Source organism: Diadema setosum, chromosome 13 (genome assembly GCF_964275005.1).
Source record: "Diadema setosum chromosome 13, eeDiaSeto1, whole genome shotgun sequence".
NCBI lineage: Eukaryota > Metazoa > Echinodermata > Echinoidea > Diadematoida > Diadematidae > Diadema > Diadema setosum.
In genome coordinates, this window is record NC_092697.1 from 27,117,414 (window position 1) to 27,170,533 (window position 53,120).

The following is a 53,120-nucleotide window of genomic DNA, read 5'->3' on the forward strand; positions in this document are numbered from 1 at the left end:
TAATAGCAGTGTAATGAAACCTAGCTGGCATATGTACAATTTTTGTCGAGCCCATCGGAGGTGAGGGGAGACTAAGGGATCGCCTGCGGCATCTGTCCGTCTGTCGTCCGTCTTCCGTCCGTAATGCTATACCGGTAAAAACTTGGATACGGTCCACAGCAGTATCCACTGATCTTTTGGGCTAATGTGAAACAAGTGCAGCTTGTAAGCTCTATGACATTTCATGGAGTGGTTTCTAAGTATCTGGCAAAAAGTTAAAGGCTGAATCCTCACCTCAACCAATACCATCACCTCAACAGGTCAAGATCAATAAATTTTAGCTTTCCCAAGGTGAAGGCTATACTTGGTAAGAAAAAAAAAAAATGTAAATAGTATGTGATTTGAATGCTTTGTACAAGATTTGTACGCCAAATACAGTTTGCTCAGATACAAATTTTATTTCACCAAGGCCAAGGGCTGCTTAGCTAAGGTAGAATAGAATTGCATATTTGGAGTGTATGTTGTGTTGAATAGTTCATGAATGATCATTTTTTATAATGAATAGAGTGTATTTTTAACATTGATTTGTGTGGACCAGATAAGACCTAGGCTAGGTCCATATTGTATTCTATACTATGCAAACAGAATCCGGATGTGTAGAGCACAGGGTGCAGAAAGTACACCATTTATGTGCTGGTTTATGCAACTCTATGCTCCTGCGCACGTAGTATGTGTGCCATGATTATGTAAGACTAGAAATTTTCATGTGCATGAAACTTTTGCAAGTTTCTTAAGGAGCCAAGATTAGCGAAAGTAAGGTAAAATCCAGTGAAAAAGTTTTTGTCTACACTGTGCATTCAATGCCATTGGCAATTTGCAAAAGTTTCATGCTGCAAAAAGGACCGTCTGCTCCTATTCAGCAAAGTTTCATACCATGAATGTTTCTTGTTTTACACCAGTATTCAAATGTAAACAAGATGACTTATTCCTATTTGTTAAATGCAAGATTCACCATGCAAGAATCAAAAGGTATTTTTTACGACCATGATATACAATCAGTGAATGTCACATGGTACCAATTTGATCAATCACAAAATCTTGTTATAAATTCACCAATTCTTATGTATCTTCAAATTATTGTGTGTGAAGTTAGAGGCACCCAAGTTATTGTTCTAGTGTACCTAATACGTACATTGTCATTATTGAATCAAAGTTGGTGCTTTTCAAGATATCTAAACCAGTATTCTATAAGGATTACTAAGATTGGAGTCATGAAGGTTTTTTTAAGATCTTGTTGTTACTTGTCTATAAGATAACGTTTAAAAAATGGACAAATGTCACACTATGTACATGTAGAATAAACAAGGACCAGATTGTCTCAGAGCACTTACAGGAATTATTGTCTCAATCAAGTACAGTAAGATGTTAAATGACAGAATGTATGGCATGAAGCAGACTTTGCAGTCACAAGCCTGTGATGAAGCTTAGACTTAATGTCAAATTAGTTAAAGTGACAGTGTGCATCTGGTTGACACAGTGACTTACAATATTTCAGATTTAATCTTGAGTAATGAAATGTAAATCATGCATGGCCATGCAAATACAGATATGTATGAGGTGTACATTTTTCTTTATTTGTCAAGTGTTTGAAGTTACTGGTAACTGTCTAGTCTTTGAAGAAAATCTCTGTATAGATGATAAATGATTGGTGACTTAAAGTTTTCCTTGCAATGTGTAATGAGACCAACTTGCATCTGTCATTTATGTTAATATGCATTTGTTGATCCTTTACTGAGTGCTACTTTGGATCTCTGTAAATGTTTAAGCAGAATATCTTTCACTTGTGTTTAAGACTCTGCCCATTATGTAATTTATATATAATCAATGTAGTTGATTTTTTTTCATAAAGAGAAGTCTTGAGTGATACTTTGCACCGATATACTTCACTTCATGGTCAACAATGGAACAGGGCAAAGAAATAGTGCAGTTCATATTTTTATTTAATGTTTTTGTGTCATTGTATACAGCATTCATGAATAGTTGTTACTGGGAACACAAGAAAATTCTTAGTTCTCTGCTGTATTTCATTTGTCCTGATTGTTATTACTGCAATTGCATTATGAAACAGCAAAATGTTATGTGGAAAAGAAGTTGCTTTTCAGTGAAAAATAGTGTTGAATATATACATATTGTTATGAAGAACTTTTTTGTGTTTTTTTTTTCATGGTATGCAAGTGTGATGAACTTGTTAGCAGAGTAAAAGGATTCATCTAGAAGAGTAAAATATTAGTCCTTTTACTCTGCTAATAATTTCATCAGACTTGCATAAGAACAAAATTCATCTTGTACTCTCATTAGAGAAGGGAACAAATAGAGTTTAATAACAGATAGTTACATATATACATTCAGAGTCCAAGTAGGTTTCTGTGCATTTTAAATTAGAAGATTTAGAAGAAAGAAGCTCTTCTCTCACATGCAGAGGAAAAACATGACATAAATATATGGAAGGATTGGGATTGTTTTCAATAAAATTATCAAACAGCAATCCTTTTCACTTTTAATCATTCATTATTTATTGAGCTTAATCTGGCAACTGAAATGAAAAGTATACAAGTGTATACATGTATAACCTATATTTTTGTCTTTGCATGTTGTGGTACTCATGGTCTTGATTTTTCCCCTTGTGACATTCAGTGTGACTGACTAAGCCTCAAAATGAAAGACAATGAGAATATATGTGTATCAATCAAATGTTCATAACAAAAGTTCATATTCAGTTTTCATTAATTGGCATGTTTTTTTTTTTGTGTGTGTGTGTGAAATAGAGCCTTCATGGACTACAATTATAGTGTATTGTGTTTTATTATAAAGACAGTTCATGCGTATCATTCAGTAATGATCATTATTGTTGTTGAATTATCATTGATATTGTTTGATAATTATTATTATTGGCAACATTTTCATTATTATTATTATCATTATTATTATTATAATTATTGTTATTATTGTTATTATTATTATTACTATTATCATCATTGCTACTACTACAACTTCTCATCAATATATTACCATTATAAAGTTATCAAAATAGAAATTACTTATATCTACATTATGATCATTGGGCATTGTTATGTTTATTATTCACTAGAATAATGACATTTTAAACACAAATCTAGTAATGTAAGCAATGAGCTTTCAGGCTGACTTTAGAAGAGAAACCAATAGTGAGAACATCTCCTGGAAGACTCCCAACATTGAGAAGGAGGTGAAAGTGTGGTGATCGATGAGAAATTTGCTGTCTGCCATTTTAAAGTTGGCATCCTGATAAGAGACAGACTATGTTGGAAAGCAATTGTATGGACAATTGTTCCTGGGATGTGGTTGTGCATGGAACTGACTCTGTAACCATAGTGACAGGGGCTACATCACTGAGCCTCTGGCATCCAGGGAGAAGCGGACCTGAGTCTCGATCTTCAAGAATGGTATTAACGACTATGGGACATGATAAGAGTTGTGCATGATGGATGATGGACGAGTTGGAGACACACATATAATGTACATCACCCAGAGGCAGGCACAGGTGGTTTGCCAGTATTAAAGCTGGCAGATACATGAGGGAGGAGGAAATGTCTACTACATGGAACAGCCAGATAGCAGATGCAATGATGCTGGGGTGAAGTGCCTAGTGTGAGGAGAGTCATGGGAGATGCAGCTCCAAAAGGGTCCAAGTCCGCTCAACTTGAAGACAGGGGGAGCACAATTGTGAGGGAGACTGTAGCTTCGATAGGAGACACCATCACTTTAGTACAAGTAAGCATTTCATAGCCTTAATTGTGCCACTTTATATATTGCATTTTCATGTCCTGTTAAAGTAAAACTCTTCATTTATGGTGACAATCACTGGTCAATTATCATTTATGGTGACAATCACTGGTCAATTATCGAAATGTCTATTGTCAGACATTCTTTTCAGAATTCAGAACCACCAGTGACAAGACTCTACATCTACTGTTTACAAAGATCACAACAGATCTTTATGATTCTTTCTCAATAAGAAGTTTCAAAGGAAAAAAAAAACAGACATGACCCGAAAATTCAAATGTGTGCCTTCATAAACATCTTAATGCTTTTTGTCAACAGTGCTGGTGATGCTCGACCAAAGAGATTATCATGAAGGCAGGGAAATTGTGCATCAGGTCTTCTGATGGCTGCTGTCTGCAGTCTGTAACAATCTGCATCCTCTTGGGACCAACTGTGTGGTGAGAATGGAAAGGGCTGTCGGCAACCAAACCAGGGTATTCTAACCTTTGCCAAAGTTCAAGCCAGCAGTCTCACCAAGGATCTCCAATACAGGTAATTCTGATTCCTTGTGGCACTTTTCTTTTTGACAGGTAATCAAAATGCAGAGTTGATACAAACCAACTGGTTATTGAGAGTTTAATGAAGAACAATGAAATTGACTTATAATAGTTACACAAAAAAGGAGGCACAAACAAGCCTAGGACATTGTGTATTATGAAGGAAGCAAGAAGTAATACACCTTCTTTTTAGAGGGATGGTTTAGTTTTGGTTGAGATGTTGATTCAGGTTTTAACTGTATGTTTATAAGGTTATTAGAAATCACTTACACTGTAAATATGACATATAAAAAAGCATACGATCTGAGAGAAATTCAAAGGTTTTTAATTAAAATTGGTTTCAAAATTACTGAGATATAAAATTAAAAACAAGGTAAAACAAAATTGTCCTAATAAATGGTGGGAGCCACCTTCTATTAGGACCTGTGTGTGTTTTGGATATCTCAGCCATTTCAAAAGCAATTTTTGTCAAATGACTTCCTGTTAGAATTGTTTGCTTTTTTATATTTCACATAAATTTCTAATTATCTGATAAAAGTTAAAACCTCGATTCCCATGTCAACCAAGACTATGTCATCCCTTTACTCCATTTCTGAATAGGGAACAGTGCCTGGAAAGAACCATTTCTTATAATAGGTTAAACCTAGGTGAGGATGAAGAGGAAAACGGCTAAAGATAAGAGCAAATGTTAATGAAACCAAACCACTTTACACAAGATTTGACCCATTGGATGTCACAATGCCATCTAATATGGCATCTGATGGGTACTTCTGTGTGGTTTTCTGATCATCAGACTGTCATGTCATGCCCATTGTTACTTATATGGCTCTTCTGAAGGTGAGTTTTCTGCACTTTGCTCTATCTCCACCTGTGAGACATCAGTCCATTTACTAAAAGTTATGGAGAGTTCAGGTAAACAGAGTTTGGGTATTTAGCACATGAAAGAAAAAAAAACATGAATAGTGCTCCAAAGACAATGAAATATACACCTCACAAAAACAAGTTCTGAAGTGTTTGCCCATTTGGAGTATGTTGGCTATACAACCTTTTTCCAAGATAAATTTCTACAACTAATTCTTGTAGGTTTCTTTTCTCCACAGTGTACCATTGTGTTTTATCCAGGTTTTACCAATTTGGATGTGCCATCAATTGTTTTGGGGTTTTTTTTTCTGAAGGTTATATGCAAACATTTCTATTGTTCCATACATTATTATTTCTTAAATAATGTGTGTATTTATGTTTTCTTTACTTTTCCTCAGGAGTCTACTTTTCAGAGGATCATCTTCTCAATGAATTGTTGGTCCATAACAGCTGTGCTGACAGATGAAGTTTCCTGTGCCCAGAGTTCTCACCACATCTAGGAATAACAGGCCCAGCATGTGAGGTCAGCATTTTCCTCTGTGATTTTGTAAATATGTGTTAATGAGAATTTTTTACCATTCCCCAAAAAACAGAAAATTCCTTTGTTAAAAAGTAACTGATGCCTACTATACTCATTGTACTGAAAGTGATCATTTCAAAATTTGAATGATTTTTTGGGGGTGTGAATTTTCAATTATGATTATAGGTTGGTGAAGTCAGATCTGCCAACTAATATGTTTCTGACCATTTGGGCATGGTGTTCCTTCTTTCAAAAATAGACAGATATGGTTTTAAAGCAGCACTTTTTTATTTCCTGTTCAAGTGAAATTCTTCATTTATTGCGACAATCACAGGTCAGTTGAATGTCTATTGTCAGACATTCTTTTCAGAACTCAAAACCTCCAGTGACAAGACTCAAGATTCAGTGACGAGACTCTGCATCTGCTGTTTACAAAGATCACAACAGATCTTTATGATTCTTTTTCCAAAAGGAGTTTAAAAAGAAAATTGATATCAGTTGGTAGTTATGATGACTTTCACTCATTATAAAGTGGAATATTATTATACAGTAAATATATTGTGTAGGTTTAGGTTATGCTGCAGTATGCATACGCCCAAGATTGGTCTATAATCTCACCATTATGGCTGGCATGAAATCAGTTGATGCCTTTGATGGTAGTGATCTGAGCTCAACAGACATGACCCAAAAATTCAAATGTGTGCCTTCATAAACATCTTAATCCTTTTGTCCACAGTGCTGGTGATGCTCGACCAAAGAGATTATCATGAAGGCAGAGAAATTGTGCATCAGGTCTTCTGGTGGCTGCTGTCTCTAGTCTGTTAACCATCTGCATCCTCTTGAGACCAACTGTGTGGTGAGAAGGAAAAGGGCTGTGGACAACCAAACCAGGGTATTCTAACCTTCTTTGTCAAGGTTCCAGCCAGCAGTCTCACCAGGGATCTCCAATACAGGTAATTCTGATTCCTTGTGGACTTTTCTTTTTGACAGGTAATCAAAATGCAGAGTTGATACAAACCAACTGGTCATTGAGAGTTTAATGAAGAACACTGAAACTGACTTATAATAGTTACACAAAAATAGAGGCACTAAGAAGGACATTGTGTATTATGAAGGAATCAAGAGGTGATACACCTTTTTAAAGTGATGGTATAGTTTTGGTTGAGATGTTGACTCAGGTTTTAACTGTTTACAAGGTTATTAGGAATCACTTACACTGTAAATATGACATATAAAAAAGCATACTATCTAAGAGGAATTCAAAGGTTTTTAATTAAAATTGGTTTCAAGATTACTGAGACATAAAATTAAAAACAAGGTAAAACAAAACGGTCCTAATAAATGGTGGGAGCCACCTTCTATTAGGACCTGTGTGTGTCTGGATATCTCAGCCATTTCAAAACCAATTTTTGTCAAATAAACTTTTAATTCCTGTTAGAATTGTTTGCTTTTTTATATTTCACATAAATTTCTAATTATCTGATAAAAGTTAAAACTTCAATTCCCATCTCAACCAAAACTATGTCATCCCTTTACTCCATTTCTAAATGGGGAACAGTGCCAGGAAAGAACCATTTCTTATAACCTAGCTGAGGCCGAAAGTCAAAATGGCTAAAGATCAGTGCAAATGTTAATGAAACCAGACCAGGTTACACAAGATATGACCCATTGGATGTCACAATGCCATCTAATATGGCATCTGATAGGTACTTCTGTGTGGTTTTCTGATCATCAGTCTGTCATGTCATGCCCATTGTTATATGGCTCTTCTGAAGGTGAGTTTTCTGCATTTTGCTCTATCTCGGCCTGTGAGACATCGGTCCATTTGCTTAAAGTTTATGGAGAGTTCTAGTAAACAGAGTTTGGGTATTTAGCACATGGAAAAAAAAAAAAAAAAAACACGAGAAGTGCTACAAAGACAATGAAATATACACCTCACAAAAACAAGTTCTGAAGTGTTTGCCCATTTCAAATCCGTTGGCTGTACAACCTTTTTCCAAGATAAATTTCTACAACTTGTTCTTGTATGTTTCTTTTCTCCACTGTGTACCATTGTATTTTATCCAGGTTTTAACGACTTGGCTGTGGCATGAAAAAAAATTCTGAAGGTTATTTGTATACGATTGTATTGTTCTATACGTTATTATTTCTTAAACAGTGTGTATATTTATGTTTTCTTTACTTATTCCTCAGGAGTCTACATTTTAGAGGATCATCTTTCTAACGCATTGTTGGTCCCAAATGGCGCTTAACATCCTTATGGTCCACTGTATGAAGAGAAACAGCTGTGCTGACAGATGAAGTTTCCTGTGCCCAGAGTTCTCACCACATCTAGGAATAACAGACCCAGCACATGAGGTCAGCATTTTCCTCTGTGATTTTGTAAATATGTGTTGATGAGAATTTTTGACCGTTACGCAAAGAAACAGAAAATTCCTTCATTTAAAAGTAACTGATGGCTACTATGCTCATTATACTGAAAGTGATCATTGCAAAATGGGAATGATTTTTTTGGGTATGAATTTTCAGTTATGATTATAGGTTGGTGAAGTCAAATCTGCCAACTAATATGTTTCTGACCATTTACATATATTCCTTCTTTCAAAAATAGACAGATATGGTTTTAAGGGGGAATTCCAGACATTAGAGTAGAAGCTCATCTGTATTGGACATTCAACTGAAATTGATGTTAAACTTTTGATCCCAAATCAAGATATTTACCTATTTACCTGTTAATGCTACAGCCTTTGTCAGCCTGATGAAGGCTGAAGCAGCTAAAAATTCCAGAGGTAAATACTTGTGTTGAGATCAAAAGTTTAACACCAATTTAAGAATTCTAGGCAATTTCCATAATTTCACATCACTTAGTACTAGGATCACAAGTGCCATGTATAGATTTGTGGAATTTAATGTGGTACTTGCGCAGATTAAAAACAAGCAAACAAATTACACTGAGCAAGGATGATGACATATTCAGCTCACACATTCCAGTAATGTAGCAATTTACATGTAATACACATACCATTAACATACTCCCCTGTATAGAATTTATGCGTGCCTTCTTCTTGTGTTCTGCTTCATTGAGCAGTAAATGTGACAGAGCACTTACTCAAACTGTTATAATGTATGAATTTATATCATTTTATCATTACAGATTTAACCCCGATGACATCATCCTCGAAATGCACCTGTGCAGAGTTACTAGATGGGAGGAAAAGCAGTATGTTCAGCTTCAGTCATACCACAACCCAAACCCCTGCTCTCTCTCTCCCAGAGAGCTTGCCTCAAGGATACCAAGTCTCCTTCCAGCTGCCTCACCCTCGTTTCCATCTCAGCGCCGAACCAGCTTCATGAGTTGGCATAGCTTCACACGAGACCCTGGTGGGACGTCTGAATGGTAACATCCATCGACACTCCCACCCCAGTATCCATAAAGTGCAGCTTGTCTTTTCAGATGGACTCATGATCTTCTTTCTCATCCATGAGCTCATGCACAACAGTGATGACTCTCATAGTGATTGTCAACATCCTTCAGGGAGCAAACCATTTCTTCAACATTGTCTGCAAAACCATCTGGATCATCCCTGCATCTCTCTGTCCCTTCATGCACATCCCCGGAAGTCAGTCATCAAGGCATCATCCAACGTCTCAGTCTGGTCCTCTGTTTCCTCATGAGCGCAATTCCTCCCACCTCCCAAGATCTACTTTGACAGCACTATAATTGAGTGTAGAGCATAGCCTCCTTCAAACAACAACTTCTGCATGTGCCATGGACATTGTCATGTGCAAACAGTCGAGCCTCAAAATCTGCAATTACTTTGAGTTTTAGTGATTGATATTACATTACCAACAACCAAATAGTCATATGGGTGGGAGGGTCGGTGCCCTGTACGTGCTTTCAACAATTATTTTGTGTAGGTTTGCACTTGTTGAAAGTACTCTGTGAAGTATGACCATGATGTGTTTTCTTGTCCATTTTACACAAATTTGAACTCTCCTCTTCCTGTGAGATAGAGGGAATTATTCATGGACATTATGGAATTCATTCAAAGTCAATCTTCTGGTAACTGTTATGTATTAATTTAGTCATTATCATTTTGAATGTGTTTGAATTAGCAATATGGTAATAATCGTAACTGGCAGCGGTGTCAGAAGTGGTAGTAGCAGTTAGCTTTGTATATAGAGGTACTGTAAAAGTGGACATTTTCATGCAAGTTTTTCAGACTCCGTCTGGTAGCAAGCAAAAAAAAAAAAAAAAAAAAAAAAAACGTTTAAATTTATGGACTAGTTTCTTATCCTGAGAAATTTCAATCATGAAAATGTCCACTTTTACAGGAGTAGATTTTTTTCTATAAGTTTTCGATTTTTATTCTTATTATCATTTATTTCTTGGTATTCTTTTTATACATTTCTACCGGTACTATATCTGCTACTTTTGTCATTGTTCATGCTGACTGAAAAATTGCAGTATGAAATGAAATGTGACTGAAATGTGAAATTTGCCAGGCAATAGCACCAAAATACTGACTGAAACATCAGTAAGAGAAGGGCAGATTGGAGTGGGATATTTCTGACTTGGCATGAAGTTTATGTGACAATATTCTTAAAGGGGAAATCCAGTCCAAATATAAGTTAGTCTGATAAGAAAAAGTAAAATATTACAAGTTCAACGGTATAGAAAATCAGATGAAAAATACGGAAGTTATGACATTTTGAAGTTTCGCTATTTTGGAGGAAACAGTTCTTGAACAGTCAATATAGACATGCAAATGAAAAAGTGAGCATGTCATCCCCTCACAACTTACCCTGTAGTTTGTACATAGAATTGTGAAATTTCCAGTTTTTCAGTCAAATGCAATTATGCCCGAGGCTCAAATCCTTGTATGTCTAACTGATCTCTATTCTGAAGTTATTCAACCAGGAATAATATCATGTTTCAGACTTCAGTGACAGAAACATTGAATTTTCGTCATTTTTGGTACATGATCAGTGGAAAATTGTGAGGTCATGACATGGGTTTTCTCACTCATTTACATATTCGTATCCACTGTACAAGACCTGTTTTGCAGAAATAAGCAAAACTTAAAAATGTCATAACTTTCTTATAAACTCATAAAATTTTACTTTTTTTTATCAGACTAACTTGTATTAGGACTGGGTTTCCCCTTTAATGAGATGTATGTCACAAAGCCCTCCTTTCCTACATCTTATAGGCATGCACAAGATATGCTGCTAGCCAGTCAGGCTGTTCTGTTGTAATCATAGTTGAATGCATCAGACTTTAGATTATAGCACTTCAACTTGGGGCAAAACCTCCGATATCTAGTTTTAACTTTGTGCTGTTGGGTTGGGGTTTTTTTCAGTGTGGTGTGAGTGAACAACTCAAGCAATGCATTTTGTAATGTGATATTTTTGTACTCAGAAAGTGCCTTTCATGTGCAAGTTAGTCTACTTATTTGAGGTTTAAACATGAGGTAAATCAAGGTTCAGCTACAGTTGAACTGAAGTCTGTCATGTTTGTGTAGAGTGCCCCAAGATGCAGTCACCAATGAGTTAGATGTACAGTATCAGTTATTTTGCATTCCTTCATGCTTGTGCTATACAGGTGTGCACTGACATACTTGTCAAACCAGTGGGTGTTTCATCAACGTTAGTCAGCGCTGACAATCACCATAGTAACAGTCAGTGACCAGAGCATCTCATCCAATCAAAACCAAGGATTTTGCTGAAATTGTCAGCGCTGATTAACGTTGATGAAACACCCCCAGGGCACCGTTCATGAAAGTTGTCCGTTTTCGACAATAACTATAGTAACAGTCAGTGACCAGGGGCCTGTTTTATAAAGAGTTGCGATTGATCTTACACTTGATTTATTGAGCGTAACTCCCGTTTCATAAAAACACTTATGCTTGATTACCAGAAAAATCAATCATAACTTTTAGTAGATTGAGCATTACTTGCAATCAGTCGCAAAGTTGTGTATGAAACGCAATTTGCAATTGATTGCAACTTATGCTCAATCCTTATGAAACAGGACCGAGAGCTTCTCAGCCAATCAAAACCAAAAAAAATTTCTGAAGATGTTCGAGACTGACAACTTGTCAGGGCTGGCAGCTTTCATGAAAGGGTGCCAAGGGTGCTATTGCATACAAGTGAAGGTCTAACGGAATTCAGAAAACCAAACATAAGTCTTTAAATTCTCAATTCTCATTGGGCGATACCTGACCTATGTTTGATTTTATGACTTCATGTTTGGTCTCAACTTTTATGCATAATCACATACTTTTTTATGCAACAGGATCCTGGTTTGTAACTTGAAAGTACCAGAGCATTGTAAAAAGTGTTGATAGATATGTGTACACTGCAACTGATTTAGTGCATATATGTCAATCTCATATGGCCTTTTGTAGCACGTTTCTATGGTGTAAGTGCTTCGGGGGCTTGGAAAAGTTTTTAAAGGCACATAGACCCGGTGGTTTAGTTGAATGCGTGCACGAGCGAATGACGTAAGTTTCCTACAGACACCTATGCTATCGACTCTTCTTTAGAACTTACGCTTAGACCCATTTCCACGAGTCCACATTCAACTAAGCCATCAGGTCTATGCGCCTTTAACAAAGTTCATTTTCTGATATGTTGTTTACAGCATGTACTGGTTTTTGTACAGCATATGGATGTGATAATTGCTGTCTGTATATATTATGGAATCAGTAAAGTGATGATGATTGATTAAGTCATTCATTTCTGCTCATCTTTGCCTATTTGTTTACCCTTGTGTGTATGTGTGTGTGTATATATATATATATATATATAAAGATTTTGAATGCAAAAACAGATAAATGCCATTTTCAATGTTATTGGAGCAAAGTCATCAAAGAGAGAAACTTCAGGTTTTCAACGATACTGCACTTGTTACATAGCAAGAAGTATTTTTGAAAATATAACATTTTAATCATTTTCTATTTTTTCATCACCTTCAATCTCAAAAAAATCTAAAGGTAACAAAAATGCATATACAGGGTATTGGTTTTTGCATGTAAAATCTTCATAAATGTATATGTTAAGACATAAATATGCATGCATACAATCATGTGTAATACATTCGTTCATTCATTCATACATGCATCCAAATTCAAAGAGTTTGAATGCAAAACAATGTTTTCACAGTTTTTAAGTAAGGTCATCAAATAGAAATAATCAATGACACTGCACTTGCTATAGCAAGAATATTTTTGAATATCTGAAAATTATCACCCTTTGATCAGTTTGTGTTTCAGTAGCATCATCTCAAGTTATATTGGTTTTTGCATTCAAACTCTTCATATATATATATATATATATATATATATATATATATTACATATATACATTTATATTTATATTTATTTATAGATAGATAATACGAGAATATAGCTCCATATATTTGTCCTGCTGCAAACATCAACAGTTTCTTTACAAAACACAAATTTTGGGGCACCCTGCCCTTCATCAAGTCAAAGATCTTGACAAAGGGTAGGGTGCCCCAAAATTTATGCTTTGTAAATAAATTGTTGCGTTGACAGCGTGATAGATTTATGGAGTTCTGTTATACTATTGATTATATATTTGTGTATAGAGATAGTAAAGTTACAGTAGAATGCATTTAATGCCAATTAGTTTTTATTCAAAATCCAAATTATAGGGGGCCTCCCCTTCATCAAGGATGATCTCCTTGACAAAGGGGGAGGCCCCCAAAAATTTAGATTTTGATTAAAAACCAATTGGCATTAAATGCATTCTACTGTGACTTTACTATTTCTGTAATAATAATAGTGTTAATATTACTACCAATATGCGGATGTAATTATATATATATATATATATATATATATGAAGAGTTTGTTTGCAAAAACCGATAAGTCCATTTGTGAAGATTTTGAAGTACGGTCTCTGTCATAAAGTACAAAATAATACCTTTTAAATGATATATTGGTCACCACATATAAAGGTATATTTTTGAAGTTATGATCAAAAGAAACAAAAATTTTCTTATTATTCTCTTTATTTTTCTTGACCTTTAATCGCAAATATCTCCATTTGACAAATATGGACTTATCGGTTTTTGCAAACAAACTCTTCATATATATATATATATATGTATAATGTGAAGCGGGCTTGGCCTCGTACGTGGTGGGTACTGCATCATTGGTATATGTGAGACGGAAGGAAAACTTGCAGTATAGACGTTGCAGTGGTGTTCAGTCTTGCCTTTATTCCCCGAGCTTTCGGCTATTTCACTAGCCTTTTTCAAGGGCTTGATGAGACATAACTTTACGTCCACATGGAATTAATGCCGATCCTTAATTTTTCATAGATTCTGTTTTAATCTCTATCCAGAACGTACGAGAAGTTTTGAAGTTTATTGAGCACCTACTCACAGTGTCAAGAATGTAGGTGCACCTTATTTACTATAAAGACCTTGTACCTATATCTTATAAAAGAGTTTCACGGCGCGAATGACCTTCAAAGGCATGTAATTATTACTGTGTTACCGTCCCAAATACCCCCACGCCACATATCACCCCTCACACTTCACTGCCCCCGCATTACATGTACGAACCCCTCACACTCACCCTCCGGACACCACACACACCACACACAAGCAAATCCCCACGCCCTAAAGGTAACTATTGTGCTTTAATTTATGTTGGTTTATGTATTACCGTTGGTATTACCTATACTAAACTACTACTACAACTGTATTTTTTCACCGCAAGTGTATGTGATAATACTACCTTTCCGTTGGAGCGAATGTAATATTGCTGCCCATGTTTCTTTTGCTTTGTTTTCTGTTTTTTGTGTTTGTTTTGTTTTTGTTCTGTTGTCTGCCTTATTCTGTTGAAATGTATGCGAATTGGTACCACTGCCTATATTCCGTTTGATTGGCTTCTTGTTATTACTATTTCTATTTCTATTTCTGTTCAAATGCATGCAAATTGGTTGCTATTTTGCTTTTATGTTATGTCTCATCAAGCCCTTGAAAAAGGCTAGTGAAATAGCCGAAAGCTCGGGGAATAAAGGCAAGACTGAACACCACTGCAACGTCTATACTGCAAGTTTTCCTTCCGTCTCACATATATATATATATGTATATATATATATATGTATATATATATATATATATATATATATATATATATATATGTAAATGAAGGCTTTCATCATATGGGTAGGAAAATAAAACATTTGCTGTATAGTGCCTCACTTTTACTATAACAAGAAATATTCTTGGAGTTGTAATACAAAAAAAAAAAATCCTTCATTTTCATACAGTTTCCTCTGTTCTTTAGCAGCTTTAATTGCAGATATTTCAACTGAAGAATAGAGTTTGCTCCTTTTGCAAAATACTGCAAATATATATATATATATATATATATATATATATATACGTGCTGTACACACACACATATATATATATGTACATATATATATATGTATTATATATATATATATATATATATATATATATATATATATATATATATATATATATATGAGGGGTTTGTTCGCAAAAACCGATAAGTCCATATTTGCCAAATGGAGATATTTGCGATTAAAGGTCAAGAAAAATAGAGAGAATAATAAGAAAAATTTTGCTTCTTTTGACCATAATTTCAAAAAAAAAAGTACCTTTATATGCAATGACCAATATATCATATAAAAAAGTATTATTTTGTACTTTATGACAGAGACCGTACTTCAAAATCTTCAAAAATGGACTTATCGGTTTTTGCGAACAAACTCTTCATATATATATATATACAAGTACTCATGTACATACATACTGTATATACATTAATATATTTGAAAGTTAGAGTTTTATCGCAAAACGAGCTAACCGAATTCTTGTTAAGTTGAGATATTTGTGACTAAAGCTTCTAAAAAACAAAGAATAAGAAAATACATGATCGTAAATTCAATCATAACTTCTAGAATATCCTTGTTATGTCATAAGTGAGGTATTACTGGAAAGGTTCAATTTTGCTCTATCTGATGAAGAACTTACTTTGAATTTTTAAAAAATGGCACTTACCTCACTTTGCAATAAAAGTCTTCATTTATATATGTATATATATATATATATATATATATATATTTTATATGTATGTTGGTTGTACAAAATGTGATCATGTGACAATTGCGTTGCTGTTATTTTCTCTAAGGACTTAGGATTGGGGTAACGTGATTAGGTTTACGGTTATGTTTGTGGGTATAACTTATACATTGTATTTGGCTTAACATGCAGATATTTCATGGGAACATGTATTGTCATAGGATCATTAATGTCATGGAACCATTATGTTAAAGACTCGACACTAACTTTTTCTTTTCATGGCCTGACAATGAAATTTGGTGGCCCAATCGGCTCACCTAAACATTATCTTTTCTTGATAAGTGGTGTCCCGACATCTAATTCTGGTGGCTCCAGCCCACTGGCCAGGGCAACTGCTAATGTTGATCCTCGATAATATATGAAATATATTACGCATATAATGAAAGTGTTGAGCATCACTTTCAATTTAGATGATGGCAATAACCTGTATGGAAACATAAAGCCATAATGATGTTGTCGTGACAGCAACATTACAAGCCTCTGTCTTTTGTTACGGGGTTTTCCCCTATTTGATGAAAGGATAGGGCACAATATAGTGTGATCATATTTAGAAGTATTGAAATAATAGCAGATGAATAAGTGAAATTATGAGGATATAAATTCATGATATAGAATTAAACGGCCTGTTCTCATGTCTATAGGACGTATATTGTATTTATAGGCAATGATAAAAGAGTACTGAATGAAAATGGTCCTTTATGTCCTGCAGAGGACTTAAAATAAATAGATTCAAAACTAGAAAGTTGTTCTTTTTTATTCTTCTACCGCATGTATGTCAGGTATTCTTCAAACACATAACGTCCTCTTTTAAAGATGTTATATCTCTCGTGTTTGTTTGTGTTTTTGTTCTCTTATGGCAGTAAACCAAAGCTTGGCAGTTTTACAATTTTCAAGTGGGGTGGGGTCCAATATAAAATCCGCTCAGAGATTTGTTTCGGTTAAGGAAGACTGTGGTTTCTATCACATAAGAAGTCCACCCACTATGAGAATCTGGATGGATACAAAGAAAAGTGCATTGAACCTCCACTTGAGGTACAGCTTGTAAAGAAATTCACCCCATCACCTATAGATAAGTAGTTCTTGCCATGCCAGTATTTTCTGTGAATAGAATTTTAAACCGATTTATATTTGGAGATATTAATCGCTAACGATGGATTTGCCTTCATTCTCATTGATTTAAAACGCTTGCAATTTAAGCTGCTAAAACTCATGCGCACTCATCCACACAAAGACAAATGAGAAAATATGAAGTATTTTCAATAATTTCAAAGTATGTGGCATTTTAAGACGATATTCCTTGTTATGCAACAAGTCAAGCATCGCTGGAAAGTTTTTTTTTTTTGTTTTGTTCTTTTTGCTGTATTTGATGATGAAATTACTTTCAAATGTTCAAAATGGTGTTCAAATGGTTTTCGATCACTCTCTTCAACTGCATCTTCGATATGAAAAAGTGAAGGACTCGCGATCGCGGTAAGACCGACTATGTGGTCAGGGTTGGATAAATGTCATTGCAGAGGGCGCTATTTGAAAAGCCGACGAGCCATCTCATCAGAAGCCAGCCCTGAGTGTTGTCACTCTGAATTCTCGAGTCCTGGCTGTCATGCTTGGAACTCCTATAGGGTTCGTTCTTCCTTAATCCGAAAATAGAATCAGATTGGTTACTCTGAAGGTTCGTTAATCCAAAAATGAACAAATAAGTTCGGTTTTCTGCAGGTTCCTTAATCCAAAAACGAAATAAGGTTCGTAATTCTGAAGGTTATAACCAAAAGTGCTATACTGCTGCAGTCAGCCGGCAGACAGCCTGGGTACGCACCTTCTTTCGTTTTCGGATTATTGAACCTTCGGAATAGCAAGCCTTCGGAAAGACGCCACAAGTGTCCGGATTATTGCGAACCCAATATTTCATTTTTTGGATTAAAGAACTTTAAGCATAAGATATTTGTGTGTTTCGGAATCGGAATAACAAACCTTCGGAAAGCAAGCCCTATTTCATTTTCGGAATTAAGAACCTTCGGAATAGTGAACCCAACAATCAGTTGCAGTGAAAACATGAACCTGTATATCAGTGCAGATCTCTGAATTTCATTCACAATCACAAAATGAATTCGTCCACAACACACGTAACAGTCAACCATTTAACAGAACATCAGTGATGAAATAAACGATGATTGTATCACTTGACCCATAACAACCAATATGTATAAAATAATGTTTGTAAAATTAAGATAAATGCAGTTTTGAATATCATAATAATATAAAGCCAGGGCATGATTTCTTGATGTGGTTTTGTCTTTAGTGTAGATAACCTAAGATCAAGTTCTATGCATAAAATCACATAAAAGTGTGATTTTAATTTGTATCGGCAGAGATGGTATAAAGCGCCACTTTTGTTCATAACCATGAAAATTGCTTTAGTTTTCATGGATTTATTTATTTATTTTTTTTTGCAAAGCAGTAATTCACAATATTAAAACATTGCTTATTCTTATGTCATACACTGTATACAATCATATTTTGATAAGGACAGTTACAGATGTCTGTAGCAGCAGCAGCAGTAGTAGTAATTAGTATCCAATTAGAAGTGAAAAGTTTTATCGCATAACGAGCTAACTCCATTCTTGTTGATATATTTGTGATTAAAGCTGCTAAAAAACAAAGAAATGATAAGAAAATACAGGATATTCTAATCATAACTTCTAGGATATTCCTTGTTATGTCACAAGTGAGGTATTACAGGAAAGGTTTAATTTTTGCTTTATCTGATAATGGACTTACTTTGAAATGTTTAAGAATTGCGCTTAGCTCATTTTGTGATAAAACTTTTCAAGTAGTAGTAAGGTTTTATTGAAAATTCATTTGCAGCCAGATGGTTTAATTTGCATAATTTTGTACATTATCATAATTTCCATTAATAAATAACGTCAATAGTCATACAAGCATACTTCAAACGAAATGTAAAAGTATACAGTCATAATATCGGATTGAATGACACATAATGAACAACATTTCAAATACTTAATGTACATTTGCATTAATACGTGCAACTACTGTACAGAAAAGTTAAGCCTATTTCACAATCACATGTACATAATAAACACTCAGACATGTAAAACTATATCAATTAACAGACTCGTTGCGCATGTGTGTGTAGTATTCACAACTTAAGTGACGCTAATCTGACTTCTTCTTAAGAGCCGAGATAAAAAAAGAAAAGAAAAAAAAAGACTGATGAATTACGTAAATTCAAGATGATTGTGTACGTCCGCGGGCCGGTAGTCAGGATTTTCAAGGGGGAGGGGTGAGTAAGAATAAAAAGATCACGAACTTCTTGTAAAAAAAAACAAAAACAAACAAACAAACAAACACACTCACACAAAAAAAAAAAACTGCATGGGAGACTAATACTCCACGTCATTTTCATACCCCATACCGGGTGATGTTCGTTATTCCAAAGGTTCGTTATTCCTGAACACAATTCACTATCCCTATTAAAGATGTTTTCATACGGTCTTTGCCTTCTTTCTTATCTTTTGATTATATCATTCTAGCAATTTCCCTTTCTATTTTTCTTTTTATCATTTGTCTTTTCTTTATCGTCTGATCGTATATTATTCCTTGTTTTCTTTTATCATCTTCTCACAATTCTATTCTTTGTTTATAAGCTGCTGCTCTCTTTCTGGTGTTATTTTATCACTCTTTCAATTTCCATTTCCATCCGTCTTTGTTTTTTCTAGATTCACTATCATGATCTTTGTTTTCTGTCTTATATTTCCTTTTTATTCTTTGTTCTTCAATTTAAAGTCTCTTTCTCTCGCACACACAAATATCCCGCCGATCATTCAAGGTGAGATCTCATCAGTGTAAACTCATGAAAGCGCGTTTCATCTACTAGTATTGTATTTCACTTCATTAGGTTTTTTTTTTTTCCTTTGGTATATACGCATTTGTGCATCTGTAATTTCAATATTATTTTGATTGTTAATGAGAGGCTCGTTATCAAAACACATTAATTTGAAATAATGGGCCTTTCAGAATTGTTTGTTGTTGTTGTTGTTGTTGTTTTCGATTTTTATTTATTTCTTTCTTTATTTCTTTATTTCTTTATTTTTTTTTTGGGGGGGGGGGAGGGGGTGAATACGCATTCGACGTAATTACCCGTCCCCTGCATGGCTGCCTGCCTCCTGAACTACTGCCGCTCGTGTCCATTAACTTAGAAACTTGGTAGGACCTACCACTGCTTTTGTATTTCTTTGTTCGCCTTTCTTAAAAGTTGAATATTGATATCAAACGATATACGAGAGACTATATCATAATTCAACGCCACAAGGGGAGAGTGGGGTGCGGTACAGTAACTTTTTGTCAAACCGCCACATGACGTTAATACTGCATGTGATCTATTTAAATGACATCCTACATGGGCACCACCGCGCCGCATCCACACTCTTTTGATGTGGCCGGCGTTGTCCTCCGCTGCTAGCCGTGCGACAACCTTTGCAGTCGTTTGGTTTCGCTTCGGCTATTTGAATTGCGCTTCGTTCAATGCATTCACTTTCGTCCTTCAGTTGTAATCGGCCAAGTACTAAGCCTATGTAACTCTCTTGTTACTGAAAGGTAGTGTATCGCGGTGTATGAGGTGGACGTGTATACTGTGTGTACGCTATCCCTTTCGCTCGTTGAACAGGTGCTGTACATGGTGATGAGAGATTCAACCCGTTCTGGATGGATGCCATGCGTACATAGAAAACAAGGCCTCTTCAATGGATTCACTGCAGCAGTGATGCAGTAATTCCGAACTAGTACTGCCCGAATTATCCATGAAATTATAGGAAAGAAGCACATAGTTGTAAGAGTAAGTGACTAGCATTTGCTTGTTCCTTTCTGTTTGCAGTATCCCAGCGGTGTAACTATTTCTAGAGGTACTGTTCTGTCTGTGTGTAAAGTGTGTGTGACGGCGAGCATGCACGAACGAAGGGGTTAGAAATTTATATATTTTATTAGATACCGCGGGTACCGATCCGTGCACAACAAACAAACTGTGCTTTTTATCCCCCATGCTATAATTTAGATCTAGAAAACTAGCTGTAGTAACGATATTTGTTGAATATAGTCCTACAAACTGGGCCATGAGGCTGGTGATATTACCCACCACAAATTTCTGAATTTCTGTAATGGACTGATATATTTATTATTTTGTTTAACAACAACAGTGCGAGTTACTAAAATCTACTAGGTCTATAGGGTCTAACGTTATTAGGTAGAACATCTAACAGTATAAAGTGCCGTTATGGCCATGGGATGGAATAGAATTCATAGAAAGTCACTTTCACTTGCAATCAGCAGAAAGGTCTGTAAATTTCCTTATTCTGTTGAAGTGTTGAACAGACGCAGTAAGATTTTGACATTTTGGTATTACCAGACAGCGATTAATTACTCCGGACGCATACATCTCTGCGTATATGACACTCAAATAATGCGCGCCTGCGTGGGACTTTGTAGACTATAGACCGAATCGGGTTCGTTGAGGGCAGCAGACAATTTGTGGCAGTGGGCGCAGCCATTAGCTCATTTTGCGGTGTCCAGCCTACCCCCCTCCTCTCCCCCACCCCACGGGCAACATGTTTATCGCGCACTTGTAACAAAGGTTCGCGCACTAAGCAAGCATTCGCGCACTCGGTACGAGACGCCCATTGGCTAAAGCAACCATGTATCAGTTTTTCATTCCGTGCGCGTGCTAATGTAGGGAGAGGGGTGGGAGAGTGGGAGGGGGGGGGTCGGCTGAGACACCGCAGTACTGGTGCTGCCCATGCCAAAAATACACATAGTACGTCACAGAATCGGTCAATAGCCTATAGCCTTCTTTAAAGAATGTTGTGTAGGCGGAATTCGCCAAAGAAGTGACACAAAATTTAGACTAGAAATTATGAAAAATTCACATATTGAACCTCAGATTTAATATAAGAAGATGGCAGTTTATTACAAGATTTTATCACGTAAATTTTTCAAAATGTTCATGTTCAACCTTTTATCTTACAATATGAAGTTTGAGCCTTATTTGCTGTTTTTCCCTTAGTCGTCTGCTCGGTATGAATGTGTAGGCCCTACAGTGAATTGTGGGTATGTAGGCCAAACTGCCCCTGCCGCAAATAGGCATCCTGTCGCAAACAGGGATGATTAATTGCTCTACATTTGAAATTGTACTAGTGAGAACTATTTGTCCTCTATTTTATGTGCTAATGTGTGGAAATTTGCCCTCTGTCGCGAAGCTCAGGTATGCTGTGCATGCAACAACAGCCAGCGCGCACAGACACATGCCTACATACGGTGCAGCGATCATCCTTTAATTTTACGTGTTAACGTATGGGAATTTGCCCTTCGTCGCGGAACCTCTCTGCGACAAACTCTCATCAACAGCACATTTTCATCACCGGGAGCTCAAGTGCCCGGATGCTAGCGGTTTGTGTGTATTTTCTCTTGGTGATTGACCGGAGTGTGTACATGTAAAGTCAATGGCGAAACCCGGAAGAAGAAAAATACCCACTAATATTGCCCGCTGGAAACTGGTGGTTTCCTGACCAATCAAATTACCAACTACAATTGCCCAGTACAATTGCCCAGGTAATAATACATTTTTAGCTCACCTGAGCCGAAGGCTCAAGTGAGCTATTATTGCGATCGCTCTTCGTCCGGCGTCCGGCGTGCGTCGTCCGGCGTGCGTCATGCGCAACTTTTACATTTTCATCTTCTTCTTGAGAACCCCTTGACCGATTTTCACCAAACTTGGCAGGTAGCATCCCTAGGGGGATAGGATCTCAATTTCTTCAAGTGGGCACCATACCCCACCTGGGGGGGGGGGGCCCAGAGGGGCCCAAACCCCCCAAAATTAAGGAATCTTAAAAAATCTTCTTCTCTAGAACCAGGAGTGATAGAGCTAAGTTAATACTATGAATTAGTACATTGATGACTATAGTTTCAAGTTTGTTCATGGCGGAATCAGGGGTGCCCCCCTTGGGACCCAGGGGAGGGGGGTGGGGAGGGGTTCTAATGGGGCCCTAATTGTACATTTTCATCTTTTTCTTGAAAATGCCACAATGAATTTTCAGCAAAGTTGGCAGGTAGCATCCCTAGGTGGAAAGAATCTCACTCCCATCAAATGGACACCATGCCCCACCTGGGGGGCCCCAGGGGGCCTAAATGTGGACCAAAATTGTAAATTTTCATCTTTTTCTTGAAAACCCTATCACTAATTTTCACCACACTTGGCAGGTAGCATCCCTAGGGGAATAGAATCTCAATTCCATCAAATGGGCACCATGAGAACACATCACATGCATGCACACATATTTCAAATCCATGAATGGATAAGATGTTTGTGTGCGCATGCGCTGGCCGTAGTATTCAGTCTATGTCGCTCTCCCAAGGTCCTCTCGACCGAGTCACATTCAGTCATCAATTCGAACAGAAAGGGACTATTGGCAGAACCAAACGTTGTCCGAAGCCTGTTTTCAATACAACTTAGTTGGTAAGTCTTCAAATTGAAGAAATTTTTGGATTTGGACTGACTGTTACCCGCGATACTAATTCTTTCGTGATCCTGAATGCTTCAATGCGAAGCCCCATTACGCTGTGCGTATGGGGCTGCTGGTCGCTGTTAGCTATGCATATGGGGCTGCACGGTGCTGGTCGCAGTCGGTTGTTTCGTATAATACACATACATTGTACTATAATTTTCGCCGCGGTACCACGACGGCTCTGGTACGAAACCATTATTGCATGATTACTAAGACATGAGAGCACTTTGGGGCGAGTAATTCTCACAGACAACGTACTTTAACCTGAAACACAAACCAAGACAAGGAAATTCAGGGAAACTTTTGAGGTACCAAAACTTTTTATTGTCTTTAATAGGTTTAGTGATATTGGAATGCCCTATAAACATTAGAAATTTCTGCAAGGTGAACATTTTCATCTATCCTGTCAGAGTTCTGTGGAATTGCTTCTCATATATTGCAGTTTTCTTCATCTCCCTCCCCCTCCCCCTCCCCATACAAGTTGTTAAATCAGTTGAACAAGGCAGGACTAGCAGATCAGTGGATAATGGCATCCAGGAAGAGCAGTGCCAGTGCGGGGCAAGCCGCGGAGGATGGGTGCAGCAGTGATGAAGAGCAGGTGAGGGAATTTTCTTCAAGTTAATGCCAGTGTTAATTATGTAAAAATGGAGGCAAAAAGTGGCTTGAATTTGTTCTTTCATCCCCGTACCATGAAGGCAAAGAAAGCAGACTTGCCCAGATGTGCAAGAAGTGCTTAGAATTATATTTTGATACCTCATGAATGAGTGTCACAGTTATTCTTGTAAAAAAACAACAACAATGGTATTGAAGCAATTTCTCCTTCAAAGGCAAAAGTGAAGTAATAAAGTTATGCATGATTGATGGCCCAGTTATAACTGGATGATTCTTTCAGATGCTTGCTGATAGCATGTTGTCTTGATGACTTAATTTATACAAAAACTATGCAAAAAGTTGGGAATTTTGGATCATTCACCTACAATGTCACTGATTGTATATTTTACTGCTGAATATATATATGCCATGTATTTTGAGACTTGGGAATTGTAAGACCATTAGCAAGCCATTGAATTGCAATTGGGAAGCGCAGTGACAGAATGAGGGAAGAGTAATGTCCTTTTTCTGAAGAAATAGTTGTGATTTCCCTCTTTGTAGACAATAGTCTATACAGAGCACCTGACAGTGCTTTTTCGCATGTTGTTTTAAATTAAATGCAAATATCAGATAACTCACAAAATATGCAAAAACAAGAACACGGCCAAATATTCTATGTATGAATAGTAGATAGAGTCTAAATAGGAGAGTTTGCTGTACGGTAAATTCCGTTAAAAATACTGATAAATGTACAGGGATGATGACTGACAGATCTGTACAGTGGTATATTATTCAAATAAAGAATAGTGCTTCCACAATGAAATGATACAGACAAAATGCATTTAAGCCCTACATGTGTATTATTTTAGACCTACTTGTACATGTACAACTTGCAAATGTGGACAGTTTTTTTTTTTTTTTTTAAATTCTGGTTAGTGATAAGGTTAGAGAAAAATTAGGGTTAGGGTTAGGTTTAGGGTTAGAATTTGGGTTAGGGTTAGGATTACATATTGTAGGTTCAGGATTAAGACTACCGTAGGGTTAGGGTCAGAGGAAGGGTTCGGGGTAATTGCCCTAGACCTATATTGTAGGTTCAGGATTAAGATAAGGGTTAGGGTCAGAGGAAGGGCTTGGGGTAATTGCCCTAGACCCATTTTAATATGTAGTTATGTTCTGCCCTAGACATCCGTACCAATGCAGAAGAATCAAATTAATCCACACATTCCACAGTGTCTGACGTTTGCCATGTCAAGTATGAACGTGACAACACCCAAGTGTTCAAATGTTTATTTTTCATGGATTTCCTTGTGCAGTTCCAAGATGCTATGGAGACATTCCAAACGTGAGTACCCTTCAATTGCTCTCTTCCAGGATATTTGATATGTACTGGTACAAGGTATTATGCACAGGTTGAATTCATAAGCTGTTTTTGTATGAAGTTTGTTGAACTTGGTGACTCTTATGAAGAGGCTAATGTGTTCATTATGTGTTGAAAATTCAGATTTATGGATATATTTATTTGGAAGAACTGGGCCCTGTTTTATCAAAAGATGAAATCAATTTTAGATTTCCTTACCACACAGGCTGCCATAGACTTACTGTTGAAATCAACTATAATCAATTTTAACTCTTCATAAAACAGGGCCAAGGTAACAACCTCTTTCATCCGCCATAAGTGCACAATGCATTTTTTTTCTTTTTTTTTGGAAGAGTCCAGTTGGCATGCATAACATATTGCTATGATAGGTAATCTTCAAGCAAGCTCTGTGGTTGTCAGAAAGCTGTGTATGATTGTAATAGATTATGTCAGTAATGATGTCTGTTGGCCACAGCAAAAAGGGACCAAAACAAAACAAGTACTACAAGCTGAATTTGGTGATGTGCATCAACTGTAGCTTGTTAAACAGCTCCCCATCCCCATCTGATGTGTTAATACACATACAGTATAAAATGAGTGTTGATGTTGAGAGTATGTGATTAATGTATTCCTTGAATCAATTTCTTGCGTGATACAGAGTATTCAATTCAAAGATACTATGTTGTGTAGCCTAATGTGCATTCGGATCACATGGATTTCTGAGATACACGTATGTAGGCAAACTCCAGCGTGACTAGTGTGGCCAAAGAAAATATTGTTTTCCTTCCTCTGATTTATGAATTACAGAATGTCATTGGCTATATCAAGCAAGAGAACAAGTATGATAAGTCGCCTATAAAGAACCAGAAGGGCGCTATCGCATTCTAAGATTTGAGCATAAATGAAAAAGATGCAATCAATTTTCATGAAAGAAGTTTATTTAATCAAAAGTGGATAGATTGGTTCAAATGTATTGGGTAAAATAGCACCATTGCAGTTTTGTTAACATTTTACTGAAAATGAAAATCTAAAGTTGACACCAGAGTGTAGAGAAGGTCGAGCTCCACAATGTGATACCAATAACTCAATACCCCCCCCTAAAAAACAAACAAACAAACAAACAAAATGCGTAACGCCCTTCTGGTTCTCAGCTGAGGACATATGGGAAGACATTAATATTTAAGTTCCTTGTTCCGTTTTCAATGCGCATTACTACAATATCCTTAGCTACATGAAACCAGCAATGAAGGAAAAGTGTTGTACAGCTGTAGATGTTGTAAAATAGTGTACTGCATATTCTCTAATATCACTTGTCTTTGTTTATTACAGAAATGACCCCCATCCCCCCCCCTAACTAAGACTAAGCTTAAGTACCCTAAATTGAAATGGCAAGTCTCTCTATGTGGTCATTCTTGTCTGTCGTGTGCATGCAACATTTGATAAAGTTGGCATGGGTGTGTCATTGTGTGTGCTAGAATTTTCATTCTCATTTTCAACACATGAAAATGAAGAGTAACAACCTGCTAGTCATTTGCATCTGTGGATATTGTGTCTGTAGAACACTCCTCTGTGAAATTGAATTCTACTTTAATGATTCAGAAATTCATCTTCATTAACCCATTGTGTACCACGTTTATTTCATTCCATAGGTATTTGTGTGAATTATGTGCATATTTGACTTGCTGGCACAGAAAGGGTTAAAGAGCTCTCTGTTTGGTATCTTTGCAAGAGACTACAAAATTGGATATTAACAGCATTCTCTGAGGGCATTCGTCTTCTTGTTCTTAGCAACATGTTTGCTCTTGTAATTCAGCACATTATATAGTAAATTCACAAAGGGTTCGGTTAGTAGAAACATGAATCATCATGAACATAACCTGAGCCTAAGATTTCATTCATGGTTTTGTGAAACATTTGAGTATGATGTAGAAAGCCTAGATGTTCTATTTTGTGGACTACACCCAGTTCCTTCAACCTAAAACCCATTTACATATAAGTGTAGCCATTGATAACTCATTTCCACACACACTTTTGACCCATCAGTTTGCCATGTAGCAGTCAGTCACTTTCAGCCGACTATAGATTTCTGGCAAATGTTGTGGGTGCCCTGAAATACTACAGCGGTACACATAATCCTTTAAAAATGTAATCAATACACCAAAGGTTTGTTACGCAATGTGGAGGGATTGACCTCTCTTGAGAGGCAGCCACTGAAAGCCTTTATCTGGTACGCACATTTTGATACGCCGTTCTGGCGTCTGTCTGACTGGCGAGCGACAGTGTCCTTTTTACTGTCTTGTTTTGCAATGCGCATATTATGTAGAAGGTCATTCGTAAGTCCAGATCACTGTCTGTTGTTTGGAAACATTTTGTCAGGTATTGTTTATCAAACCAACCAGTGACCTTTTTCTCCTTCTTTTGTTTTTTGTTTTGTTTTTGTTTTTATTTTTGTTTTTCTTGCTCATGGATGACAAAGTTTGTGACTGTTTCACATAGGCAATTGATGGTTATTTGTATCTATCCAGAATTAGTTTTGTGAACCTTCGCTTCAGGTAGCAAGCTATTAAAGCACAATGCGTTTTGAAACCGCATGTGACCATTTGACTCAAGGATGTCAACTTTGCAGCTGATTGTCTTTTTTTTTTGGGGGGGGGGTCTGTCATGAAACATTATTCTTTGAATGAGTAAAGTGCATTTAAGTGTATGTGATTTTCTGTATAATGATTCCATGATTTTATCTGAGGCCTTTACTGCTTGGCATGAAAGGTTCAATGTCAAAATGTAGCTTAGTTTAAAGCTGGTGTTTATAAGTTTTACTTGAATGAGACAGTTTCACACTCATCAAACCTTCTGTATCGATTAAACCTTCAAGGATAACAGATCTGTTTATCTCTTTTCAAAATAAAGAACCACTTATACACACATCCTGTGATTTTTTTTTTATTAGTTTTGTTCACAAATAGACTTTGTTTTTCTTTAATTTTTAACAAAGGGGATTGCTATCACATGTCAAGATTTTATAATCTTTATAGAAAAAATGGAAGAGAATAGAATTTTGAGTTGTGAAGCATGTGATCAGTTTTAATTCGGTTCTGAAGAGTCACTTTGGTTGCTTTGACACAATGTGTGGCTGATGAATTTCTGAGGAAATAGAAGGGAATTCCACTGACCTGTCAAATCATTTACAGTACTGCTCAGCAAATTGGCAAAGCCACACCACTTGGCAAATATGATGATCCATTGTGTCAGCATTCAGAACTTTATCAGTGCTCAGTGTGTCATGCTGATCAAACAACTACCCTTATTGTAGACCAACTGAAAACTATGCTGGCATGATTCACACTTGGAAAGGTTCAACATTGTACTAACTGAGTATTACGTACAACATGACAGCTCGACTTATCAAGGAAACAGGAAACGAGTCAGTGTTATCACCTGGCCACTTTTGGATTTCAGGTGTGCATGCTTGCTTTAAAGCCTCGTGAATACGTTAGACCCGGCTTTGCTGAGGCCACTCCGGTCAGTTGTACCCACGCCTTCTCTGGCATGACTCAGGACCTTGGAGTTGATCAATTAAATTAGAAAGCTGGAGTCAGATTATATCAGTACCATTCCACCTACAGCTGTATTCATGAGCAGTGAGACACCCCTGCGTGTACCAATTTAGAGTAGAAAAATCTAATTCCGTAAAATCACCTATGCCATCTTTGAGAAGGATTCTGCCATTGAATGTCTGTACCTGCAGGGGAAGTGGTCGCAAAGGAGTAAGTTTGGTCAATTGTACACCTACAATTGTATGTCTAGATCTGTGATAAATGTATGTAGTGGTAAAGTGCCAATGTTAAAAATAGCTCCACGGCTGTAAATGTGAGTGACTGACTAATTGATTCTTTCCCCTAATTCATTGATGCTTGATCATTTATTAGAGGAGGAGGTCGAAAAAGAAGGTATGCTGTACATACTGTAATTGTAATTGTATGTGTGTGTGTGTGTGTGTGTGTTCATTAATACATATTTTAATTTTACAACATGCTTTTATTTTATTTAATCCCTACCATTGTGTGTTTTGCTGTATGTCTGACATTGTTGTTGCACATCACACATCTCTTTGTGCATTATAATGGTGAACTTTCAACTTTGATTTTGCGTTTATCTCTCATGAATCATATTTCTTTGTCAGTGAAATATAATAGTCTGAAGTAATTTTCTTTTTCAAACATAAGAATGCTAGGACACCTGAGTTTGACTACTTTCTAGATATTGATTTTGAATAATGGTAATCTATGACATGTAAGAGGCATATTTTCCATATCTGAGCCAACTGCTTTTTATTAACAAATACAGCTGCTATTATATAGAATGAGAGAGCTAGTAAACTTCTGTGTGGAAAGACATTTAACTTTCAGTGTGTATAATATCTGTTTTGCAATAGTGCTCATAAAGACACTTGGCTAGGAATATTCATATACCAGGTACTCATTTATGCACATCCTATTGCTACAGTTTCTCTTCTACACCTTGGTACATTGTGAAAACTTTTTTCAACGTAAAAAAGACATAATAACGAGAAGCTTTATCAGACATTTAAAAAAAAAAAAGAAAATTGTCTTGCAAAAAGTAGGGCTCAACACTAACTTCTTTCTCTGTTGGGCCCCCCCCCCCCCAAAAAAAAAAAAAAAAAGAAAAAAAAAAGAAGAAAATATGTAGTGGGCCAAAATAAATGGAAATTAAGTAAAAATTCGTTTTGAATTTTTTCTTCCCAATTGAACCACCAAAATATAGCCTTTAAATTGTAAATTTGGTGGCCTGACATCCATTACTTCATACTGTGAAGTCCTGCCTAAAGTTAAAAAAATATATATATACTTGTAGTTGCAAGCTCATTTGAAACATACAAAGTTTGTAAAGATTAAAAATTGCTGCTAGCTAGGTTAAGTTATTTAATCGTATGTCATTGCCAAGTACTTTGTGTTAAACTTTTTTTTTTTTTCATTTGTCTTTGTGCCCTGCAGTATAGCATTGTTCATTGATGGTATCACAGTGTTTCATTCCCTTGATTGATAACCTTCCGTAGCACACAGTTATTCTGTTTGTAGAGCTGTTGTGTCTCAAATCACATCATCCAGAATTACTTTATTTTTTTTCCCACCAACATTTCTAAGCTTAAATAAAGCCTTTGTTTTTCTTTTTTCCCCATGTGCAGCAGTATTTTCCCCTTTTCTAAACTTTATGTGGAATATCTATTGAGTGCAGTGTTTCTTCCCTTTATATTTATTTATTTATTTATTTCTGGTTATCAAAAGTGCCTATTTAATGTGAACATAATAAGAGTAAAATTTACAATGGCAGAGTTATCCTACACTTTTATCTGAATTATTATCTCATAAACCTCATATTCCAAGTTTTTGAATATAATCCTATGATATGTTATTGATAATATATTCTTGCACTGTACTTTATTTTATGTGGCTTAGATTATACCATTACTTCATCATTTAAAAAGGTGTTACATAGACAATATGTGTCATTAAGATCTATATTTTATTTTATGAGGTATGATATATCATGGTTTTCATTTTTGTGAATGTAGATTTCATGGGTATGGAATGAAATTTGTATGGGCAATCTTGACTTGGTTTGTTTGTTTTTTTTTTATGCCTCCGCCACGAAGTGGTTGCCGGAGGCATTATGTTTTCGGGTTGTCCGTCCGTCCGTCCGTCCGTCCGTCCGTCCGTCCGTCCGTCCTTCCGTCCGTCCGTCCGTCCGTCCTTCCGTCCGTCCGTCCGTCCTTCCGTCCGTCCTTCCGTCCGTCCGTAATGAATTTTGTGGACAAGGTAACTATTGAAACCTGTTGAGGTATCCTAATGAAACTTGGCATGTATGTGTATTAGGGGGTGAAGTTGTGCCTATCAACTTTTGGGTGCACATGCTCAAGGTCAAAGGTCAAAAGGTCAAGGTCAAATACATAAAATTTCACTATTTCCACCATATCTATTGAATGCCTGAAGATATTTTCTTGAAACTTAGTGTATACATGTATTACCCAATTGAGATTCTCTGATGAAAGTTTGGGTCATGAGGTCAAAGGTCAAAGGTCAAAAGGTCAGGGTCAAATACATAAAATTTCACTATTTCCACCATATCTATTGAATGCCTGAAGATATTTTCTTGGAACTTAGTGTATACATGTATTACCCAATTAAGATTCTCTGGTGAAAGTTTGGGTCATGAGGTCAAAGGTCAAAAGGTCAAGTAGAAATAATAAAACTTCTTTTTTTCTCTGTACCTTGGAAAATTGTTCAAGGTATCTTCATGGAACATAGTATATACATGTACTGACTGGAAGTGATTATCTAGAGAATGTAGGGTTCATGGGGTCAAAGGTCAGGGGTCAAAGGTCAAGTGCAAGACTTCAAAATTTTACTATTACCTTCATATTTATGCAATGCCAGCAGGGTTATTTTTTTTACACTTGGTGTATGCGTGTGTAACCTAATAGAAATTCTCTGGAAAGTTTTTTTTTTTCTCTTTTTGCCTCAAAGGTCAAAAGGTCAAAGATCAATTGAAAGTGCTGAACTAACTTTTTCCTCCATATCTCGGAAGTGGCTCAAGTTACCTTGAAACTTAGTACATATTATGCATGTTCTACCTGAAAGTAATTATCTCATGAATTTTAGGGTCAAGGGCCAGATGAAAATGGTAACAATTTACTATTCAATTCAGAAATTGCACTTTTTCTCCACGCCTGTACCTTGAAAATTACTCAATGCCTAAATGTATGAATGGTTCAAAGTCAAGTTAAAGTCCTTAAATCCCTAGATACATGCTCTCCTATTCATCCAATTAAACCTACGTCGAGGAAGGTGAACATTCAACACATTTGTGACAAACTTGTCATTCCAATATTTTGCCAATTTTGTGAAAATGTAATCACACAGTGTCCACATGTACTATCTAGACCTATTGGGAAAATCATGCATTATGGCGGAGGCATACCAGTCGCCAAAGCGACATTTCTAGTTTTACTTATTTTCTCTGGGGCTTTTCTTTTCATTGGTCACAAAGGATTGCATTATCTTTTTTTTAATTCTGTTTGCATGATATATTCATAATCTGTTGGAGAAAATTCAGCAATCTTGATCTGAAAGAGCAGTGCTTGATGAAAAGTATTCTACATGTATACTTTGGTGAATGCCAAGTGGCTGTTTATCCCATTGAGGATGGTTTGATTTTGCTACAACACGCATTTCCCATAGACATTTGCCTGAGTATACTTGGGACTCATCTTCAACGGGTTAAGGAAGGTTGTTTTCTATAAGTAATTTGATACAAAAGAGGCAATGCAATACATTGTATTTACATGGAACATGTTTGCTCTAAGAAAAGTTATAAATCTGATTCATGGAGCGTTCACACCTCATGCATCAAAGAGGAATAAGTTGCAGAGAGAGTGCAAATTTTGGAGCATTAAAGTGGGGGAGTCAAAAGCATCGCACCAGGACAAGTCTGAAGTATTGATTTAGCTATTAAGTGATAACGATATTTAGATAAATTTCCTAGAAGATAGATTGAATGGCAGAAAAATTTGTTTACCATGCTAATGGAAGCTCTTAAAAGAGAAACTGAACTGTACTTTAAATACATTTGAAAAACCATACTCCCTTCAGTCTGTCAGAATAATCTGCTTTACATTTATTGCTTTCATTTAGTTTTTGCTGCCTAATTTGTGATGTTTTTGACATGACCAGAATCTGATTACATGTACCAGTACATTGTACAGGTCTTCCCCTTCATTTTTTACCATGCCAGTGCCATCCTTTCTTAAAGGGTGTGTACAGTTCTGGTCGAGGTGAAGATTTAGCTTTTAACATTTTGTGAGATATTCAGAAACCACTCTATGAGATGTCAAGGAGCATGCAGTTCTAAAGGGTATCAAAAGTTTATTCGATGAAAATCGGTTTTGAAATGGCTGAGATATCCAAAAACAAAGTGAAACAAAGAGATACTAATAAAGTTGGGGCATGTCGCCTTTTATTATTAGCACTTTTTAGGATATCTCAGCCATTTGAAAACCAATTTTCATCGAATAAATGTTGAATCCTTCTTAAAATTACATGCTCTTTCATATTTCATAAGAGGCTTTTCATTATCTCACTAAGGAATGTTCAAAACATGAAACCCTACCTCAACCAGTACTGTACAGTCCCTTCAATAATATTTAGTTGTAGAACTACTGGGGTCTTTTCCATGATGTTGTCATAACTTCCATTGTCAATGGTTAGATTAAATAGATTATTGTAGCGGAGTTGTTTTTTACCTTTTTTTTGGGGGGGGGGAGGGGGTGCAAAAGCTATTACTCGGGTCTAGAAACAAAATTTCAACAAATCTCACTGTTGTTGAAATGAGTCCCATTATAGTGGTAAAATATGAATATTTGTGGATCACACATCTCATAATTAACTGTTTACAATGAGGCCATTCTTCATATGGGGGAAATGAGATGAGATGAAAAAGAATTTTTGGCAGTTTTTATTTTGTGAAAGTTCACTCCCCCCCCCCCCCCTTCACTACAGATTTCTTTGTTGAAGATAGATACAATGTATGTGGTGCAACTCGAAAAATATACATTTCTTTTGTGTGACTTGTAAAAAAATGAACAGATTGAACCGAATTTTTGGTGTCAATTCAGCAGTTTTGAATTTTGCATGTTTTTGTAATAATTCACAGAATGAACGGGTAGCTGTTGTGTGGATGGAAGGAAAACTTTGAAAAAAGCTGAAGACTCGATCTGCAGTGCAAAATTCTCAGATAATCTTGACATTGCATTCTTCTTCATCTTTTTTTCTTTTTTCAATTCGTGCCTCTGCACAGTCTGTGGGTTGTGTCTCGTGATACACTGTACTTGTCACAAAAATAGTCCTGAGAAGAAAAATTGTTCATATGATGTTGTAAACCAAGTGAAATGCTTTTGATGTTGATCACACATGTTTGTCTCATCCCAGTGAATTGACCAGCCCATTGCTTTAGACAGTTTTGCATTTAAGTAATTTCCTAAATCCTGTATACATGGTGTCTTCTTTTACATAGACAATTAAAGTGCTTTCTTAAATAGTATGTAAAATGTGAGTGTGTGTCCTTAAGCAAGGCTCCACACTAACTTTTATTTTTGGTGGCCCAAAGACAAATATCCGACCTTTTTGGTGGCCCGACCAGGTCACCAAATTCTTCATTTTTGAAATTTTGGTGGCCCGACGTGCGTTTTTGGTGGCCCCGGGCCACCGGGTCTCCGTTAATGTCGAGCCCTGCCTTAAGTACACTCTTCCAAACTTTTTGAACTTATATTTACTTTAGTATATTAATACATTGCTCTTGTGCTATTCTTTCCTTTCTATTGTGTACATTTTGTATATCAAGTCATGAAAAACAAATGGCAAAATCATTTTGCATACCAGTCATCATTTCACTCTTTTTTTAAAAAGTGCAAGTTTAGCTTTACGCAGGATAGAGGTACAGCAAAAAAGTTGTAAATTAGACTAGGTGAACCACCTTTTATAGTTGGAGTCATACAGTTTAGCTTTAATACCACTATACACATTTTGCCAACTGAGAAGATATGGTCTTGCAAAGCAGTTGGTTGTAGAATCAAAGATATTCAGTGAAACAAATATGCAGGAGTGTGCTTTCCTTCAGTGGTGTTATGGCAGGGCAATCTTGATAAGGTGTTAATGTTGCAGTTACTCTGCGGACGGTGCACATAATGGCAGTAGTGTTAACCGATTAATCTTCAATTATTTAGGGTAAGAGATGTACAATTATTCCCTTTACAAGACTATGGACATCAGGATGGTCAGATTTTAGTTAGCCGAAGTCAAAATGAGATGCTATGATTTGTGATTTTCATCCAGTCTCTTCTGTTTTCTTGTTATTTGAAACCTTGGCAGGGTAAAGGAGATGGATCTGGCTACTGCCATTGAAGAGACTACGGTGGCCCTCAACCTCTTTCTGAACAACAAGTTCAGTGAGGCCCGCGCAATATTTGAGCCATGGTGAGTTGAAGTCGTGCTTCCTCAATTCATCTGTTGACACCTCCATTTCCTAGATTGCTCTTTACGTTTCTGTGTGTGTTATGTATTATTTTTTATCTTCAGCTTCATTTGCATACTATCATGCAGTACTTAATGATAATTCTGTATGTTTCGAGTGGTATTTTTGTGTAACATTTTTTCAACATAATACTGCATGTAACAGGACTTTTTTAATACAAAGAGATTCAGGATGCAAGATTCAAGACCAGCGATAAAGTATTATTTTCAAGATTTTTGACTTTATGCTCGACTGAGATCAACTACAAGTTTGTCTATTCATTTGTTTTCCCTTTGTTCTATTCAGCATAGTCCATGTTAGTTGTATATGATATTTCAAAATGTGTATTGACATTTTTCCGAGAAGTATGATGCTACCCTTCATCTCTTTGAAATTATGTGCCCCCGTGTAGGTCTCATGCCAGCATCTACCATGCCCTGGGCCACAGCACTATCAGTTACCTGCAGGCAGTGATGACCTTTGACCCCTCGGACATCCAGGAGTCCATCCGGCTGACCAAGAACTCCATCGAGGTGGCGGGGCGGTTCAGGAAGAAGCAGGGCGTGGTCACCTCCATGTCCAAGATGGTGTGGAAGCCCAACTACAACTCCTACACAGATGGTGAGGCAGTCTTTTATACCCCGTTCACACTGAATTTAACACCTCCTTCAGACTGACATCTTTAGCTTACTTCACACTGAACTCCCAGGATTAAAGAGAAAATTATTTTAAAGTTACCATCTTTTGGCTTGAAAACATTTTTTTTTTCTTTAAGGGAGTAACATATGAGGATTATCATTTTGAGCATGGCAACTTTAAATATGTTTGCAATAGGTCTTTATTTTTCAATTTTTCTGATTTTATCCTGCTGACGGTTATCAACAGGTGTGTTTCATTCTTGACTCCATCAATACAGTGACAGCAGACTCAAATGAGAGCAGACAGTGTTAACATCTGCTCTGGTGTAAACCTCTTTTGTTTTTTATCAGTTCTGGCCAAGCGGGATGATAGACAATGCAAACATTGCAAAATGTCTTTATCATGTGAAGTGATGCACTGTAGATAGCTCGTCATGTTTGTTCTTTTTGTTTGCCCTTCCATGTTGTTCTGTACTTTGATTGTAGCACAGGTGACAACTGATGTACTATCTGTCTCTTCAAATAGTCGTGTTTCCTGTATCCTTGAATGTTCATTGTGAATTCTTGTCTAAAGCTAATGTTACTCTTTTCCAATCACAGCAGTATTTGATATCTTTGCAATGTGATTTTTTTCACCTTTTCTGTAGAATATGTTTGTCAAGCAAGTGTATTTTCAGTCTTCTGCGACATGTAAACTCTCGAGATAGTCTTTTTTTCCTCTGATCAGTTGTTTGTAATTAATTCTCTGACTGAATTTCAACGAGCAATGAGATTAAAAGAGCCAATCAAAAAGTAAATATTTAACCATCTTTTTTAGTTGTTTGAGGTGTTAACTCATTGTTTTGTGCTGAGTTTCCCTACCACATACATGCAGTAGACCTTTGTAAACTTTTAAATGAAAAAAAAAAATCATCATAGAGCAGTGAAAAGCTCTTGTCATCGAAACTAAAAAATGCCACTAGGCAACTTATGATGGAAAACAGATTCTTATTATGTCCTCTGCAGTTTTCAAATAATTCCTGATGCTTAAAATGAACTTAATAGTTATCTGGACTTGAATTCTTTTATATGTATCTGTATAAATGACCAAAGTTTATCTGCTACCCAAGCTAAGCTTGTTGAAAACATGCACAGTATCAAACATGGTGTAATTTTGTGTAACAACAGAGGAGGTTCACGCAGAGCTGTGCTATGCAGAGTCTCTGCTGGAGCGTGCCATCCTTTCTTTCATCCAAGATGACAACCTGATCAACTTCATCAAGGGGGGCCTCAAGATAAGAACGGGTTACCAGTCTTACAAGTGAGTTCACACATCATTCATAAATACACATCACCATTTGTAAAAGAGTGTAAGCATGTTTATAGTACACTTCACTCTAAAAGGCACTGAAATGTCTGATTTGTCACTTTCAGAACATGAATTTCTGAGCAAATGTCTTTTTATGTTTTGCCCGAGATAAAACATAATTAAGATTATTCTTTTCAAGACATGTTTAATAGTGCTACATTGCTCCATAGTTGGATTGCATTTATAATATATTTTGTCCAATGTAATGAGCCAAGGAACCATGAAATAAACACTGACCAGCCTTGAAATTATGTTTGTCCCTTCAGATCTTGTGTTCAGATGCTGGAAAACAGGAATTGGTCATCGGCAAGGTCGAAACAGCAGTTTGAGAGCGGGGTCAAGTTTGGTGTGGGCACATTTAACTTGGTATGTCATCAATCATCAATACATGTATTATTTCACTACATAGAATAACATTTGCAAATCTTTACATTCAAATGATGGATTAATCTAGAAATAAATTAATATTTTCCAACATCTTGAAATATTTAGCCTTGAAATTTTTAGCCTCATTCTAATGGTCACAGGATGACATAAATTAGTTTTGCTAGCTGTTTAGTGATATGTGCAACCTACAAGCAAGTCAAACCTTGTGCAGAAAATAAACAAAGATTGGAGTGGCCATGATCTTAAATGTCATTTGACAGAATTGGTAGTAGATGATGGTGGTGACAGCAAGCAGAAAAATGTTCATTGTTCTGAATTCTAATGAAAAGAGGACCTGGTATTTGTTACTTTACACTTGTTGCACATTACAAGAGTATGAAAGAAAGTTTTTTTGGACCTGTTTCATTGTGAAGGAGGGAATTAATGTTATGTTCTACAGCTATTGCGTAAACTTCATTTCTTTGTATTTCTATTTGAATAGACCTTCCCCTTTGTAAATTTTGGCACCTCTGTCAAGTTAAACTTGTAGTATGGAACATAGGACACATAAGAGAAAGGGTGTATGAATATGCTTATGTTTTGCAATCGTTATTTTCATTGCAGTGTATATCTATGCTACCAAAGAGGATACTGAAATTACTGGAATTTGTGGGCTTCTCAGGAAACAGGGTAAGACACCAGCTATTCAGCTCCTCTATTTCAGTATATTCCTTGTATAGATTCAAATGAAAAATATGTCTTTCATAGAGTATCCAAATAGACTCCCCTCCAAGCAAGATGAATTTAATGATTGTTTCCATGTATTATTGTTGGAGTTGACACCTTTTGCAGTTGCTTGTTGTGGCATGGCACTGTCATACAGAATAGAGGGTTTTGTAATATTTCATCTCAAGCTACAAAGATCAGTATTTCTTGCGAGGAATTAGGAAATGTTGTTTAAGATCTACCTAGTTTAAAAAGACACAAGTCATTATTTGCCTTTGCAGCATTTGAAGAAGACTAGTTTTGGATAGAGAAAGTGCTCATCTTTTTACTTCATTCTCTCAGTCAAATTTTGGCCCTTGGTATTTATAGAGAAGGTCATTGGGGTTGTGATAGTTTGATGTAATGTATTCTGGGTTTGTTTTACATGCAGGTGTTTTAATACTTTTTTCCTGAAAATAGCACTATCTAATGTAAATGCAGCCGAGAACATTGCAACATGATATGCAACTTATCTTTGCTCCTTTACATCGATCATGTTATGTCTGACACTATTCAAGCAATGGACTGACCCGCAAATAGAAAAGAAGAGAGAGAAAAGAAAGAAGAAATTTTTGCTGTGGAAAATTTGTTTGTGCATGTCACTTGGCACATAACTAGTGCAAAAATAAGAGTGTGAAACTTTTTGGGCTTATTGTTTTGCTGTTTTTGGATATGTGTTTCTCTTCGTGTTTGCTAGTCCAGTAGCTTGAGTGAACTTGCTGTTGTTATGCGGACCAGTTGCCTTTCACTATAGTATGTGCTGCCAAAACCCTTAGCCCCTGTGGTGACAATGACCTGTTTTAAGTGCTTGCATAAATGTTGTGAATAAGATTAAAAACGTGAAATTCATCTTACCTGACAGAATGCTGAAAGTGTTTTGCATGGAAAATTTTCACTTTTGCAGTACTTTGTAGGTTCACAACGCATCAAAATTTGAAATGATGCAGTTAACACATCAGCAGAGGTCCTTCTTTGCTTCTAGTAGACATTTGATTTATACAACTGTACTTTCTAAGCTACAACATCTGTGACATGTTTTACATGTAGTACGAAATAGCACCATGGCGCACATCTCTTTTCTCAAACAGGTTAAGGGGTTGACTGACCTGGAGACCGCCTCCAAACTGCCCTGCCTCAGGTCCCCTATATGCTCCATGGTCATTATCAGCTACCATTCCATCGGCACATACGTCTTTGGTGAGTCTTGACATGCTGTCTGTAGGAGTGGCATAGAGGTTGTGTAACAATGATGCCTTTTGTGTATTTTTTTCTCTTCAGTATTTTATCTGTTTCTATTTCACTCATTGATTTATTCAAAGATTCATCAAAAATAATTTAAGAGGTGAATGAAGTGTTCCTTTTGAAACAATCGTAAGCAGTGAACAAAATTCAGCAATGTAAGGATCAATATCACAAAGCAAACAAGAATCTCTCTTATCCCTACATCCTTAACCCGTTGAGGACGAGTCCCGAGTATACTTGGGCAGGTGTCTATGGGAAATGCGTGTTGTAGCAAAATCAGTCCGTCCTCAAAGGGTTAATTCCTCTCTCTACCCTATATGTGAGCATTCTGCAATATGTACACACACACACACACAAAGCTAGGGTGAAAATCACTTGACCTCGTCTACCAATTCATCAGAATACAAAAGTATGCAATCAGAGAAACGCAAAATTTTCCCAAAGTCACAATCTCTTTACTACAGTCAAGGCCATGCAGAGTCCCTGACGATGACAATATCCACAATGATTGACGGATTCTATTAACAAGCATGTCATATGTCTCTGTGATCATTGTTATCTAGGCACTGCTGATGGTGACATCAACCTAGCGAGGAGGGTGCTGGAACCCTGTCTGGAGAAATACCCCAAAGGTGTCATCTTCCTCTTCTTTGCTGCCAGGATAGAAGAGATTTCCGGCAATTTGAATGCGGTCAGTGTCAAAGAGAAGAATACAGACAATGTTATTGTCACAAAAATTGAGGGGGTGGGGGTGATGGATGGAAATGGTCATTTCTTGTCATTTCCTTTGAAACTAAAATTTGTTTGTGCATTTTTTTGTGACCATTTTATTTTATTTTTTATTTTTTATTTATTTTTTTTAAGGCTTATGCTATGGTGCTTTGCTGCTCACTATGTGTTCCCAAAACATCAGTGAGTTTGTAGTCTATCTCAAGACCAAGACCAATCTTTTTGTTAAAGAGTACACTGTATCTGCTGAAAGATATCCTATGTTTTCCTGCAAGCAAAGATAGTGGTCTTAGCTATCAGTGCAGCTGTGTTCTCGCTTAAATTCTTGTTAGGATCAAATTACCATTGACACATAAATCACCTTAAATATAGCGATTACTGTTATCTGAAAGGATTCTGTATTCAAGTCTTCCAGTTATTAAAATGTTTAATGAATTCCTTCTATGGAACATCTTTCACTCTTTATTTCTTTCTTACTTTCAATTATCATTCTTTTCTGTCCTCTTTTCTCCACTTGTATTAAAAGCTTTCCTTCATTCTTCCTATCTTTCATCATTTTCCTTTCCGTGTCTCCTCTCTCCCTCTCTTTCTCTTCCTGTGGCTGTCTATCTGTCGAGCTCTCTCTCTTTTTGTCTGGCTCTTTGACAAAATTCTGTTTTACTATTACAATGATATTCTTTCTCCTAGGCTATCGAGAAGTTCCAGGAGTGCATAGCATCCCAACACGAGTGGCGGCAGTTCCACCACCTGTGTTACTGGGAGCTGATGTGGTGCCACGCCTTCAAACTGGACTGGCAAATGGCAGCGCAGTATGCAAATAAGCTTTGCGAGGAGAGCAGGTGGTCAAAGGTCAGTTGTCATGATATATTGCAGCATGACTGCTTTTTATTTGTTTGTATCCTTACATTTTTCAGAAATATCATATAGTAAAAACAAAAACGAAAACACAAATCAAGGGTTTTGTATAACATTTAGGCACCTTTAAAAGGTCCTTAGTGAGTAGGTCACTGCTTGAATGCAAGTGACACTTGATGATATTAATGAGTTTGTGTGTGGTCATGGTAAAATCTAAAAGGGCACTAGGGTACATATAATTCTTCAGAAAGTGGATGGAGTTCATACCTTTTGCAAGTGAGCTGATGACATTCATACTTTTGCCACGTAAATAACATGTAAATCAGAGCAGCATTGCAAGGAGAGGGAGAAAGGTTCAAAATCACAACTGATTGACAAATTGCCCTTCATGGACGTTAGTAAGCACCAATTATTCAGTGTTTAAGTAGTAGCCATGACAAGTAGTTATGAACATACATCATACTTGGGTTGAATTTGAACCAATGATCTCCTGATAACTGGACAGGTGTTGCATCTATTAGACTACTGAGCTTCTGCCCGACAGCCAGTGCTGGTTCTTATCCTTATAACTAGTTCAGTATCATTCTTTAACATGACACTCGTATTCCAATGTGCAAATCTGTAATTTGAGTGAAATTTCTGTCTCCATCCAATTTCCACTAGGCCATCTACTTCCAGCTGCAAGCCAGCTTCCTCGCCATGTGTGAGGAGGAGGATGTGGAGAAGGTCAACGACCTTTTTGCAAAGGTCCCCACCCTCAAGCAGCGCATCGCGGGTAAATCCATCCCGATGGAGAAGTTTGCCGTCTCCAAGGCCAAGAAGCACATGGTGCATGGCACCAAGTATGCCCTAGCTGGACTAGTAAGCATGCTTTCATTTTTTCTTGCCATCTTTTTTTTTCCTATTTGGTATGTTCGTGAGGTTAGAGGTTACATCCTCTGCTTCTCTTTGTTTTAAACAATATAAACTTTTTTTTAATGACTCTTATTTTTGTCATCCTTGCATTAGTGCATTTTATCATTTCAGTGATGTCTTTCTTTTTGTGAGTGTGTGTGTGATTATGATCCTGTTTCCTTCACAACTTGAGTTTCTGAATGATTTATACAATACCAGCAAGTACTATTCTGGTTCGTTAAGGATTTATATACAAGTGTCTCATGGCATTCTACATACAATGAATTTGGCACTGTGTGGGTCGTAGCCAACCATGTTTGAGCCCATCTTTTCTCAAGAGGGGAAGAAGCATTTGTATGTGATGAAATTAAAATTAGTCACCACATGGATAGTGAGATAATCCCTGATTTCTGTGTTCTGTTTTTACTCAAAGGAGCTTGTATACATCTGGAATGGCTTTTCAATATTGGCCAAGAAGAAGGAACTGTTGGAACCATTTCTGCTGGTTACAGAATCGACTCTCCAACAGCTAAAGAAAACAAAGGGTAAGTGTCCTTCCATTTTTTTTTTTTTTTTTTTTTTGGGGGGGGGGGGGTTTGGGGGTTTGTTTTGTTTTGTTTTTGTTTGTTTTTTTGTTTTTTTGTTTTTTTTTGGGGGGGGGGTAATCTCACTTTAAAAAAAAACTCAGTGGGAGTTATGTTCATTGGAGATTATACCATGAGATTGATAAAGTGATGTGTCACTCACAAGAAAGTGGAAAAGTAGCACAAAGTCTTGTTAAAGGGTAAACTGGAAACATGATAAATGTCAGCTGTATAGACAGATGCATTATGTTTTGTAAACATTCTGTCACAATTTTTCCTTCTGCCAAGACAATGTCTCTGTCTCATAAACTTTTTTGATTAATGAGAAAGACAATGTATGTTGTTGTGACCTGAAGCTAGAACTGCAAGGCTTAATTTTCAAATTTTCATTCACACTTGTAAGTTGTAACGCATCATTTGCAGAATGAAATGGAATCACATTCAGAAAGATGTGATAACTCAATGAATGACCTCGGGCCATCAGATGGCAAATACATGTATTATGTCAGTTCTCATTGACAGAAATTAACCCTGCTCAATTTTCCTGCCCAGTTCTCGTTGCTCAGTCAGAAAATAAGCCCTGCATGTTCTGTGCTGGTTAGATGACTTCTTTGCAGATGCTTTCTGCACTTTTTATGCACTGCAAATGCGTATGAAATCTTTTTTTTTCTATCGTCCCATCCATGTTGCTGTGTCAGGCAACGGAGGCAGCACCTGCTACTGGGACGACTACAGCCTGGCCATGCTGTTGAAAGGGATGACGCTGCGCCACCTGGCAAGACCCTCGCAGGCTGAGCTCTGCTTCCAAGAAGTCATCAGCAAGTGAGAAACCTTGGAATTACTCCAAATATCCTCCAGAATTCCAGCTCTGCATTGCTTCGTTAATCTGTCATGTCCTTCGGGAATTTAGTGGTAGAAGTTGTCATCTTTCAATTGCTAAATTGCCATCTCTGAATTTCACTGCAATGTAAATGTGTGGACATGTCATATAGTCACATTCAGATGTAAACAATTGCTGCTACATACTGTTTAGATAATATGGAGTCTGAAACTAGTATGTTTTGATGGTATTCAGTCTCTGATTTTCTTCATTAAGTGTAAGGAAAATGTGTTTGAGAAAAAAAAAAACACTTTGAAACATTTTATGTAGCATTTATAGTATGAACAATATTTTGCATATGCAAACCAAAATATTGCCTTCAAAATATGCTTAAGGTTTATACGTTTATGTGTTTATTGTTTTGTTTCGTTTTTTACTCTGGATGATTATGGTTTTAGATCTGCCGAGGATGACATCCCATTTCTGTTTAAATCTCCTCAGTTTGTTTCCCTTGCGATCCTTTAGAAAAGCAAATGAGATCTCATGCCCACATGACAACAGGAATACACTGAAGTGAAAAAATGAAACCCATGCCCCCCCCCCCCACAAAGCAAAGCAAAACAAAACAAACAAACAAACAAACAAACAAACAAACCAGGGTCACTGTGTGATAGCATCAGACACATGTTCCATGTCAGATATGGCAATATGCTGATGCTGTTTGTTGAGGTCTTGCCAAAGAATGAGACACGTTCTCTCTGAGTTTATCTACATACCTCCTTTGCTCATTCTCTCCACCAGTGAAAAGGAGCTGGAGTATGACCACTATCTCGTCCCCTACGCCACCCTAGAGCTTGGCCTTCTCTACCTGCAGTATGACAGGCTGCCAGAAGCAAAGACATTCCTCACTCAGTGCAGGTGGGTTCAGGAAGAGTGGATTTGTCCAATTTTTTTCTAATTAAGATTGTGTGTAGAGAGTGATCAAGATTAAGGGGAAGTATTAACCAGCACAGCTGCCAACTAGTACTGTAAAAGTGCAAATTTTCATCTAAATAATTCTTTACGCTCGGCTGAGTAAGACAAATTCTGTATGTTTTTAATTCCAAGGAATCAAAACATTGAATAGTGCTACATATAACTACTAAAATGCAAGATGCACATAATTCCTCACACTGCATAAATTTCCATTTTACAGTATCTATACATGTACATTTGGCATGTTTTCCTGTTACCTAAAGAACAAAAATTTATTTTCAGTTTTCATTACGGAGTACTCCATAATGAATGTCTTTCTTGATGGATATTTTCCCTACCATGTGATTGTTTTGGCATGTTTGCATTCAACCCCTGGTTCTCGTTTCCTTTCCCTGGCAGGCATCACCACAGGAAGTATGTGCTAGAGAATAGGCTCCACTTTAAGATGCATGCCGCCCTGGAGAACCTGAAGACCAAGATGAGCAAATCCCAGAACGGGGTCCAGGAGCCCCTGGACCTCGAGGAAGAGCTGTCGGAAGAGGCCCCGTCCGACGGACCGGCCGACGAACTGGCCCAGGAGGCTGCCGCGGTGGAGGAGGACCAGGACTCCTCATCGGGACCAAGCACCTCTCCCTCCCAGGATACCTTGAACTGAGGATGGTGTTTCCATGGTAACGGAGGGAATGAGTGCATCATGTAGGCCTCTAGAGTGGATACTGAACATCTCCCCCAATGGAACAGGAGGAGGAGGACCTAAGTGAGGAGACTAGTGAATGTACTCAGAGCAAGAGAGGAATACTACAGGGTATACAGATATTAGCAGTGCTGTGTAGTTGATCTTGCAAGTGATTGATTTTGAAAGAGAAAAGATGAATATGGAAAAGATGAATGACATGGTAGTACATGTATGAGCCATGTTCCACAGTCGCTTCAAGAAAAAAAAAAAAAAGAAGCTAAATGAGACCAAATACAGCCACTGGAGAAAAAACAAAGGGGAGGATATGAACAAGGTATGTGTGTTATTTTTCTCATGAAAGGCTCGAATGATGCATGAGGTTTTTTTCTTTTTTTTTTTCTTCAGAGAAGCCTATGTGTAAGTAACACATGGGCAGATGAAATGCAGGGAGTAAACACTCAATGGTGAACCAAGGCATTGCCGACAAAGAAGCTGGGAATCATACATGTATGTGCATAGTATGTGTATAATAGCAAAGGCCAGTTAATGGCACCATGTGTGTTCCAGAGGCTGCATTTTGTGCCAGGACGGGAGAAGAAGGCTGTTCCACGTCCCGCACGGTTTACTTTATTGAGTCTGCTCTTTTTCGTCGCTCCACTTTTGGTGCTCTGATGTATTCGGATGATACATGTGACTCCACAAGCTTAACTATGTTAAATTATTTGCCAGCTTCCGCAGCGTACACCTGTGACCAAAGCCGTAGGAATGACATTGCGCCGTCGATATATTCTCTTGACTATTATTTGTATTGTGCGCTGGATGTGATCAGCTGTTGTTATGGATACAGTATGTCTTTGTTGGACGAATGGAAACTGTATTCTCATCATTAGCTTAACCCTTTGTCTCAACAGGAATTGTAATTCCAATGGGGATGGCAACTGGCCCGCCCACTTCCTGGAGAGCATTGAGTTAAGCACATCGTCTGTGTGTCCGTGACAAGTGCAATCTGTGATGATATCAACCATGTGTGTGGGACATTTGGAATGGTGTATGCAGAGTGTGTGTTGTGTATATGATTGATTTCATTGTCTTTTGAGTCTTGAGGTTTTCTTTTTGTTAAGCAGTAAAAGCAGAGTCTTTAAGGAACTTGTGCAATTTCCTGTAAGTTGTACATTCTTATGAGATACCTCCTTATTTGTTGCACATCTGATACCCTGTTAAAGTGATGAATGGACATGCAGTCGATTCTTCATACCGATACATGACAAAGTTGCAGATGTTGAACCTCTGTGTAAATCAAGGTGAATACTGAGATTTTTTGGGTTTTTTAAAGTCAAAATGTTGAGTGCTGATTGCACTCATCATGTAAGTTGAATGATAACCAGGTCATCAAAGTTTATTCTCCGTTCTGAAAGTATATTTGACTTGTGAAGAGTTGGCTATATTGCATGTTGTTGTCATCACACAAACAGGTAAAATAAGGATATTGAAATATGCTAGTAGAATATCACTTGGTGGATGTTGCCTATTGGCACATGCATACATTGAAGCAGGCGGGTGTTGGTGTTTGTTGTAAACAGGCTTTGCAGAAGAAGTGTATTCATGTACAATATGTAGGCAACTTTCCAGCAACAAGTTTGCACTATAAGAGCAATAAGGCAGATTGTTGTTAGTGATCCATCTTACGTTTTCCCCCTTAATTTCTTTCTTTTGTATATTACATGATGTCATTGCTATCAGTACTTATTGTAGACAATGTGACATTTGCTACAATGTATTCAGGTAGTCATTATTTTTGTAGTCCTAGATAGGAATTTTAGCTGACACTGCTCTGAAATAATGTGACTGCAATGGTGCAGAAATATTTTTATTTTATAGGAGATGCAGTCAACTCCATTTTTGATGTGAAAGAGGTCCATTTTAGTATTCATTTACGAAGCATACTTTCTAGAGTCTAGTAGTTCACACTTGTGTATTGGTAATCTAGTGTGAGTAAGCAATGCAAAATGAATGTATGTACAGGGAGGGCTCATTATAACAAGGTTGCCGGGACTACAGTTGGGCATTTCGTGAAGCATTTTGTCCAACAAAGTTGTCGGACAAATTTGCTCTCAGCAAATCAGATGCAAGGATTTTAGTAGTGTGTAACAGTTTGTCAGAAAAATATCCGACCAAAACGCTTCATGAAATGCCCCCCCCCCCCCCCCCCCCGATTTTACCTCATTACAACCCGAAACTCCTTGTAGATGTACTAAAAAGGACACCCGTTATTCATACAATGATGAGCAATTGGGACCACCAAATTCACGTCATCAAAAGAGCTAAACATGTACCTCATTGTAAACAAGGTTTTTATGGTGGGGTTTCTCTGTACACTCTTTTTCACCAACCAAATTAAGCACACTGTATTAAAGAAGGGAAAAATCGTTTTTTTGGTGTATGTTTGTTTGGTTTCTTTTTTTCAGAAACCCAACATTTCTGTGCTGCTTACCATTAACTCTAATTTCTCTCTACTATGCTTATCCATAGGTTTTCACAGCTTTAGCAGGGAACACGATCTGTAATGTGTTTTTTTTTTCTCTCTTTCTCTTTGTTTTTTTTTTTTTATGTTGTTGTTTTGTTTTTTGATTTTTCCAAAAAGCAATCAATCTAAATTGTACCACAAACTGTTCAGGGGCTTGTAAGAGAAAGATCCGCATAAGGTGTATATAACATTACACTGTTTGTATTCTTTGAAATTGACCATCTATGAGTTTTAGATTTAAAAAAAAAAATAAAATTCTATGGACATGATGTGATGTGTGATTACATTAACCAAATACATATGTGTGCATAATAATAGAGGAGCATTATAACCAGGCAGTTGGTAGGGAATTTTGTGCGAAAACTTCAAGTTTGTTCAATTATTTTCTCTCAGATGTTTATACATGCATTGTATTCATTTTTACTGTTAGCACTTCATGTGTGGAAATGGCTAAGGCTAGGCAGTGGTTCAGATTAAGGAGGAACCACTTTTATGTAGTGTGTGAATGGGTAAGAAATCACTCTCCTGCAAAATGAGTATTGGAATTCTATGACTCGTGTGATGTTTTTGGGTCTCCCACAAATACCTCTGGACTCTAAAGGTGAATGCTGCACTTTCCATAGCAAGTTATCTACTGTCATGTGGGGAGCTGTGAGCAAGTATTATTTTGGCCTGACTTCCAGTGGCAGCTTGTGTAGTTTAGAGATATCCCAGCACTCAAAATATGATGGGGTGCATGAGAAAGTAGGTAGACCCTGTTTGTCTCTGTCGGGTACTTTGTCAAGAGACGTAGTTGATATTCTCAGGAAAACGGGATAAAATTTCGTGCATGAATGAATATCATTGCACTGCTGTGGAATTTCGCAGCAGAGCTGTCCCAAGATTGGCACATGTTATCATGTGTACGTATTAAAGCTTTGACTATTTCTGTATCTCTCTCTCTTTCGATCTGAAAATATTTGTTTTACAATGTGGAAACACTCATTATCTCAGAAAGCTGCAAGCTCAAACTGAAACTCAGAAGAAATTCAAATCCAAGAATAGCTTTTGTGATGTACTGGTAATTGTCAGAACTCTGTGCCATGTATTCTAGTTGTGTTGTGTGAAAATGTGCCTGACATCACCCACACAACAGAGTTACTCTGTCATGATAATGTCTGTAATTAATAGCCATTCTGTTTGTCTGTCCTAGAAATGTATGTCACACAGCTACAACCTTTGGCAGTGTTCTACTGCTGGCTTTTTTTTTTCTTTGCTTATAGTTTGAAATTGGAAACTTGTAGGTGATAGATGTTTCGTGCTTTGTCTTGCAGGGAAGACAAAATCTGCATGCTTCTCATATCGCTGGCGGTTGACAATAAACTGGATATACTCTAAATTCATGTTGACCAAAGATAGAGAACAAAATATTTACATGTCTTAATATATGCAGTGTAATCACACACACATGCACAAAGCGCAAACACACACACATACAAAGTATTTCCATACTGTAAAATATGATGATAATAGTAGTAGGAATAATGATGATAATAGTAATAATCAAAATGATGATTATTATTATAATAAAAATATTTCCTTTTACGTCGATGTAGGGCAATTTGTCAGTCAGTTGCAACAAAAATATTTCCGTTGTGCACTTTCTGACAATTTGTCACTGACGCCACTATATTTATTGCATCACAATATTCTGTGTATGGGACTGTTGCATTACTCAACCATGATGGTCAGTTGGGCATAGGAATAGGTTACTGTATGCCAGTATGTGATATAACGTGGCCAGATGCTAAGAAGTTTATGAACAAATAAAAGGCCAGGTGATCCTAAGGTCACGCTGTTGCCATGGGAACAAGAAGGCCTAAGCAATGAAGGTCAGTGTTATGCCAAAATATGATTTTCTGATGCATAAGAGTGTAGGCCTACAGAGCAGCTGTACACTACTGTATGTGCATCCCTTTAGTGTTCAGGTTTAAAATACCGTCCAGCTCTGTACAGGTTTCTCTATCTCTGTTTGTTTTGTTGTGGTTTTGTGGTATGTGCTCATGGCAAACACTGTGTCCTGTGACTAAATTGTTCTCATAGTGTATAGAAACACTAGGGAATGATAAAAAAAAAAGAAGAAGAAAAAAAAAGAGAACCCAACTAAAACCCTGTTGAACAGTTTCATGCATGAGTCACCAGCCCCTTCACACTTGTATCCCCCTTTCTTTTTGCTGTATGTATGTTCATTACTGTATTCATTTTCATATAGTTTCACACTGTATACACCATATTATATTATTTATTGAGTCTATTTTTTTCCGCAAATCAGGACTTCTCAACAATTTTGTGAGTGGTTAAATTCATGATCATGGAATACAGTAAAGAATTGAAAAATGTATGTGTTCATGTTGCATTCATGTCGAGATCATATTTAATAATTTTTGTGTGTTAAATTCGCTAAAAGCGCCCAACTCGCAAAATTTGGGAAAAGAAAATGAAAAACCTGGCAAAATATATGGTGTACACAGTTATGTCTAGGCATTGTCATCTAGGCTTGCTAGTGACGTTTATGGTGATAGATTTGCTAGTTTTAAATCTGTTGACAGTGACATCCAACTAATGTCAAAAAATGAGCGATGTCTAATAATGTATGTTGAGGCTAGTTTTCTGCATCATTCTTTTGTTTTACGATTTTTACATCCCTTTTGCAGTAGTGGTCCCCTATCTTAACAATGCCCCTCTTACTTTTACTATATTTGGCCATCTGTGTGATCTCTGCCAAATTTCTAGGTCTTGACCATGAAATCTGACCAATATCCCAAGAAACTTCACACTTGCAGATTGGTCGAAATAACTGACATTCCAGCAAAATGAGACAGTGGACATATGAATACTGTATATGATTATATCAGAATATTATCAAATTATTCTATCAGTTAAGCAGTTCATAGTTTGTTTTTTTAATATTTGAGTATTTGGATGTTTGTTTACAGAATGAAACTTTAAGATAGATTTGTATTTTATAGCTGTATCATGGTGAGATGGTGTTGTACATAAGAGTGTCTACAAAATGTAAAATTGATGAAATAAAGAGTAAACTGCTATGAAAGGAAATACAAAAACTCAAACAAAACAGACTTGTTTGTTCTGAGTTGTTTTTAATGCTTCAACACCAAGGTATTATTTTCAGCATACTGTTTTTTCGGCAACAGCCATATGGTACCTTGTACATGTGTAACATGCTACTTCAATACACAACAAATAAAGAACTTGAACCCACAGGGGGTTTGCAAAGAGTGTTTGGCATTAAAGCCATTTTTGCCATGATCCACATAAGGGCAACTGCCCTGTGGTCTTGGGCAAGTCAGAAAGAAGGGGAAAATATATTGAGGCAAGTCACTGAAATGTCTTGCAATATTAAAACTTCTGGCTCAAAGTAAGCTAACAAATATATCGTATAAGATGTAATGGCTAAAAAGTAAGCCAACATATAGTATATCAGAAAATATAACACTTTATATGATTCTCTGATCCACAATCTGTACTTTAATCTATATAATATGACACTGTTAATAAATTTCAATCTTTCATCAAGTATATGACAATGCCAAAAGAATTTGATGCGAGATGATCCACATATATGTATGTCATGAGAAATACCACTGATTTACAGCTCTACTTCTTTGTTGTTTGGGCATGGACATCACATGAATTTTGAATTTAATTAAACTTCCACAGACAAGTACTGGCCCAGGCATGCCAAATATTGGGAAAAAAAAACCCAACTTACACACATGTCTAATATCATTTGGGATTGCTTCCAAAAGGAAAGCCACTACAAACAAAATTTAAATGGGTATTACGCGTCAGGATAAAAATCAGGACCAAAATATGTACCGGTAGGCAAATTTTGAGGAGAGCACACATGATTAAAAATCTTATTTTCAACCTCTGCCTTGATAATAAACAAAATAATGAGTGCAATGGACAGAATAATTCAGGAGGGGAAAGATGAAATGACCCATTCAACTTGGCTGCACCACGAATGGATCAATAATTTCATCTTTCACCAAATGAAATATTCTGTCCATTGCACAAATGAAAAAAGGAAAAAATTGTTTTATATAACGCCTAGAAATAGATCCTGGTCATTTAATGTTTTATGAATTTAGAAATGAGAGAATGTGTGAGATCCGAGATCGAAAGAGTGCTCACTGAGGGCTATATGCTAATACACTGTCCATTCATATACTTGATCACAGGACACTGCAAATGCAAGCGTTTTACGTACAGAGTGTGCTGGGCTCTCAGCGTGCATGCAGTGGAGCAAATTGTATGGATCCAAGATTGCATGGTAAATGGAGCCACAATTGCACGAATGATGACGTATTTGTAAAATGGGACATATGATCATATCAAACAACCAATCAAATGACAAGGATCTATTTAGGCGTAATATAACATATATATATATATATATATATATATATATATATATTTTTTTTTTTTTATGCCTTCTATGATGAATGGTGGAGCAGACTCGAGACTTTAGCAACATGATCACCATTTTAAGAGACATAAACAAATGAAGTAGCCCACATGGCTCTTCGAACACTGATAAAATGCCACTATATGGACGAAATTATCTAACTGTACGGCAGTTACAATATTCATTTGTTTTAGGGTCGTATACAATGCACTCTCATATAAAGAATACAGTTTAAATGAAACTCACATTACAAGGAAGTAAAATTTCAGGTTCCCAACTCGTTATATGCAGGTATATATTCTGTATACACTTTATTGTTCAGCTTGAACAAAATGTTAATTTAACAAAAAAACTGCCGGCCCCAAGGACTCCATTATAATGGGAGTCGCTAGAATTGAAAATAAAAAATTGTGATGCAAAAACAGGGTATCTCCAAATCACTTGTAATGGACTATCTCAAGTAGTATTGTGATGCTATGCAGCTGCTTTCTGAACTTGAACCAGACCATTTCACACAAAGCTACAGACCTATTCAATTTGGGTGCTCTTTTTGTCTATTTCCACCAAAGCCATACATTGTATGTAGCAGTGTTTGATCACACATTTGCAAAACAGAGACATTCTCATACACTAAGCTTTTGACATTGGACCCTATCAAGTCTAGCAATGCATGTAATTTGGGTAATCACCAAGTTGTGTCATTCCATACCATCAGTTCAGAAGCAGAAGGCTGTAAGAACCAACGCATGTCCGTAGAGGCTAC

The 53,120-nt window shown here is 36.8% G+C and overlaps 1 protein-coding gene and 1 long non-coding RNA gene across 2 annotated transcripts; both read left to right on the plus strand.

Annotated features, from left to right (window-relative positions):
- The first annotated feature begins 6,458 nt into the window (after positions 1-6,458).
- Positions 6,459-11,828, plus strand: LOC140236803 (uncharacterized). The gene is made up of 3 exons (XR_011901792.1): positions 6,459-6,671; positions 7,912-8,076; positions 8,873-11,828. It is a non-coding gene; the product is annotated as an uncharacterized lncRNA (long non-coding RNA).
- Positions 11,829-20,712: 8,884 nt separating this feature from the next.
- Positions 20,713-45,547, plus strand: LOC140236896 (tetratricopeptide repeat protein 39B-like). The gene is made up of 16 exons (XM_072316831.1): positions 20,713-20,720; positions 23,921-24,037; positions 25,344-25,372; positions 35,329-35,433; positions 35,883-36,091; positions 37,276-37,408; positions 37,723-37,822; positions 38,447-38,512; positions 39,676-39,784; positions 40,393-40,520; positions 41,246-41,407; positions 42,077-42,274; positions 42,741-42,858; positions 43,590-43,713; positions 44,513-44,629; positions 45,086-45,547. The coding sequence occupies exons 2-16, from the start codon at positions 23,966-23,968 to the stop codon at positions 45,339-45,341; spliced, it is 1,926 nt and encodes a 641-aa protein (XP_072172932.1). The 5' UTR covers positions 20,713-20,720; positions 23,921-23,965; the 3' UTR covers positions 45,342-45,547.
- The last annotated feature ends 7,573 nt before the right edge of the window (positions 45,548-53,120 follow it).

Excerpts from the sequence above, each read along its gene's own strand:
- LOC140236896 (XM_072316831.1), top strand. The coding sequence starts at position 23,966 with ATGGCATCCAGGAAGAGCAGTGCCAGTGCGGGGCAAGCCGCGGAGGAT. Across the intron at positions 25,373-35,328 it reads GCTATGGAGACATTCCAAAC|GGTAAAGGAGATGGATCTGG; the intron begins GTGAGTACCCTT and ends AAACCTTGGCAG. Across the intron at positions 36,092-37,275 it reads CTACAACTCCTACACAGATG|AGGAGGTTCACGCAGAGCTG; the intron begins GTGAGGCAGTCT and ends GTGTAACAACAG.